The following is a 72,089-nucleotide window of genomic DNA, read 5'->3' as shown; positions in this document are numbered from 1 at the left end:
AACCGGATTAGCTTGCGTAATTTGTACTTGCAGTCTCGGGCACGCGTTCCGGAAATGACTGGGGTCACCGCAGTTATAGCACAACCTGGGTCGTGGATTATGGTATGTTGATTGTGGGTTTTGCGGGTAGGTTGGTGGTGTTTGCGCGATTGGGTTGGCGGGAAGGACTCTACAGTACTCAGTAGTGTGACCAATACGGCCACATCGGTTGCATTGTCGACACGGGGCTTGAGTTGGGTGATGAAGTTTACAGGTTGGGCAAAAGGGTTGGTTTCCTGTGTAAGGTTTCTTAGTTGACGGGGCAGGGAGCGCGGAATTGGTTAAGGCATAGTTATGGACTACAGGGGGTGTTGGGTAGGTTGACAGTGGGTTAGGAGCGTATACTGGAGGTTGGTAGGCGGGTTGCTGGACAATGAGCGGGTTGGTAAGCGCGTAGGCTTGATGATTGGGTTTGTGCCTGCGTTTGAGGTTGTTACGGTTTGAGGGTTCTGGCTTGGTTTCTGTTGGTTCTGGGACAGTCTTGGTGAGTTTGGTCTTCTCGGCTCCCCGCAGGAACAGGGTTCCTGCCCTGACATGGTTGTCGCTGAGCACAGCGGCCAACTCGATGGCGTCAGAGAGGGTTACTGGGTTCCTGGCCCATACAGAATCTTGAATTTCCATGGGGAGACCCCCAAGAAACTTTTCGATGGCGCGGCGGGAAGGGGTAACTAGGTGCGGGACAAGCAAATTTAGTTCGTGAAAGCGCGTAGCGTACTCGCGCGCTCCGCCACTGTACTGTTTCAAGTTCCAAAATTCCTCCTGAAGGCCCTTTACTTCGCTGGGAGGGCAGAATTCTCGAGTCAAAAGATCCTTGAATTCCTCCCAGAGCATGCTAGAAGCAGCCTCTGCGCCACGCGCGTGAGCTACTCCATTCCACCATGTAAGCGCCCTTGATTCCAGGACACTTGAGGCGTATAAGGTTCGTCGGTCTGGAGGGCAATGGGTATGGAGGAAGGTGTTCTCAATTTTCTCGAGCCATTGGAGCATTACGGTGGCTCCTTCGAGCCCTGTGAATTTCGGAGGGTTACCCGCATTAAAGGACTTAATATTGTATCCGGAGGGGTTGGTATTATTTTGATTTAAGGCTTGGGCTATTGCGGCGGACATTTCCTGGGAACGACGCTGCATACGTCTGCGCGAGGCTTCTCTCCTCTGATGACGGCGAGCTGATAGCGGAGGCATTCTATAAAAGTTTTAGTTTTTGTTAATATTTTGGTATGGGAAATCGTTTTAGCGCAAAGTATATCATTGTAAAGCTTGTTTCGCGGAGTTAAATGCTATCAAATTTTGAAGTAAAATATGAATTTAAATGCAAACTTAATACAGGTAATGAATTCGAATTGAAAATCGACAATTCATGTATCACCATGACTTTTCAAATCTTCAATTTAAAATATACGAGTAAATGAGTATTGGAGGTTGACAATTCATGTATCACCATGACTTTTCAAATCTTCAATTTTAGAACATAAAGTTAATGGGGATTGAAAATCAACTATTCATGTATCACCATGACTTTTCGGATTTTCAATGTTAAGTCCCAACAACAAACGAATATGTAAGTAAAAAACGAATTGAAATTTAACAATAAAAATCGAAAGATCGCGGATAAAACATGAAATCATGTGCTGCGTATGCGCAAGCATATTTTATAAATATCGAGTAATTAACAATTAGCGCGCAATCATGAGATTTTTCTCATGCGCGAGAAGGGACTCTTAGGTATTCTAGGTCGTTACGTCTAACCACCTAATCCTAAAGTCACGGAGCTCTGATACCAATCTGTAACACCCCGACCGATGGCGGATTATACATCGGGGCGCTACGAATTGTTTCATTACTCGTGACACTATTTGGGTGTCAATATTTAATAAATACATTTCATTGCGCATGCGCATAACACACCATAAAGTAACAAATCACATATCATAACTTATAATATTCAAATACATAAATTTGTCTTGTTATATTTTAAACTAGGTCCAAAGTAAAAGAAAACATCCTACGTGTCCTCGAGTTTCCAAAAGCAGCTACAGCAAACCTGAACATGTGTTAAAATAAAACGTCAACACTTGCGTGTCGGTGAGAAATCAAGTTTAATAGATATAAATAGATAATAACAAAGCACTGCGCGCAACATGTGTATAACTGGTGTTCAACATAGTGTGTAAACAGATTGTGATCAAGCCTAAATAGATCATAGCTCATAGTTCATAGCGTGCTCCAAATCGAGCAAAAACAAATAATCATTCGTGTATGTGCAAACAAATCAAGAAAATCGTAACAATAGGTCTCCCGTGTTTATCTAATGGATCCATGAAAACTTCGGAATAGGCCGATCAAAGCGGCTAATGATCAACACATACAAATATACAACACTAGTAAACGTCCATAACACATGGGTTTTGCGCACATAATTTCATAAACAAGTTTAAGACTCAAGTTGTACGAACACATGAACATCCCAAAACGTTAAAAATAAAAGGGGATTAGGTACGAGATTACTCACTTGTAAAAGGTGCGTTGAAAGATAATGCAAGAACCAACTTTTAAACAAGCGAAAGTTAACCTATAAATAAGAGGTTATTGGTTTAACGATTGGTTTTTATGTCTTGAATATATGCAAGTCACTTAAACAAATAAAAAAAAATTATATATTATATATTTACCGAGATTTCTGGGCAGAAAAGAAGAGAAGACGGATTGCAAAGAGTGGAGGCGTCGCTGAGGATCTTCGGCTGAGAGTAAGGGAGAAAGATTTTGGGGAGTGTTTAAGTGTTTAATTATCCAAGAAATTAGTTTTATTTATAGGAAAACCCTAGGGAACACATCCCTAGAATTGGGGAAAAAGATCTTATCAAATCAAAGCAAAAGATATCAAAAGCAAGAGATATGGTGGCAGCTGCAGGGGATGGGGAAGGCTGACAGGTTACTGTTCATAGCATGGGAGGGGTCAGTCAAAGTACTGATCAAGACATGGAAAGGAAGATTTTAAAAGATTATGCCAGTTACTTTTTCTAACAACCAAGAGGGTTGGTAAGCAAGCTGCGCCGAAAGTGACTTTTCGGACAGATGTCAGATCTGGCCTACTGTGCCCATACCTTGGCAGGTATAGCACAGAAGATAAGATATTTCAGAAGCATACAGGCTGGCTTAAACTGGAGAAAAGACTTAAGTGTCTAGCGCGAGAAGGCTTGAGTGCGCGAGGGCGAAGGCAGACAGAACAATCCTTAGCGCGCCGCGGGAAGAACTACAATCCTTAGCGCGCCGCGGGAAGAACTACAATCCTTAGCGCGCCGCGGGAAGAACTACAATCCTTTGCGCGCCGCGGGAACAGTTCGCCTCGCGTATCGCAGGAACAGCTGGTCTTCACGCAGGCTTCCTTGTAAGGAGTCTGGCGCGTGGAGCTGCGCAGACATCCTTAGGCGGGAAGAACCAAAGGACAAGCAAAGAGTTAAGAGAAAAAGGGGCGGGACGGCGGAAGGGAATTATTATTATTATCATTATTATTATTAGTAATATATATATATATATATAAATATAATAAATTTATAAAGATTATAATCAAATTTTAAATCTTAAAATCGGATCCGAAAACGGGTACCTGGGTCGGGTCGGATTTGAGCAGTTGTCACAATTGTAAGGTCCCATTACCGGTACCTCACATTTAGACGTTGGATTTACTCATTAACAAATCATCAGAGTTAATAACATCCGCGAAATATAAAAACTTTCATAAAACATTTCCTAACAATCCCAAACTTGTCTTAAACAAACATCTTGTCTTTTGAAAACTAGGTAATTAAACATAAAACGTCTGGAGTCTTCCGATGCCAGTCTCTTATTCGTCCACCATGTGCCCGCTCAAGCCGGCTACCTCAATCAACTCACCTGCGTGCATACTAAAAGTCATTTACGCTGAGTGAGTTTTAGTTATTAATCAGGCAATATACAATACATACACATATCATACATACATACATACATATCCACAGATACATATCCATACTAAACCAGTTACCTTTCTATCATACATACATACATACATACTATCACTTACCTCAGTCCACTGAGAGTATGTTCATAGTCCGCCGTCTATACCTATACTCAAGGTCGTGAACACGTAAAAGGTCCGCAGTCCTTACCTATGTTCACATTTATGGTACGTGCAAGGTTCGCAGTCCTTCCCTATACCATCCTACATTAACAACACATACAAGGTCCACAGTCTTTCCCTATGTTGCATCCTATTTCATAGCACGTTCGAGGTCCACAGTCCTCCCATATGCTACCAAAATATAATTGCAGCACGTATAAGGTCCGCAGTCCCTTCCTATGCTGGCTCCTATCCGAAGTACGTATAAGGTCAACAGTCCTTAACTACGTTCTCATCTATCATCTATAACACGTATAAGGCCCACAGTCCTTAACTACGCCATTACATGCCAAGTCTATGTCCAACGGAAGTTAGAGGGATTTGCCATCCTAACTTACTATGTTAGACGTAGAACTCATTTACCATTACTGTACCTGCATACACTTACTTTGCATATACAATAATTGCATCGTAACATAGAACCACACTAGGCGTTCTTCACATAATTCATTTAACAATCATACTCCTTTTCGATACTTGCAATATCCGAAGATCGTTCACGCCCCGACAAGCATTCGTTCATAACGTTCACACATCATCCATACATTACATAAAACATTCATATCTTTATTTATAACCTGACAGTATGCGCAATATCCGAAGATCATTCACGTACCGACAAGCAATCATTCTTGCCTTTCACATATATCACATATGGCATATATACACTTATCACTTGGGATAAGTGTATTAACAATTCACATCGAGTATGCACACAACCCCAAAAACATAACAAGGAAGTGGGGCTAGAAACTCACATGGATCTTGTTTTCCTTCTCCGTTAATCGTTAATCCCTTCTTTAATTGATCCTTGTTAACTGTATGCAAGTTACACGTATCACAACTTGTCCTATTTGTAATTTAGCCAAGAATGGCTAAGTCCAGTCTATTCTAATGGTCTTGGTTTAGATTGCAATTTAGTTAGAATATTTTATTCTTAAACCCTAATGTACTAGGCATTTGATTATTTTAACATTCTTTTCTTTCATTTTATGTTTAACCTTGCCCTTGATTATTCTTTCTTCCTGCATAGGACTGCATATGTATACATGCACATATGGTACTATACCCGAGTGTACATATATGTTGTATATGTAATCATCAAGGTGCCTAGTTATTTTAGTATTCTTTTCTTTGTTGTATCTAAGTCTTTCATTGTATACTATCAATATACGAGTCACATAAATAGATATGTGTATTGCATACAATTGCTTGTAAGTATTCGAGTTCTTTGGTGTAACCGAAGGTATGTGTAAGCGAACTTAGCATGTAACCTCATGTCCTCAATGTACTCGAGGGTACACCATGTATACCATGACCACGCCGTGTAAGCGGAGGTACATGTATCCAAATCCTAGTGTACTCGAGTCTCTTGTAACCAACATGCATGTGTTCGAGTCCTTTAGATGTATTCAGGCTTCCCCTAATGTAATCGAGTATAGGGAGTAAACGAGTGACTCAATGTAAGCGAATAAGGGTTTGTAATCGAGTATATAGGTTGTATGAGATTAGAGGCATTGTAATCGAGTCTCCATTGTTAGCGAGTTCCCAATGTAATCGGATCACAAGAAATCGAGTCTTGCGTAATCGACTTAGTCATTGTAAACAAGTTTGCTAGGTGATTGATTATAAAGCAATGTAATCGAGTAGTATGTGATCGAGTCCTCATTGAAATCAAAACCCCATGAATGCGAATTAAAAGTAATCGAATTCCCAGGGTATCATTTGTAAGCGATCAAGGCATTTGTAACCGAGTCTCAATGTGATCGAGTGTCATTGTAAACGAATATGGGATTGTATGCGAGTTAACTTGTAAGCGAATTATAGGATTGTATGCGACTATAGATTGTAATCGGGTTTCAATGCAAATGATTTGGGAAATGTAAGCGATTATAGTGTGTTCGAGCTCAATGTATGCTAGTTTAGGTGTAAACGGACACATTGTAATTGATACAGGTCCAATGTATTCGACACCTTCATTGAAATCGGATTCCTATTGTATGCGAATCAATAATATGTAAGAGAATTCCCGATGTGATCGACCCATAGGTTGTAAGCAAACATCCCATTGTAACCGAATATAACCATATAATCGAGCTATACAAGCGTAATCGTTGAGCTACACGTTCTATGGGTGAACAGTGGCCACAGGATGATTACTAACTCCACTAGCATTTTATGTTTCAACTCTTAAGCCTTTACTATGATATTATCTTACCCCGAAACATTCCCATTGACCGTTTCCGGCTAAGGCTAGACCCATGCAACCTTAAAGTTCGGATCTTTAGGGCCAAAGATGTTCAAACTAGATCTAGGGTTTCTTTAAACGAGTCGTTCCTTACCGGAGGTTCGTTAGGTCCATTTTATCATCAAGTTCACTACTTTAAGGTTCTTTATAGCCGATATTCTAGATTCAAGTTTCAAGGCCAACCATTTATAAAAATGTAGACTTTAAGAACATACCTTTCCGGGTTCGTTTGGTCTCGATTAGCTTGGTTATGAACTCTAGATCTTGTGTATATCTTGTATATTAGAGATCTATCAATATCCAACCTTAAATCTCGCTCCTTCTTCTTTTTCTATTTCCCGGCCTATATTTAGCTAGTGTGTGTGTGTGTTTTGGAGTGTGTAGAGATTATGGAGAGATGGAAATGAGGATTTAGAGTTTTAGGATAGTTTAAGGGAGTATTTATACTCCTTAAAGCCCATGAACCTAAGTCCCATCCCACCATCTTAATCCATTTTAGTTACCCAAGTCCATCATTCTTTCTATATTTGATATTAATTAATTATTAACACTCGTTTCTAATTTCATGGACTTTCTTTTGTTTATTTCTAAAATTAGGATGTTATAGCTATACCCTAATTTAAATAACTAAAAAAATTAGTGAAAGATGCAACAAGTGATACTTGAACTTGACACCCTTTCTCAATATCTAGTTAAGAAATTTGAATACAACCACTTGACTATCACATTACATTTGCTATTCTTCCAAAACAATATACTAAAACATCTAACAAGTTTCTATAAAGTTTGTCGCACCAACCACTTGATTTTTATCTATATATATAATAACTTGCTGTATGGCTTGCGTCTATTTACACTAACAGCTTAAATTTAGTTACGTTTATTTACACACACACATTATAAATTTAAAATATTAAGTATAACTAAATCAAACGGTCCGGTTATATACAGTTGGTTTATGGTATAAACCGTAAACCAAACCTTTTGATACGGTTTGAAATATTTGAAACCGACCGAGCGAAAGTTAAGATAAAAAACCAATTATGAAACCAAACGATGACCTGTTTGGGTGGTTTCATGGTTTCGAACCGAACCGTAAATACCCCTAAAAGCCACTATACTAAAAAACATTGGTTAGTTAAAACCTCACCGTCTATATGACAGTAGCGTGATACTTTAACATACATCATGTATTAAAAACTACAATAGATATAACCATCTAAGATGTACGTTCTTGGCTGTTTATAGTTGCTTTGCTTGCAAGATTCCGTTCTTTTAATAATAATTTTACACCATCTTTAACAACAAAATTATGTTGATTCTTTCATATCTCTAAATACAAATTATGTTGATTCTTTTAGATCTCTAAATACATGTTATGCATAGTTATCTGTACATGCATGACAGATTGACAGGTATATACATATATATATATATATATATATATATATATATATATATATATATATATATATATATATATATATAGTTATGCATAGTTATCTGTACATGCATGACAGATTGACAGGTATATACATATATATATATATATATATATTGGGTAAGGATCCTAAGAGAACCCTTTGTAAATTGAGAACTTTGAGAACTATTTTGGACTACTAAAAACACCTTTTAAAAAATCATAAAACAAAAAATAATAAAAATTTTTAAAAAGTAAAAAAACCAAAATTCTTATATTTCATTCCGGTTTCATTAAAAAAATTAAAAAAATAGAAAAAAAATAAAAAAAACGTTGTATTATACACATATGTATAATTTTATTTAATCTTTAGTTACGTAATATACACATATGTACAACATCATTTATCTTAAATTATACACATGTGTACAAAAAAAACATGTAAATGTACATATATGTATATATTATACATATGTGTATATAATTTAGCTAAACCGAGTTTTGTTTATGAAACCGGGATGATAAAATAAGATTTTTTTTTTACTTTTTTTATTTTTGTGTTTTATTTTATTTATTGATTGTTTTTATTTTTGGGTTTTTTGTGGTTTAAAATGGTTCTCATAGTTCTTAATTTAAAAAAGGTTATCTCATGATCCTGATCTTATATATATATATATATATATATATATATATATATATTTAAACAAAATGTCCTAGTTTTAGAAAGAAATTCTAAATATATTCTTCCAAAATTCAAATTCTCCTTTTGTCCCTTTACTAACTTGTCTTCTTGTTTACGTAAGAAAATTGAGATGACATGTTTCTTAACTCGTCGTCTTCCCTCCATATTAGCTCATAATCCGTCGTCTCCCTGCCATGTTAGTTCAAAACTCATCGCCTTCCTTCCATTTAGCTCAAAACTCGTCGTCTCCCCGTTGTGTTAGCTAAAAAAAAATTCTACCTTATCTTTACTAAAAACATGGATCCAAAACTTAATTGAAAAATATTTTATTTGAATATTTTAATTTTTTTTCTTTTTAAGTTCTTATATATTGGATGATAATATGACTTAGAAAACTTATGCATACCACCAAATCTTTATGTGCACCTTGTTTAGATATAATTTTTTAAATAACAAGATTTATTAGATTTAGTTTTTTACCTAACACAGCAGGGAGGCGACGAATTTTGAGCTAACATGGAGGGGAGACTGTAGGGCTATATTCTATATTAGTATTAGGATTGTGTATGTATTTATATTTGATTTTAGTCAGTGAATTACGTACCTCCATACGTTTATTTTGTAAGAACGAAATGTAAAAGTTGGAGAAAGGGACCATATATAAAGGGTCACTTAACCCATTTCTCCACAACCAACCAACTTCACAACAATTATCAATTCCAAGGAAATAAATAGAATTTTCTCCCTACCAAACACCAAACACTATCTTTCTTTCTTTTGTTTCTTACAAACTAAGATCCGAGATTCGAGTGTTTTTAGTGATTTCCGCTAGCTAACAACACAGATTGATTCGAGTAAAGTTGTTAGATCCACCTCAAAGAGGACCTACAGAGGCGATGGATTTCGAGCTAACATGGCCGGGAGGCGACGGGTTATGAGCTAATATGGAGGAAGACGGCGAGTTAAGAAGCATGTCGTCTCGATTTTGTAACGTAGAGACGAAGACAAGTTAGTAAAAGGACAATTGGTGAATTTTGAATTTTTGAGGACATATTTGGAATTTCTCACTAAAAATGAATATTTCGGAAAATTTTCCAATTAAACATGAAAGAAAAAACCGGAAAGATTATATGATTGCATCAACTCATCATCTAAACGAATGAAGTCCAACGGATTTACATCAGTATTGAAAGCTTTTCAGTAAGATTTCTACATTTGCATAAACGTTTAACCCCATGCAGATGTGCTTATTATTGTGTAAAACATGAAACACAATTAATGCTTATCATCATCATGTGTGCTACTTGTTTCCGTGTTTTGTTGATCACCATGCCATGTCCAAACTATGTCTTTTAAAGAAGGTTTTAATTCTTGATCACAGAAATTTTCATATTCTATGGTGTCTCCAGCTAACTTCTTCATCTCAACCATGTGAAAAGATGGAGTTACCTCAAATATCTCAGCATTTATGGCTAACTGCCCCTTTCTCCCTTCCTTGTGCCCTTTCATCCTTACGGTCCCATCCGGAGTTTGCATTATCTGGAATTGCTCCGTTGAAGCCACTTCTTCCAGTTTCGAAACGATTGCTGATGCTGTTTCTTTTGTCGTGAAACGGGCCTCAGGTTTCTTACTTTGACCATCGTCTTCGAATAAACCAGAAAGATTAAACCCTTGAGATAGCGATATGATATCGAATGCGTTCATGCTAGTAGTAGTAGGCTTCAAAGTACTCATAGAGGAACTTTTTCTAATTGCTCTATCTTCTAGTGCTTTGAGATCACTACAGCTAGAATTTGGACTTTCCGTAAACTTGAACCAATCTTCGTCATCACGAACATTTCGCGGGGGTCTCAATCTTCTTGAATCCCTTTTGAAACCAAGGATTTTGCATGATTTTAGCTACTGTAATCCTTGTGGTTGGATTGGGATCTAGAATTCTTGAAAGGAGTTTCTTGACCTCAGGATGGAACCAATGTGGGCATTTGAATTCTCCTTTACTAATTTTCTTGTACATTCCCATTAAATTGGCATCACTAAATGGAAGATAACCTGCAAGCAAAACAAACAAGATGACCCCACATGACCATATATCCGCCTTTTCGCCATCATAACCTTTTTTGTGAATAACCTCGGGTGAAACATAAGCCGGTGTTCCACACGTCGTGTGCAAAAGACCATCAAGCCTTTTAGAATCAACCAAAGCACTTAATCCAAAATCTGAAATTTTAAGGTTTCCAAATTCGTCAAGGAGGAGGTTTTCTGGCTTGAGATCGCGATGGTAGACACCCCGACTATGACAGAAATCGACTGCCGCAACCAATTGTTGGAAATATTTTCTAGCCGCTTCCTCTTTCAATCTCCCTTTTGCAATCTTACTAAAAAGCTCGCCGCCCTTAACATATTCAATTGCAAAATAAATCTTAGTCTTGCTAGCCATAACCTCATAAAGCTGAACAACATTCGGATGCCTAACGAGCTTCATCACGGAGATTTCTCTTTTGATTTGATCAATCAAACCATTCTGCATCACCTTCTCTTTGTCAATCACCTTCACCGCAACACTTTTACCGGTCTTTATGTTTCGGGCATGGTAGACCTTTGCAAATGTGCCCTGACCAAGCAATTTTCCTAGCTCGTAGCGCTGCATCAATATTTTCCCCTTCTTGCTTACTTCCATATCCACAACTTTATCTTTCTCCTTTCAGATTTATGAGAATCCAAAAGATTAAAAGCAACGTCGATATATCAAGACTCACAAGAAATTCAAGGTTAGATAACCATGAAATGAATGTGATCAAGGGGCTACAAGAAATTAGGACCTTGCCTCCATTTGAAGAGGTGCTAAATATAATGTTTCCCCTTGAGATCTAGAAGCACTAGGAAAGAAGAAGAATTAATGAATTACAAGAAAAAATAGAACACAAAGCATCATATCATCAATCAAAATGAATTCTGAGGCAAAAATAGAATGATTGGTTGAGATTGTGGCCAATAAAAGTGATTATGGAATTAGGGTCCTATTTATAGTAAGTTCCACCTCGTTGTGAAACAAACAAAAGAATTCTCACCTAAGAGTGAGTTGAAATGAGGATAATATGTGGTTGTGAAAGCAAGGGCCCCTTTACAACTACCAATGGTGTCTATAGTTTGTAAGAACCATGAATTATAAACACAGTAAACTGAATCAAAAGGTAGTATTTTTGGTATGTAAACATCATTTTTAAATATATCTTTACTTCTATTTTGTTGTATAGCGGTGGAACCTGATGTCCTTCACTGACTGCTTTTTAAATAGTGACACTATGTGTCAATAAGCATTTTCACATAAATTATGCTGATTATCAATACACTAGTCTTACTTTCAGTGGATTTGATGAAAGATTGGACAATCTAAATACCTTCAATGATGCAGGGAATAATCTTTAAAACACCATATATTAAAGAGTGATTTTACAAAACATGACCATTTCATATTATTTTAACAACATAGTACATTGTTCAATGAAATCTTCTTTGTGAAATCTTTATATTTTGGTGGAATCCTTAGTTACTTTTATAAGTTACATGGCACGGACCAAAGAGATCTAGATCACATAACGTTACTCCTCACAAATTTACACACATTCTTAGTTGTTAGGTTAGTATTTCAACTCATATATAACTCCGCAGAAAAAAAAAACAAGGGTTCTAAATTTTGTTACTAGATTTACAATACTTAAGTAGATACCTCAAAGCCAATGAGTTTTAGCTCAACTAGCATTGGAGATGAAGTGAAGGTTTGGGCTGGAGATTGTAAGGTCTCAAGTTTGAATTCGATCACAACCGAATTTTACAGTAGTGAAAGTTTTCCCCGAATAGGAGATGGTGAGCTTGGGTTACCTAGCTATGTCTGTGATCATGGGCGTATGAGTTCACCTTTTACCGTCTTGTTACCCCCAAATAGTTAGACTTTATTTGTTGTTCGTTAAATAAAAGGTTGATCCCCCAAAAGTATAACAAATCCGGAAAAACAGGATATGAAGAAACACAGATCCACTCCCCGGGTATGGGTTCTGGATCTAATGAGTCTACAAGGTAGGATATGATAATTACGACTAAGATATGAATATAACTTTCCAAAGTCCAGTGACCGGAACCTGCAAAACAGACACCGTGAGTCTCGTTACATGAAGGACAAGAGGGGGGGTCTTCCTGTAACCACCCTCCGGCGTGAGAATCAGTAACGTTCGTAATGGAGAAAGTACTGAAGTATAAAGACTAAGTGTAGTCGGAATATTGGTGAGTGAATGAATACCTCATACCGTTTGACAAGGTATTTATAGCCGAAGGATGATGAAAGATGATTGGGGCAGCTGTCCTCTTCTAGAAGACCTTTGATAACCACCTAGACACGTGTCCTCTTGTGATAGGTTGAGCTACACGTCTCATCTGCATAGGCGTAACAACCTTGACGCTTGTCGCTAAATGATAGGACGAATCGCACCCTGACCATGTGCACGGTTATAACAACCTGGCCAGGTGTCCTTTGTTCATTGGCTAATATGTCACGTATTTCCAAGTAAGAATCATGAGCCTTCTTCTAGAGAGTACTTGAGTGGTGACAACTGTCCCGCTGGCATTATCTTCCAGTTGTTTTATGCGGACAGATGTCTTGTCCTGCGAATGACTTTTGAGGATGCCCGGATGCTTCCGCGCGTGTTATGAGGACGTTCCTCCTCTATCGTGATATGCGGGTGATTCGTATGTCCCGCGGGTGGCTTATAAGAACATTCTCTGTGACCCGCGGGTGGTACTTAAGGGTATTTGGTTCTTTTTGATACCCTACCTCTACAGGATACATACACAAATATTCGGGATTCCCAAAAACATTTGGAGAATCTATATATTTTGTTTGTTGTTTGTTTGTTTTTTTTTAAATTGGGACATGTTGGGAATATATGAGTTGGCGAAATTCCACAATTATTAATTTTTTGGTTAAGAACGTTTTATTTGCTTAAATTGTGTAAACATTGAACATTGTTGACTAAGAAATCTGATAATTTGATATTTTAAGTAAGTATATACCAATCATATTTTCAAAATTTGTGGCAAAAAATACTACCCATGTGGTCTGCTTGCTCACCACTTATTTGAGAACTAGTTGAGACTACATTATATATGGTGACACATCAATTCTGGTGTGACGGTGTCTGGACCATGATGAATAGTGTGGCTGTAATAGTTTCATATGTTAGTGTAATGATGACCCATGCATCAATGGTATGGATCATATGATCCATAAATCGATTTATGATTTCAACACAAAGTGATAGGTTCGATTGGCTTGGGAGGGGTGGTGGTGGAAGTGGAGGTGTTTCTTGTCTGTTTGTCTTTTAATGTGAACCTATAATTAAAAAAAAAAATACATAATGTGTTACAAGTTAATTACAACATGAGATAATGTTTGGAAATTATACTCAACATTATTTGGTCGTTTATTTGTGTGCACATGTAGCTACTTCTGGCAATCCAATCCCCATCACATTTTGCTGCCTGTTCTTATGGAGTAAATGAACTCTACATGAATAATGGTTGAGGGTTGAATTTTTAGAGGTTTAACGAAAAAGAAATTTTGTTGCACTATTACATGTCATTAACCTATAAACTTAAGCGCATTAGAATTTATACTTTTGTCCGAAGTTGGACCTTAAGCTCGTTGATGGTACTTTAAATAAGCCTAGAGACAATAAACCAAATACGTACCCGGTAATATCATTGTTCCAAACTCCATGTTAAAAGTGTCAAGAAAATTCTCTTAGAAATCCCCTATAAAGGTTATTTTAGTTCAACCGATTTAGTCCTCTAAATTCTTGGTTTTGAATTCGTTGCGATGATTATAATTCGTTGCAGTGGTTACCTTTGCAGTGATTATACTTATGAACACTGAAGTAATTGATTGTTATCCGGCATCCTCCTACATGGCCACGGGGAAATTTTAAAAAATTATAGATGCATGTTGATTTGGTCTTGGAATTCAACATGGAAGAAGAAAAACAAGTTAAATCTTCAATATGGTTCAAATGCCAAAGAGGAGATCGGCGTTAATCATAAATAGTTAAGCTTGAACGTAGTGAGGCGCCATGGGCCTCAAAAGCACCCCGTAGCGTCGGGAACACCGCCCTGGGGCGCTATGGGCGCTTTGGAAAGGGGGAGGGGGGGCGCTGCGAGCCATCCTTGATTTCCCCACTTTGGTCAAATATATCCGTTGAACAGTGGCTAATTTTATAAAAAAATGATTATTTTCAAATGTATATACATATAACCAAACATCGATCTAAACTTTCTAAAACAAACTCTACAAATTCCTCACATTCTTAAACTCTCTTTACAAACTTTCTATTCAAAACACCAACAAAATGGATTCTCCCTCCTCGTCCACATCATCCATCGATATTTGCAAAATATCGAGCACACGGCCGAAGATGACACTACTAGAAAACTAAGCAATTGCAACAGTTTTTCCGGTCGCAAAACTTGCGACCGTTTAGCCACCGAAAGTGCGTTTGGAAAAACACAGGTCGCTATTACTCTGTTGCGACCACTTTGCAACTGTTGTTACATTTTGCGACCACTACTGTATCCGTCGCAAAACTCGCAACCACCATGCGGTGGAAAATCTTGCAACCACGGCAAATCTGATTTGATTTTGCAACCCTTGAGGTGGCAAATCTTGCTACCAATTTTGCTACCTGGCCATTTTTGACCATTTTTGGTTTCTGACCAATTTTTGATACTTTTGTTTCTCCAGCAATTTTGTCAAAAAATAAAAAACATCCAAAAAATAACACTATTACTTTTTTGAATTCCCATGTCAAAATATAAAAAAACAACCAAAATATAACCCATAATAAAGTGTCTAATATCCAAATATAGTTGCACATGCTTAAAATATTCAAAATAAACTGCTTTTAAATTACTAAAATTGCTTATCGAACCATAGATTTTAACACAGCTTCAATGTTATTCATCCTATTAGAAATTGCGTCTTTCTCCGCCTTGTCTTTTTCCTTTTCAGCCATCAACTGTGCAATTATACTATTTAATCTTTCTTTATCTTCTTCTTTTTTCCTTCACGAGCTACTTGATAACCAAATGCAACTTTTCAATCTACAAAACAATTAACAATGGCCACAAATAAATAGCTTAAATGTGTTGTAAACCGGTGATGGATTTTTGACTTATAACCAAACTACAAACGGGCTGTAATAAACAGGATATAAATGAGTTGTTAACGAGCCGATGGCTTATAATTAAACTATAAATGTGTTGTAATAAAAAGGTATATAATCACACTATTACCGATTTAACGGGTTGTAACAAACATGTTGATGGATCTTTAACTTATAACCAAACTACAAACTGGCTGTAATAAACAGGATATAAACGAGTTGTAAACGAGCCGATGACTTATAATTAAACTATAAATGGGTTGTAACAAAAAAAGGTATATAATCATACTATTAACGATTTAACGGGCTGTAACAAACATGTTGATGGATCTTTGACTTATAACCAAACTACAAACTGGTTGTAATAAACAGGATATAAACGAGTTGTAAACGAGCCGATGGCTTATAATCAAACTATAAACGGGTTGTAAGAAAAAGGTTATATGTGAGTTGTAAACGGGCAGATGGTATAGAATCATACTGTTAACGATTTAACGAGTTGTAACAAACATGTTTAACGAGTTATAAAGGGCTGTAACAAACATGCTTAACGAGTTATAAACGGGCTGTAACAAGCTGCTTAATTAAATCAGCTTATTTCACTCTATAATAGTGGATTAACATAAACATTTTTCTTCATTTAAACTCGCAAATGTGTTTAATTTCTTTAAATAACTCAATAAGCATATATATTGTTTAAGTAAGCATTTATTCGGTAATTTGAACGCTACAGTAAAGTCATTAATTGTTATATATGTACCTAATACTCATTAATCTTTAAATTTGCTACCTGCAAATTGTGCCATTTTGTTGACTTGTAATGTATGGCGTATAATCAGTTTCTAGAACACTAAGTTAGATTTAATATCTTATTTTTACCATATTATCCTATAACACATGCAATTTTGAATTTTTCATTAAAAAATAAACCTTCAAGCATGCTTGATTTTATGTAGCATTTACATATTTTACTAAATATCTCTGTATTATCATGAACCATCAAACAGTATAATTATAATTTGACCAGTATGCTTGATCTAACGCTAAAAAATAATTCTATTAACATACCTCGGGGTCTTGTCTGCTATGTACACGCGGGCCACTAACAATGCCTAACCCATACACCTTTCCATTCTTCATACCCCAGCAGCTTGTGACCACCAGTCTTCAACAAATTTGGGATGTTCGCTATGGTTATCCCCATACTTCTCAACAATATAACCATTGTATGTAACCTATTATAAAGCCCACGTAATTACATTATTCAAATCTAACTATTTTTTTATTTTGAAATATGTTGTTATTTACTAATTCGTCAACTTACCCAAGTCTCCTCTGCCCTTTCGTCAACCCAAGTCAGATTTTCTCCTTGAACACTTCCTTCCGAATCATCATCCAAAACTAACAAACTGCTTGGATCTTTATCCAAAGGCCTGCTTCCTTTCCTGCGATGTGATTGCTTCCACATCTCATGAGTCGTCAATTCACGCCCGAGTTTCTTTTCCTACAAAGATGGAATTATCAAACTGTTTAAATATTGTTCTAATAGTCAGACTTTGCAATAATATTTCAGATTTTGGTTCATTTATCTACAAAATGTTACGATCAAGTTATGATCTTTATTGACCTTCTTTGACTGATATCATTCAAGTGAAAGCATGTGACTTTTTGAAAACGTGCCTATTATTAAATAATGTCATTTCATTCAATTGTGAAAAAATAGAAAATAAGCAAATAAAAAGCTAGGCTTCAAATACAAATTTACAAAAAAAAAAAGAACATGCAGGTTGCCAATATATGATGATGAAATAAGCAAGCCCTAAATTTAGCTATTTTTTCAACTAAAAATCAGTTCTATATAAATTATGACCCAAATTAACACAAAATTGGTAGATACATGCGATCTACTTGCTTTACAACGGTAAAAGGTTGTGTTATATGATATATAACGCTTGTTTTTTATGCACTATATATGTGTAGCCACTATCTTCGAACATATAAAAAAATGACATCGTAAAAAAAGTGGACCGCCGCCATGTATGTTATGAGATTTATACATTTAACGAATATAGATAAAATAAAATTTTGCTAATGAAACTTGAACTTGGAAGACTAAACAGAAGACTTTCGTCGGATAGGCAGGCTAAGCCATCTAATAAGAAATCATCAAATAAACAGTAAGTGTATTATATAAATTATAAACGGAATAATGTTATTAAGTAAACATACGATCATATTATTTAGTGAATGAAAGACTTTGGTGACGCATAATGGCATAACTATAGCTAGTTGTTAAGTTATGAATTCAGTTTATAGTGCATTATGTAAAATAAGAAAAGTTTGCTAAAAGAATTTGCACATAACCCGACATACAATTAAGATAAGGTTTCATTTACGGAGCATCTAGCATGTCTCATGTAAGTATTAATAAGTGCAAAACATATCTTGATTTTGGTTAGTTTATCTATAAACTTCTAATTTAATAAAAAAATGCAAAAAAAAAAAAAAAAACTGTAAGCAGAAAATCATAATAAAATTAAACTGTATTTTACCGCTTTTCTTTTCGCAGACATATAGGTTTGAGCTCCAAGCGTATGTTTGCCCCCGATTGAATTACTTTGATAGGAATCATGCTATAGTTAGTCTCTAAGTATCATTTGTCTATTCTGAAAGGGTATTAAATGTAATTTCATTTTCTATAAATACGTTAATAACTCATTAGGGAGGGTAGGAATGATTATTAGTAAGTTGTTAGGCTCTTTGCTTGTCATTGAGAGAGGGCACAGTCCCGGGAACACTTCGGTGTTGGTCTATCGAGGTTTTAAGATCCGACAGGATCATCTTCTTCAAATCAATTCAAGTTTCGGTTTATGTTACTTAATTCATTTTCAATTTCCATCGCCATTAATCTGAATCGGATATTTATCATTGGTCCGACCTGCCTTGACCTGCCCACACCATGGTGAATCAACAAGCTCGTCTGGATATTCATGAACATCAGATTCAGCAACTTCAATCAGATATCACTGAGATTAAGGCTTCTCTCTCCACGTTAATAGCAGATCGGGAGGAGTCACAGGAATTTCGTAGGGTAATTATGGCTTGGATGAAGTCCCAAGAGAAGAGAATCGATGATGGTTCGTCAGGATTTGGGTTCACCAGTCACGTTTTCTCAGATTCGGGTTCCAAATCTGACTTAGCCTCGACATTAACTTCCAGGTCTCCATCACTTCACCAGATCCATCTTCAGATCCGACAATTGACCTAGCTGTGGATCATTCCTCTGGCTCTATTCCTAATTCTTCATCTCTACTTGCTCAATTGGAGGCAATAATCACCCATTTTAAAGCCAATTCGTTTGGCGTGGGTAATACTCTACCCAGATCTGACAAGCAATCAACCGACCATTCCAAATTGGGGCTGGTAGGTGATAATTGGGTCGTATGTGATAATTGGGTCGTATGTCAGTGGGCTTTGGACCCCAGTGAGGAGCAGGAAATTATTGTGGGCCAGGACTCTCCAGATTTAGGCCCGTTAGCCAGATTGGGCTTCAATAAGGCTTGGAAAATCACTACCGGATGGGAAGACTGGATCTAGGGATGCCGCTCAGATTCCACTTACTTCAATTGTGTTTCCTTCTATTGATTCGGGGTTGCAGTTGAATTCAATTTCACATGAGGGCGTGACCATCCAATCTGCTAGTCGACTCGGTGGTTCCAATGATTTCTTAATCCCTGTACTTCTATTTCAGAAACCTCCACCGCTGGAAACACAGCTTTCGATGGTCACGGTGGTGTCTACGTTCAAAATTGGCGATGTACTCCTTGGTTGGAAAGGAGGTACAACACCTTTGCCCATTTGTTTAAATGTCACTCTTCACAATCCATATATGTTGGCTTATTTCCTTCGCTTCAACAAGGAGATTTCAATAAGTATTTTGTCGGCCTATTCATCAAGGAAAATTCTCAGCTTTGGGCCACTCATGTTGAACAGGTTCTGTCTTTTGGCATGTTTTCTTATGTTGGAACGTTCTTTCCTACAAAACAACAAGATTTTCGTTGGTGGTACAAGACTGAAAGTCATGTTATTGAGTTACTTGTTGGATCATATCATTTGTGTGGTGCATGAGCAGGGACGACCACCTGAAAAGCTCTCGAGGAAGCCTCCACTTGGGTGTCGAGTCAGTTCGTTCTCAGGCTTGAGGGGAAGACTGTTTTGAAGGGGGGAGTAATGATAGGAATCATGCTATAGTTAGTCTCTAAGTATCATTTGTCTATTCTGAAAGGGTATTAAGTGTAATTTCCTTTTCTATAAATAGGTTAATAACTCATTAGGGAGGGCAGGAATGATATTAGTAAGTTGTTAGGCTCTTTGCTTGGCATTGAGAGAGGGCACAGTCCCGGGAACACTTCGGTGTTAGTCTATCGAGTCTGTAAGATCCGACAGGATCATCTTCATATCAATTCAAGTTTCGGTTTATGTTACTTAATTCATTTTCAATTTCTATCGCCATTAATCTGAATCGGATATCTATCATACTTCTAATAGCGCTATTTCTTTTAGACTTTGCCTTCCATCCAGGCATGTTTCAAATTGCAATCATTTTTATCTATGTCTCAGATCTTATCCAAGAGGGTTTAAAGTCTTCAAGAACGCTAAAGTCATCTCCAACTTGAAAACCTTGTATTCTCGCCGCTTCTTTGGTATCCATTCGTACCCTATTCAACAAATCGGGAAATTTACCCGCAATGCACTTCTCCCAATACCTTAAAATATCGGTATTCCATTTCTCCTCCCACTGAAAATAACACTAAAAAAAACTTTTAATAAATATACAAAATGGTCCAATAAGTTTAATGGTAAATTAAAAGCAGTAAATGTGAAATCAAGATATGTTTTGCACTATTATAAAATTGATTATGTCTATTTATTCACACCTTAAAGCGCTCAAACAAAGTCAACCTATGCTCATAAGAAACATCTTTCCAACTATCCCATGCATCCAACCACATATGCTTTAAGTTCAATCCGATAATCCGGGCAGACGTCTTTTGATTGTTAAATCTACAAATTAGAAGCAGTAACTTGGTAACATTTTTATGAATATAAAGAAACAATATTAATACATAAAAAAGTTGTGAAACAACAGTAATATTAAAATATATGTACTTACTGGCCGTCTTCGATCCAAATCCACTCATGGTTCATCGGTTCAGGTACTTGAACTTGGGAAGCGGGTCCTCGCCTGGCAACATGAACATTAGACTCATCATCACCATCACGACCATCAATGGAAGAAGGCATCAAGGAATCGTGATTTGCATCCGATTGTGGTCCAGTTTTATCACAGCTACCTATACCACTACCTTGCCCAATACCTCCATCACAGCATGACTATCACCTCGATCACCACGTTTCCCAACACCTCGATCACCAACATTACCACCACCTCGAATACTACGTAGACCACTACGTTGACTACTACCTTGACCACTAAACCGCCCAACACCTCGTCGGAGCAGTTAGATTAGTTCATTAGAGAACATGATAATAAACTTATAGTTAATAATAATAATAATAATATACTCCTATACTTTTTAATAGTATAATAAATATTAATAATAATATACACATATTAAAATTAAAAGTTTACTTCAATTTCAATGCCATCCTTTGCTGTGGCGTGTTGGTTCCCATGCTCGAGTCCCATTTATAGCATCACATTTTCTTCTGATATTTTTTAGCCTTACAAAAATGTCCAACTTAATTATATCTCTTTTCTTATCGGCAAATTACTTATATGCTGTTGTCGGGCACTAAAGATAGGCTTGTTTAACTTTCACAAAGACTGGCTCATATGACATGATTTATTTAGCTTAATTGAAACTTTTGCGTTGAGCTTAGTTTGAAACATGATTCGTTTAGGCATGGCAACTTTGGTAACAAATGTGAATAAAAATCTAGAATTGACAATAACTGACTCTATTTTGTCATGTTGTGGCCTCATGTATTTCTAACCTGTTTAATTGTTTATATGTAAAGGCAAGTTAACATATGAGATAAGTAGATAACATTAATACATTTTATTTTTTAGAGAATACATATTTTTCATATAAATTTTTTTTCTTTGAATTTTGCGTTAGGCTATGTGTAGTGACTACACTTCATGAAACGCCAAACTCATGTCACATCATTATTTAAACGAGCTCGAGCTTCACTTATCGAGTTCGAGCCGGCTCGCGAGCTTAAACGAGCCTGCCATTTATATAATATTTATATTTAATAATTATTAATATATATATATATATATACTATTATAACAAATAAAAATGTTAATTGAACCGCAAACCCCTTAGTTGTCTTAATAGTTTGCCAAGTGGCACTCTCATGTATTAACCTATAATTTCTAGTTAAAAATTTAAAACTAAAATTTAATTAAGATTTAAAACATTCCTTATCTAGCCTTATCATTATCCCATCCGCTCCCTATCTAGCCTTATTGTAAATTACAAATAGGAGAGTTTAATTCATATTATAAAGTTATGTTTATTGCACCACCCCTTTTATTGATTATGATTGCCAAAATGACTTATCTACTCTTCTCACAAACCTGAAGTATATTGACTATTGGTTTATATTTTGTTCCAAGTTGTGTGCAATAGATCCCCTTTGTCAATGACAAATTTGGATGTTACCATGATAAATACATGATCAGAAACATTAGCGAGTTGGGTAGAAATCAGCTTATCAGATTATTCTAGGTTATTTTGACCAAAAAAAACCTTATTTACAAGATCAAAAACATAAGCGGGTTGGGTAGAATGTCAAAGTGACTAATTTCGTATGGACCGGTTGGAAACGGAACACTCATTTTCCAGTATTTTGATTAGCAATATGGGTGTCACATATGAATACAAAATCCTTATTATTTACGAGATTAAAAGAATTTAGCCAATCTTTCTTTCCTTTTTTTTCTCCCTCTTTCGATCTATTGGACTAATTATGAATGTAAAAATCGAACTGAATGAATGATACAAGTGTTGTATTAAATCATGGTTAGTTTGGTTTTTTTTTGTTGTGAATTGCAGGTAATAGTGAAAGCAATAATTAGACATCAGATGGCTTCATCAATGGTTAGGGAAACTAGTAATTAGTTTAAATAAAAAAATTGTATATTTTGCATATGCTTTGTTGCTATATAATATATGGTTTGTTAATGTTTCGGTAAAACTGTAGCAATTTATTTGTATATATAAAACTTGCAACTTATTTGTAATTTAGAGATTTATGAACATTTCATTTTTCAATATTATATGTAATACGTAATTTTAATCATATAACATATTTAAAAATCTATCAATTATACCGTTTTAAATGTCCAACCTGTGTAATACACGGGTGCTTAACTTAGTATATATACATAGTGTTATAAAAATTAAATAAAAATAACTAAAATTATAATAGAAATAATATATAAAATAACTTATAAATGGTAAACGAGCCGAGCTCGAGCTTGAAAATCTACTTACAAGCCGAGCTCGAGCTTTGGAAATAGAGCTCGAAACAAGCCGAGCTCGAGCTCTATGTAAGTTAAACGAGCCGAGCTCATGCCTGGTCGAGCTCAGACTCGGCTCGTTTGCACCCTAGTTTTATTCTATATAATAACCCCTCACATTTCAATCACCTGCAATTGCAATGAAGATGACACAACTTTTTACCTCATAATATTATTCTGCATCCTCACAGCTTTTTGCTATTTTAATATATATATATATATATATATATATATATATATAAACAAGTAATTTCGTTTTACTCTTGGATAATCAATTATATAAACATTATAATGCACAACAACAATTTGTAGCCATTGCAACTGCACAAAACCTACAAATATGTTATGCGCAAATCTTTGCGGGGTTAAATCTGTGTAGAAGAATTTTTAAAAAAGTCACGTGCTCCTTATTGAATAATAACATATTGCTACTGTTAAGAGGTCGCAAATCAATTTTTTAAAATAAAAGGTCAATAAACTCCCACCGCTTAGCGGTTGCAAAAACTCCGACCTCTACCGATTGCAATAAAAACTCCGACCGTCTAGCGGTTGCAAAAACACTCCGACCGCCTAATGGTTGCAAAAACTCCGACCGTTTAGCATGGTTGCAAAAAAAATTCCGGTTGCAAAATCTCTGACCGCTTAGCCACCGAAAATTATCGGTTGCAAGAACTCTGACCGCTTAGCCACCGTGTCAAGTGATTCGCATTTTCGGTAGCAAATTTGCTAGATTGGTCGCTAAATTTGCTACCGTTTTTTGTAACATCCCGAAATTTCCAAAATGATATTAATTATATTACTTAATAATAGAGAGAAAGTTGACTCGGGTTCGGGAAATAAATAATAGAGTAGGAGTTGGTATGAGTCGGGCTAGTGTTGGATTAATGGAGACGGGTTAAATGTGAATGGGCCTTAGGTCCATGGGATTTCAGGGATATAAATATCCCCTAAACCCAAAAATATCTTCATTTCCTTACTTTCTACACACACACTCCAAAAACACACACACCATCTACACCGCCGCCGGGCCGAGGAGAGGAACGGGCAGATCCGAGAGAGAGAGAGAGCGATTGGTTGTGATAACAAGTTAAACGAGATCCAAACAAGCTCAAAAAGGTATGATTCTTGATCTTTGAAGTTTAAAGATCCAAGCTTTTTAGTGTATATGTCACACCCTCAAAATCCACTAACGGAGTTTTACCGTCAGAGGGTGTGAACTGGCAGGATCGGAATCATTAGTTATAACCAAACCAAAGAAAAACGTTTAAATGAAAGTAAATGCGGAAGCGTAAAACCTTAATTCAAAAGTTGCGTCACGCAGGACGACTTAAAAACCAAAAGTAACTGTTTAAGTTTAAATTTGCAGAATAAAAGTGTTTTCAATAATGCATGCTCCTAAACCGCGCGCCCGCCTCGGCTACCTGAGAATAACATACTAAAAGTGTCAACACAAGGTTGGTGAGTTCACAAGTAAGATAAGATAAATTGTTTAGCGTTTTGCGTAACCTCGTTACGACGTTTAAATGTTGCGTAACCTCGTTACGGCGTTTGAGTGTGTAACCATGTTACAACGTTTAAGTATTGCGTAACCTCGTTACGACGTTTGAGCGTGTAACCATGTTACAACGTTTAAGTGTTGCATTACCAGATAGTGTTATGTTAAATTATATATCGATAGGTAGCTAATCTATACAACAAGTATTGCTAAGTGGTTCGCGACCGAAGCTGACTGTTTATCAAGTGCCCGTCACCAGGTCATCCAGACCATGGTATGTGTTAGCCCAAATTTACACCCACTCAACCTCCAGTTGAGCTATAACGTCGGGTGGGGTTTGTCAAACCCAGTAGTACTACCCAAAAGTGACTCGCTATTCCAAATATTAACCGGTCCGATGTGTGGGACTTCAAGTTGTTACAAATGCCGCTTAGCCTTTACAAGTGATATATAATTTATAACAAAATCTTTCATATGCGTTTATCTCAGAAAATATGTTTATCGGAGTATGTTATCTCCCCCAAGTGGAAAAACATTTGAAAGCAGTTTAAGAGTGGGGTAAGTGAACTCACTGTTTGCGAAGAATATCCGATCTAGATCACCGAGTGATGCGCGTCGTAGAAAACTCTCTAGCGTTCTAAAACAACAAGGAGATTTTCTAAGTATCGGAACGTTTAACGAGTCTCTAGACTCGGCACATAATACCTATGCACGTAACATGTTTCGTGTTTCGTTTGTGTATTGTGTATGACTCTACAAGTACAATCGTGATACGACATATGAGTGAGCAATTACTTCCGTGTCATGTGTTAATAACCTACTTACTAGCAATAATTCCCGTAAGGGCAATTTGGTCAACAAACAAAGACTAACTAACCAATATTTCCCGCAAGGGTAATTTGGTCAATTCATGGCAATCAACTAGCAACTATTTCCCCGCAAGGGTATTTTGGTCAAAATTACAACAATTATATAGAAACTATCATATTTCATGCATTCCTATACAACTCAGCAGCTAGTTTCGTTATGACAGAATTTCTACTCGAAAGATTGTACTAGTTCACCGATTATAACGTCCCAATTAATTCACCAAAAATTACCACAGAAACATACATGTCTTAGGTTTCCAGAACATATTTTATCTTATTTTTATTCCATATAGATTGTTCACAATGATCAAAACATTACAGCTAACTTTTATCAGCCAGATTCATGCACATCAGAATGTTATTTGCAATTCCCGTTAAACGAAAAATCCAATAAATGCAAGACCACTTGGGTTTGGTTCCTAACTCAGTGAGTCAACTTCCAGAAGTGGAACCAACCCAATTGGTCTCGTGGTTCATGAGATATAACATTTACAACATAACCTAACAGCAGGTCTAACAGCTCAGCTTTGCATCACGTTTTTGTAAAATCATAAAAGTATACTTCCACTTATCCAAAAATTACGAATTTATACTTCATAGAAACTAGACTCAACCTAGTTTACTGCAGTACCCACAATCTCAATCAATTTCCACGTTTACACTTCGTTACAGTCAGTTAAACATCGTATATACATTCTGTCCAGAATCTGTTCACATCAAAACTCAACATAATCACAACCTATGAACTATCATGCATCCATATAACCCCCTAGACCCTATAACTACTATCCATGCATATCAATCCCACATACATGCAAGCTTAGGGTTTTATTTACACTCTCAATCAAGGACACAACAATTAACATGCAATACTATCAAACTAGTTATCAATCTATCATCCAATTAACAAGAATCATCACAATCATATACATGCAAGAATCGGCTGACTTAGGGTTTTCACATAACCCATTAAACATAAAAATTACACAACAAGGAGGTAAGAGGTGATCAAGTATACCTTCCTAGCACCTAGTTCTTGGATCAAGGACTTGAATTGATGTGTGTGTGTGTGATCTATGTGGACGGCAGCCGTGGATAGGGGAGCAAGGGGAGAGCCGATCGTAGGGTTAATAATAATAATAATAGTTAGGGTTTAGAGTTTAAGTTATATTTATAAGCAAACAAGTTACATTCTAGTCCCTAAACTTCCAATTGTTGTTTTTCTCTAGAATATTCCATCATACTTGAACAATAAGATAACATGACCATACCATTATCACATAGCACATAATCCTAACACATATTAATCATATAATTAGTGTCTTGACGTTTGTCGTTTATTTGTCAATCGTTTGCGTTAACTCGTTTGCGTTTCGGTGCAAATCCCGAAAGACTACACATGTAGTAAGTGTTAAGCGTCATTTAAACCCTAGTTTAAATGTAATGAAGTGTGCGTTAAAGATTCAACGATCTTAAAGTTTGAATTGACGGAGTTGAGTTAACGAGGTTAACCTGAAATTGACGATTGTCACATCATTCCCATGTTAAAGAATTTTCGTCCCGAAAATTGAGTCAAGTCGTGATGAGAGCCTGAAAAAGTAAGAAAAATTTTCAGTTTGTCATATCATCCCCTAGTAGAAAGAAATTTCGTCCCGAAATTTAGTTCATACCTCCGGTGATGTTTGACGGTTTGCCGGGTTTCGCGGTTTCCGGTGTTTGGTTAGCCCTTCAAAAAGGTGAGGATACTTTTTCATCATTTGATCCTCGCGTTCCCACGTGAACTCCGGTCCACGTCTCGAGTTCCAACGAACCTTAACGATTGGAATTTTGCCGTGTTTGAGCGTTTTGGTTTCCCAATCCAAAACCTCGACTGGTTCCTCAATGAACCGTAACTGTTCATCAACTTGTAGTTCCTCCAAAGGGACTACTTGGGTTTCATCAGATAGGCATTTCTTCAAATTTGATACGTGGAATACATCGTGTACGCCACCGAGTTCTGTTGGTAGATCCAGTCGGTACGCCACCGGACCAATGCGCTCAGTTATCCGGTACGGACCAACATATCGCGGGTTAAGTTTGTTTCGCTTACCAAAGCGAACCACACCTTTCCAAGGTGAGACTTTGAGTAACACTCGATCGTTTACTTGAAATTCGAGAGGTTTTCGGCGCTTGTCGGCGTAACTCTTTTGTCGATCTCGTGCTGCTGCCATGCGATTTCGGATTTGAACAATCTTTTCCGAAGTTTCGAGTACCAGTTCCGGACCAGTGATTTGGCTATCACCCACCTCTGCCCAGCAGAGTGGTGATCGACACTTCCGTCCGTACAGCGCTTCAAACGGCGCTGCCTTAATGCTTGCGTGGTAGCTGTTATTATACGAAAACTCTACCAAGGGTAAATGGGGTTCCCAACTTTTTCCGAAATCTAAGACGCATGCACGCAACATATCCTCCAGGGTCTGGATAGTCCGTTCACTCTGCCCATCTGTCTGAGGATGGTATGCGGTACTCATATCGAGACGTGTGCCCAGTGCGCTTTGCAGCGACTTCCAAAAGTGTGAGGTAAAACGAGAATCTCGGTCGGAAATGATGGAGACAGGCACTCCGTGTCTTGACACTACTTCCTTCATGTAGACACGAGTCAGTCTTTCCATTTTGTCTGTTTCCTTAATCGCTAGAAAATGTGCCGATTTAGTCAACCGGTCAACGATCACCCAGATGGTATCGCATCCCGTCGGTCTCTTAGGCAAACCCGTAATAAAGTCCATTGAGATTTGTTCCCATTTCCACATTGGGAGTTCCGGCTGTTGCAGTAGACCAGATGGTTTCTGGTATTCTATCTTGACTCTGGCACAAGTCAAACATTTGCTCACGTAGGTTGCAATGTCGGCTTTCATGTTCGGCCACCAGTAAAGTTCCTTTAAATCATGATACATTTTATCTGAGCCGGGGTGGATAGAATATCGGGACTTGTGAGCTTCGTCCATCACTAGAGTTCTCAACTCTCCGTATCGTGGAACCCAAATCCGGTTCTCAAAATATCGGACCCCGTCCGACCTGGTTTCAAGTTGCTTGCTCATGCCCCGCATGAGTTCCGATGGGAGATTATCATCTTTCAAAGCTTCCAGTTGCGCATCGCGAATCTGATCGGGTAAGCTGGCATGAATCGTGAGTTGCAATGCTCTCACCCGTCTGGGTTTATCTGTTTCTTTTCTGCTAAGGGCGTCGGCCACCACATTGGCATTGCCAGGGTGGTACTTGATGGCACAATCATAGTCTTTAAGCAGCTCGACCCAACGACGCTGTCGCATGTTCAGCTCTTTCTGATCGTAGATATGTTGGAGACTCTTGTGGTCGGTGTAAATGGTAAACTTGGTACCGTACAAGTAATGCCTCCATATCTTAAGAGCAAACACTACAGCTCCGAGTTCCAAATCATGGGTCGTGTAGTTCTTCTCGTGAACCCGTAGTTGTCTAGAGGCGTAGGCTATAACTTTCTCAAGTTGCATCAGCACACAACCGAGACCTTGTATAGATGCGTCACAGTGTACCTCAAAATTTTCCGTTCCCTCGGGGAGGGCTAAAATAGGGGCGCTACAAAGCTTGGTTTTCAACAGTTGAAAAGCGGATTCTTGCGCGTCACCCCAGTTGTACTTAGTGCCCTTGTGAGTCAAAGCGGTTAGGGGTTGAGCAATCTTTGAAAATCCCTCGATGAAACGCCGGTAGTAGCCGGCCAGTCCTAGGAATTGTCGCACCTCAGTCGGAGTCTTAGGTGCTTCCCAGTTTTTGATGGCCTCTACCTTACCGGGATCGACATGGATACCATTCTCGTTTATCACATGTCCTAAAAAGTGAACCTCTCGAAGCCAAAATTCACATTTCGAGAGTTTAGCATACAGTTGTTCCTTCTTCAGCAGTTCCAGAATTATCCTTAAGTGTTCGTCGTGGTCAGTCTCGTTCTTGGAGTAGACGAGAATATCATCGATGAAAACAATCACGAACTTGTCGAGGTACGCCTTGCATACTCGATTCATGAGATCCATAAATACGGCTGGTGCGTTGGTTAGGCCAAAAGGCATAACCGAAAACTCGTAGTGACCATACCGTGTTCTGAAAGCCGTCTTTGAAATATCTTCTTCGCGCACTCTCAGCTGGTGATAACCGGATCGTAAATCGATCTTCGAGTAGTAACTCGATCCCTGAAGCTGGTCGAACAAATCATCAATTCGGGGTAAAGGATAACGGTTCTTGACCGTCACCTTGTTCAATTCCCGGTAGTCGATGCACATCCGGAAAGTCCCGTCTTTCTTTCGGACAAACAAGACAGGGGCTCCCCATGGCGATGAGCTAGGTCGGATAAAACCCTTGTCCAACAAATCTTGCAACTGAGTGGACAACTCCTGAAGTTCCGCCGGTGCGAGCCGATACGGGGCTCGTGCTATGGGTGCTGCACCGGGTGTCAACTCGATTTGAAATTCGACTTGACGAATAGGAGGGAGTCCGGGCAAATCCTCCGGGAAGACTTCTGGAAAATCTCGCACAACCGGAATGTCTTCAATTCGTTTCTCCTCCACAGGTTTCTCAACAATCTGCGCCAGAATTGCCGGATGACCCTTTCTTAAATACTTCTGTGCCTTCATAATGGTAATGATGCTGGTGGTCATGCCGCTTCTCTCGCCTCGGACCGAAATGATCTCGCCTGAAGGGGTGGTAATATGGACGATCTTATCATGACATATAATCTCCGCTCGGTTCTCAGATAACCAGTCCATGCCGACAACGACATCGAAACTACTAAGCGTAAAAGGAATAAGGTCGATGTCAAAGACATGACCTGACAATTTCAACTTACATCCCGCAAGTATATGAGTTGTTATTACAGTTTTACCGTTAGCTAATTCAACAGGAAACTTAGCGTCTAACGGGGTTGGAGTAAGGTTTAAAAGTTGGCTAAAGGCCTTTGACACAAAACTCCTATCAGCTCCAGTGTCAAACAAAACAGAAGCAAAACAATCGTTTACAGGGAACTTACCAGACACCACATGCGGATCTCTGCGGGCTTGACCTGATCCAATCACAAACGCTCTTCCTTTGCCATTTCCTCCACCGTTACTGCCACTCCCATTACCCCCGTTATTGTCGTTCTGTTTCAGCTTGGGGCAGTCCTTCCGGAAATGACCTTCCTGTCCACATTCATAACATCCCTTAGTCATCATCGGTGGCTTAGGAGCACCCTTCGCCACAAGGTCAACTCTACAATCCTTCGCTTGGTGACCTATCTTTCCGCATCTTTGACACTTGACACGGTCACACTGCCCAACATGGTGAAAGTTGCACCTATTGCACTTTGGATGTTTCCCAGCATACCCGCTCGAAACCTGCCCGTTACCGTTGTTGTTGTTGTTGTTGTTGTTGTTGTGATTCTGAGTGTTGAAACTCCGAGTAAATTCGGGCTTCCGGTAGTGTTGCGGTGGGAGGTTTGAGGATGAAGATCTGGTGTTGTCAAACTTTCTTTTCCCGCTGTTCGGGTTGCTGTTGTTGCTGTTGCTGGCATGGTCATTATTCGGGTTGTCACGGGCTTTTACAGTCGAACCCCTTGGTGGTAACGCACCCTGGGTCACAGCCTGATCCGTTAGTTTGTGAGCCAAACGGATCGCTTGTTGGATCGTGGCTGGTCTGGAAGACGTCACCATACCCTGAATCTGTGGTGCCAACCCATCAATGTACATCTCTATTCTTTTGCTCGGCGGATCCACCATCCGCGGACACATCACTGCCAACTCGTGCGAACGAGTGGTGTAGGCTTCAATCTCTGAACCCACCATTTTCAATGACCAAAACTCCGACTCTAACTTCGAAATTTCTTCCCTCGGACAGTATTCCTCTCGCATCATGTTTTTGAACTCCTCCCAGTTCATCGCGTTTGCCAGTTCCAAGCCAAGGATCTGGACGTTCGAATTCCACCAAGTGAGGGCGGAATCCTCGAGTGTCCCAGCAGCAAACTTGACCCTATTGGCATGGGGACAGTTACACATCTCAAAGGCCGACTCGGCCTTCTCAGCCCAACGCAGGAAGCCTATAGCTCCCTCAGTGCCCTTAAACGTACTGGGCTTGCAGTCTAAGTAGTTCTTGAAGGTACACGTTCCATTTGGACCTCCTGTTTGATTCTGATTGTGTGCAGCTAAAGCGGCAGCAACATGGTCATTCAGCAAGGTTTGGAGTTCAGCTGCAGTCATGCTGATGTTACCTCGTCCTCGTCCAGCGTTTCTTCCGGCCATTTCCTAGAATCACAGTATAAAATGTTAAACATGAATTTTTCTTTCATATACAACACACCATACATGTAATAAAAGGTAGGTAAGAAAAAAAATCACATCACAACCACATATTAGTCTAAATAAAAATTTTTGATTAAAACCATTGTATTCGCTACAAAGTATTTCCAATCAATCCTTAAAATCGTAGAAAAATAATAGTTTGGATGGAGACAACCCCTCCATCTAAGTGTCATCATCACTAGATGTCGTCATCTGAGGACACCTCTGAATGTGCCTCCTCCTCAGCCGGTTCCTCCTCCGGTTCTTCTTCGGGTTCCTCCTCGGGATCTTCCTCGGGATCTTCCTCAGGCTCCTCTTCGGGATCTTCTTCAGGTTCTACTTCGGGTTCTACTTCAGGTTCTACTTCAGGCTCTGCCTCGGGCTCGGCCTCAGGTTCTGCTGCGTTCTGATCGAGTTGCGTTTGTAGGATATCGCAACGTTCTAACGTTATTTCCGTTCGGGTCCTTGCTTCTTGGAGTTGTTCTTGCAAGTCTATCATCTCGGCTTGCATCTTCATCATAACCTTGGTTCGTTGTTCACTAGTCTCTTGCATTTCTTTCATTGCCGTTGTCATGCGGGCAATCTCCTCTTGAGTCTCGGTTCCATCTTTAAACAGTCTAGCAACATTTTCTCTAGTGTAGCGCATGTAACCCACATCACGCTCCAAACAAGAAACGACAGCTGCGAGGACTCGTTCCACAGGTTCGGTTATGGGTGGTAAAGTGTTAGGGTAACCAGGGTGGTTCGGGTGAGGCAATGGGGGAACTTGTTCACGGTAGACCATACGTCTGATCATGTTGGGATACCATTCCCAGCTAACGTCGTTATCATACAGGCCTCCGGATGGGCGGTACCTCTTTGGTGCGGGAGCTTCGAGTTCCGGGACTACACGGGGTGGCGAGGCAGTAGGTAACTGCGGTTCCTTCCCGTGAGCATGCGTCATCGAATCGGATGATGATGAGGGTGGCGTCGACATTCCTACAGGTAAGCCGTGTATGCGCGCGCGTATGAGCGAAAGAGGTAAAGAGATAAGATTTCAAGACTACACAAACCTATGCAGTGCGTATTATTATAACTAATGGGTCGTCGCGGTTATAGTCTAGTATGCATGCGGCTTCTAGTTCGCTATAACCAATGGCTCTGATACCAATCTGTCACACCCTCAAAATCCACTAACGGAGTTTTACCGTCAGAGGGTGTGAACTGGCAGGATCGGAATCATTAGTTATAACCAAACCAAAGAAAAACGTTTAAATGAAAGTAAATGCGGAAGCGTAAAACCTTAATTCAAAAGTTGCGTCACGCAGGACGACTTAAAAACCAAAAGTAACTGTTTAAGTTTAAATTTGCAGAATAAAAGTGTTTTCAATAATGCATGCTCCTAAACCGCGCGCCCGCCTCGGCTACCTGAGAATAACATACTAAAAGTGTCAACACAAGGTTGGTGAGTTCACAAGTAAGATAAGATAAATTGTTTAGCGTTTTGCGTAACCTCGTTACGACGTTTAAATGTTGCGTAACCTCGTTACGGCGTTTGAGTGTGTAACCATGTTACAACGTTTAAGTATTGCGTAACCTCGTTACGACGTTTGAGCGTGTAACCATGTTACAACGTTTAAGTGTTGCATTACCAGATAGTGTTATGTTAAATTATATATCGATAGGTAGCTAATCTATACAACAAGTATTGCTAAGTGGTTCGCGACCGAAGCTGACTGTTTATCAAGTGCCCGTCACCAGGTCATCCAGACCATGGTATGTGTTAGCCCAAATTTACACCCACTCAACCTCCAGTTGAGCTATAACGTCGGGTGGGGTTTGTCAAACCCAGTAGTACTACCCAAAAGTGACTCGCTATTCCAAATATTAACCGGTCCGATGTGTGGGACTTCAAGTTGTTACAAATGCCGCTTAGCCTTTACAAGTGATATATAATTTATAACAAAATCTTTCATATGCGTTTATCTCAGAAAATATGTTTATCGGAGTATGTTATCTCCCCCAAGTGGAAAAACATTTGAAAGCAGTTTAAGAGTGGGGTAAGTGAACTCACTGTTTGCGAAGAATATCCGATCTAGATCACCGAGTGATGCGCGTCGTAGAAAACTCTCTAGCGTTCTAAAACAACAAGGAGATTTTCTAAGTATCGGAACGTTTAACGAGTCTCTAGACTCGGCACATAATACCTATGCACGTAACATGTTTCGTGTTTCGTTTGTGTATTGTGTATGACTCTACAAGTACAATCGTGATACGACATATGAGTGAGCAATTACTTCCGTGTCATGTGTTAATAACCTACTTACTAGCAATAATTCCCGTAAGGGCAATTTGGTCAACAAACAAAGACTAACTAACCAATATTTCCCGCAAGGGTAATTTGGTCAATTCATGGCAATCAACTAGCAACTATTTCCCCGCAAGGGTATTTTGGTCAAAATTACAACAATTATATAGAAACTATCATATTTCATGCATTCCTATACAACTCAGCAGCTAGTTTCGTTATGACAGAATTTCTACTCGAAAGATTGTACTAGTTCACCGATTATAACGTCCCAATTAATTCACCAAAAATTACCACAGAAACATACATGTCTTAGGTTTCCAGAACATATTTTATCTTATTTTTATTCCATATAGATTGTTCACAATGATCAAAACATTACAGCTAACTTTTATCAGCCAGATTCATGCACATCAGAATGTTATTTGCAATTCCCGTTAAACGAAAAATCCAATAAATGCAAGACCACTTGGGTTTGGTTCCTAACTCAGTGAGTCAACTTCCAGAAGTGGAACCAACCCAATTGGTCTCGTGGTTCATGAGATATAACATTTACAACATAACCTAACAGCAGGTCTAACAGCTCAGCTTTGCATCACGTTTTTGTAAAATCATAAAAGTATACTTCCACTTATCCAAAAATTACGAATTTATACTTCATAGAAACTAGACTCAACCTAGTTTACTGCAGTACCCACAATCTCAATCAATTTCCACGTTTACACTTCGTTACAGTCAGTTAAACATCGTATATACATTCTGTCCAGAATCTGTTCACATCAAAACTCAACATAATCACAACCTATGAACTATCATGCATCCATATAACCCCCTAGACCCTATAACTACTATCCATGCATATCAATCCCACATACATGCAAGCTTAGGGTTTTATTTACACTCTCAATCAAGGACACAACAATTAACATGCAATACTATCAAACTAGTTATCAATCTATCATCCAATTAACAAGAATCATCACAATCATATACATGCAAGAATCGGCTGACTTAGGGTTTTCACATAACCCATTAAACATAAAAATTACACAACAAGGAGGTAAGAGGTGATCAAGTATACCTTCCTAGCACCTAGTTCTTGGATCAAGGACTTGAATTGATGTGTGTGTGTGTGATCTATGTGGACGGCAGCCGTGGATAGGGGAGCAAGAGGAGAGCCGATCGTAGGGTTAATAATAATAATAATAGTTAGGGTTTAGAGTTTAAGTTATATTTATAAGCAAACAAGTTACATTCTAGTCCCTAAACTTCCAATTGTTGTTTTTCTCTAGAATATTCCATCATACTTGAACAATAAGATAACATGACCATACCATTATCACATAGCACATAATCCTAACACATATTAATCATATAATTAGTGTCTTGACGTTTGTCGTTTATTTGTCAATCGTTTGCGTTAACTCGTTTGCGTTTCGGTGCAAATCCCGAAAGACTACACATGTAGTAAGTGTTAAGCGTCATTTAAACCCTAGTTTAAATGTAATGAAGTGTGCGTTAAAGATTCAACGATCTTAAAGTTTGAATTGACGGAGTTGAGTTAACGAGGTTAACCTGAAATTGACGATTGTCACAGTATAAATGACCGAAAATGGTCGGGAAGCGTAGTGGGTGATATTGAACCATAGCAAGGGTGTTAAAATCGCTCAAAATGCTGGACAGAAATCGAACAGCGGCTGATCTGGGCAACTTCGCCTGCAACTGGGCAACTTCGCCTTCAAAGTGATGAACTTCGCATGCAAGCTAAGTTCGCCTGATGAACTTAGCCTGCAAGCTAAGTTCGCCTGATGGCAACTTCGCTGTAAAGTTAAGTTCGCCTAACTGGTAACTTCGCCTGAGGCCAAGTTCGCCTGATGGCAACTTCGCTGTAAAGTTAAGTTCGCCTAACTGGTAACTTCGCCTGAGGCCAAGTTCGCCTGATGACAACTTCGCCTGAAGCCAAGTTCGCCTGATGGCAACTTCGCTGTAAAGCTAAGTTCGCCTAGCTGGTAACTTCGCCTAAAGCTAAGTTCGCCTAAGGTTAACTTCGCCTAGAGCTAAGTTCGCCTAAGGTTTAACTTCGCCTAAAGTCAAGTTCGATTAGAAAATAAATTAAAAATAAGTTAACTTCGCCTAAGGTTAACTTCGCCTAGATGACTTCGCCTAAAGTCAGCTCGACCCCAGCCAGGGGCTCTGCCCCTTGGACCCTGCTAGGGGCTGCCGCCCCTAGACCCCGCTGCCAGGGGCGCTGCCCCCGGACCCCGTTCGTTGTGGGTAGTAGTTAAGACTGGAAAGAAGATATGAGTAGTGATAGTTGTTTGATACGTGTACTTGTTATACAGTCAGCCGTGCACAACTGAAGAAAGGGATTACGATCAACGGTGAACATAACCGTGTTCAGGTGAGTTTCTAGCCCCATTCCTTGTTATGTTTTCGGGGCTGTGTGCATACTCGATGTGTTGTTAATACATTTATCCTAAGTGATAAGTGTATGTCATATGTGATATGTGTGATAGATATGAATGATTGTTTGTCGGTACGCGAACGATCTTCGGATATTGCGCGTACTGTCAGGTTAAAAATAAAGGTACGAATATTATATATCGAAGATGTATGAATATTTCAAATGAATACTTGTCGGGGCGTGAACGATCTTCAGATATTACACGTAACGACAAGGGGTATGGTTGTTAAATGAATGAGGTAAAGAATGCCTAGAGTGTTCTTATGTTATAATGTAAGTATGTGTATATAGGTACACGAATGGCATGTGAGTTCTACGTTCGACATAGTAAGTTAGGATGGCAAATCCCTTTAGCTTCTGTCGGACATAGACTCGGCTGGTGATGGCGTAGTTAAGGACTGCGAGCCTTATACGTGAAGTAGATGATATATGTAAACGTAGATAAGGACTGCGAACCTTATACGTAATGTAGATAGGCGTCAGCATAGGAAAGGATTGTGAACCTTATACGTGCTGATTTTGTAGCATAGGGGAGGACTGCGAACCTCGTACGTGCTATGAATTAGGTTGCAACATAGGGAAGGACTGCGAACCTTGTACGTGTTGTGGATGTATTACAGCATAGGAAAGGACTGTGAACCTTATACGTGCTGTATTTGTAGCATAGGGGAGGACTGCGAACCTCGTACGTGCTATGAATTAGGTTGCAACATAGGGAAGGACTGCGAACCTTGTACGTGTTGTGGATGTACTATGGTATAGGGAAGGACCGCGATCCTTGTACGTACCATAAATGGTGAACATAGGTAAGGACTGCGAACCTTGTACGTGTTCACGACCTTGAGTACAGGTATAGACGGTGAACTATGAATGTACTCTCGGTAGGCTGAGGTTAGTGATTGTAGATATGTATGTATGTATGGTAGCAAGTATGTATGTAGAACAGAAGGGTAACTAGTGAAGTATGGATATGTATCTACGGATATGTATGTATGTGTATGTATTGTATGGCGTTCGATTAACTAGAACTCACTCAGCGTAGCTGACTTTTAGTATGCACGCAGGTGAGCTGATTATAGAGTTAGCATGAGGATGACACACGGCATGGATTGAACGGCTGGCATCTGAAGAAAGAAGTAAAGATGTTTTAAATATAAAGTTTTGTGTTATGGTATCAAAGAAAAGATTTAATGTTTTGTAACAAATGATTGATGTTTTATATTCCGCGAAAAGTTTTAATAAACTCTGATTTGAAGAACTGTGTTTATGAGTAAATCCGACGCTAAAGTAGGGTCACCGGGTTCGGGGCCTTACATTTTTTGGTAGCAAATTTTGGTCGCAATTGCTCAATTTTCTAGTAGTGCGAGACAGAGGAAGAGGCGGCTACAAGTGCAGTTACGCTTGCGGCAAAGTATATTCAATCTATTTATTCTCCTCCTCAACCGGTTTTGAGAAGAGAATATGTTGAACTAGACCGTGAGGGCGCCAACAAGTGTTTGATGGACGACTATTTTGTTGACTCGCCGACATACAAGAACCCAAAGATTTTAGGCGTGTCTTTCGGATGTTTAAACGTTTATTTTTGCGCATTAACAATGATTGTGAGCGCGATTATGATTACTTTAAACAAAAACGGGACACACGAGGGCTGTTAGGATTCACCAATATCCAGAAGTGTATGTCATCGTTACGTGTGCTCTTGTACAAAACCACGACCGGCATCAATGACGAGTACTTAAAAATGACGGGAAAAAACGACACGAGACACCTTGGAGTATTATTGACAAGGTATTTATTAAACTTTATATTGCGTTTATTAAACTTTTTAAAAACATCATATTGCTTTTATTTTAAAAATTATTATTATATAATTTTAATATAGACATAATACAACTATACGGTGAACATTATCTTAGAAGACCCACTTGGCGTGACCTACAACGGATTTACTCGATGACAATTTAGGTTTTAGTTTAATTTTGGTTAGTCCCTTTGATTTAGTTTAGTTCATGTTACATAAATCTGTAATGGTGATCCGTGATTGTTGTATTTTTTTTTCTTTTTGTCATTTAAGGTGTTTTTTGATCATTATGCTTTCTTTGCATTTGTTAGATGAAATTAAGGTTTTGTTAAAAGAACTCAATACTTCTGCTAATATATCACCAGCCCATGCTGGGTATATATACATGAGAGTTTCAAAATATTAACATTAAAGTTTTTAAAAGAGCCCCAAATTTTTTACTTTGCTTATGGCTCTCAAAATAATTAAGCCGCTCCTCGTAATTATAAACCAATAGTCTCAAATCAGCAGAAGTTATAACCACCCGAGTTTGTTTAGACTTAAGCTCGGCTGGTTTTGTATTGAGAGGGTTCGAGCTCGGCTCGTTTAGAGATGTATTTTAAAGTTCGAGCTCGGCTCGTGAGTAGTTTGTCAAGTGCCCGGGCTCTGCTCATTTATTTATTAATTATTTAATAATTTATTTCTATGTTTTCATAGTTGTTTACATGTATATATAATTTTTTAATTAATATAATACATTATTTAAATATTTCATCATAGTATAATAATAGTTAGTATTAAAATTAATTAAAAAAACTTATATAGATAAAAAACTCGTTTTGGCTCGCGAACTGGCTCGAGCTTGTTTAAGGGTGGCTCAATTTGAGTTTTTAGTGAGTCACTCTCAAGTAACTTACGAGCAGCTGAACTCGTTTACGCCCTTATGGACCACTATTGTTTAAACCTGTCTGTTGGTTGTTGATAACAACTTCATTACTATGGCTACAACCTAGATAACCAAAGTTTTCATTTGTTGACCAATGTTGAATGTTGACTTGAATTCGTGCAATATCTGCATCTAGATAACCAAAATCTTCATTACAAATAAATTATGTTACTTTGACCACTATACGACTAATCTTACCTCAAAGGTTATAAGTGCTTTAAAATACATACACAAGCAGTTTGAGGTTATGAACATTCGTTTTTAATAACAATTAACAACTATTTTTTGCAGTAACATCCTAATGAATAATAATATTGCTTGCCCACATCTTGACCCTTTGTACCTGCTTAAACAGTTGATGTTTATTTTTGTCACATTTACACAGGAATTTATATCAACATATAAAAATGCTAACTATGACTTTCAGATATTGCACACACCCTTTTTCAATTTCCTACATATAGTTTTGTGATACTGCATAAACGGTATACAAAACAGTTTCATATTTTGTTTTCAAATAATTATAGGTTGGCTATGTCATTCTTGGCTATGGGCGTGTTCTTTTTTTGTTCTTGGTCTTCTTTTCTTATCTTTACGTTGTCTATGCTTTGCCTTGTGTTATTGCCTTCTTGGTTTACATCAGTAGCCAGGTGAAAGATCACTTTTACTTATGTTTAATGTTTTCTTCGCTGATTCTTACTCCCCTGTAATTACATACGGGCAAGCATTATAGGACAACATCAAAGTCCTACATTAATATAGATTCAAAGTGTTCATTGCTGAATGCTGATGTTAGAGCCGGCAGAATGATCCAGATGGGAACTAATGGCCCATATTTGTCTGCAGTAGTGTTTTTTAAACTAAGGATGCGGTAAGTTTATTATCCCACTGATAAAATGATTGCTTACTATTTGTCAAGTTGCTAATTCCTTAAAATTTAGCTATTTACTTATCACATTATGAGAGCTAAAGTTTAATAGGTTGTAAAATATAGGTGGCGATTTCAAGTTTTAACCCGGTTACTTATGATGAGTAATGTTAATTTCAAACGGGTCAAATGGAAATGGCTATAAAGAGAACGGTTCATATGGGTTAAACTGGCAGATTGGCTAACAAAATCTTATATGTTGTAATAAAAGTATTGTTTTTCAAAGCATAAATTATGTATTATCTTGTTTTACAAACGAGAAAAATGTTTAAAGGTGTCTAATTATTTTAAAACTGAAGGAATGTAGAACATGTATTGATATGTGGTCGATTTTATTTCAAACTTTCAGTCGGTCGGTTTCAAAATATTTAAACCATAATGAACTATTTGGTTTGCATTTATAAAAAGTTCAAACCGTATAAAACTTGACCGGAACGTAAGATTTGATGATACGTTAATTTTTAAAAACATATCATTCATTATATATTTGATTAATAATATTTTGACTTAGGTTTATATTGGATTCTTTTGACCTAATTTGTTTTGACATGACCGAATTTTGTAAAGTTATATATTTAAACTTGGATTTCTTCTTAGGTTTGGGGAGGTGGATTCTAATGCAGTTTGAGAAGAATGGTCGAGTTATGCAACATAGTTTACTTTTCGGTAGTGATATGTATGGTATTGACTATTAAACAATATTTTTGTTAGCTTATGAATATTTGTAATATCTTGACATACAATGTCTAATTAAGAAATGAAATTGATAGTTTTGCTGCTATATTTGTGTCATTAATTTAGAAATTAGTAATTATTCAAAAGAAAAATAAAAATATTTTTTTTAAAACATACAGTGACACACATAAATGTTTGTCGTATATTGGTGTCATAAAAGCGTGTCACAAATGTTTGTCATTAATGCGTGTAATTAAACATGACACGCGGATGCATGCCCCGAATTGATTATCTTCATGCATAAGGATACTAGATTACCTGGTAGAAAAGATTTCAAAATAATCACAAACCTCCCTTTTTCTTTTGTATTGCAATTTCTGGATTATTATATAATGATTTTGAAACTTTCCATATATAGAAAAGAAATAGAAAGAGATAGACTGGAAATGACATCTGTTATGTGAATGACACCAAAAGTATATTAAATGACCAAAAGTATATTAAATGAATGAAATTGGGATATAGAGGGAATATAATGAAATAGAGCCACTTTTAGGTTCCCTATGAAATGAGGCATGGGGGAGCCACTACAAAGAAGTTCCAGGAGTTACGAAGGAAGTTTCGAGCTCATATTGGTCATGGGTTGAGAACGAGAATGGAACTCTATGAGATCGAATCTCCCGTTGTTCCTTAGTAGCTCAGTGGTATAACTTCCCCACCAGGACCTACCCCAAACCTAGAGTAGCTAGGTGGGGAAGTAAAATTAATCCTTGTTCATACATAGGCTTTTCTGGTATGAGCCAGATATAATTTGATCATTATGAACAAATCCAAAATCCTTGTAGACAAAGCCAATCATCAATTCCCAACCATGGGGTGAATGAAATCCAATACATAAATCAGTTAATAAAAGAAGAGAAAAAGCTTTTATTGTGTCACTTAAGTTATATAGGAATTCCTGAGCCCAAGAGTTAAGAATAACTAGTTCTTTATTACCCAAAATAAAATAACCACTTAGAATAATGAAACATATTATATTTGTCGAGAAGTGCAAAATCGTATGAATACGACCCTCGTTGTGTATCTTGATTAATTGGATTGTTTCTTTGTGAATTCCTATACGAAGGTTTTGTAGATGTGTGTCCGAGTATCTTCACTTTATGATACTTTATGATAGGGGCTTCAATGACACACATTTGCGTGTCATTTGTACCCTTGAATGACACGCAATGCTTGTGTTAAAGGCATTTTTTCTAGTAGTGTCAGGAATTTCAGGAGTGGCGGGGTTTCCTTCTGATGTAGAACTTGAGGGACCCATTGAGTCATCAACGAAGGCCATCTTTTCCATGGTCAGAGGGTTTGCCAGCTCGGTTTGCCAGCTTTGTGAATTGTTCATCTTCCCATCCTTATTGAGTAGACCCTTCAGTTTGGGTGACGAGAGCTCTAGAACTTGAACTTGAATTACTCTGACCACCTCGAGAACCACTTTGACCCGTGGCCCTCTTGTCATTTTTCCTTCCACCCTCATTCTTAGTAACATCGGTGACCTTGATGTCGTTGCCAGGCTTAGGTGCATTCTTTGGCGAAGTGTCCCACTTCATTGCAATTGTAGCAATGAAGCTTATCTTTATCGAACCGATACTATGCACATTTAAATCCTTGAAGCTGTCACGACCGCATATCTTCATGAAGTTCGTTGCTCTGTGAACAGTCATGGCCATGTGATACCTTATGTCCATCTTATCAAGGTCCTTCTCGTTAATCTCCGGAATGTCTTTATGCTGGAATGAAGGTGTAGTAGGTTTCCTTGCATCAACTGTTCGTGACTGGCCATAAAGTCATGGTAAAGAGTAACATGAGGGTCATCAATGTCAATGGTTTGGCCGGGAAGAGAATGAGATGGTTGACTTGCTGGAGAGCTTAAACCATGAGCCTTGAGGGCCTGTTCAACGGCTTTGTCAACTGCAGTTTGGAGTGGGATAGAGCTTGCAGAGGAGGTGATGGCTTACTTGCAGATGTCTTTAGAGCCAACTTTCTTGAAGTTGGAGTGCAGTATAGTTTGACGCCGTTGACTGGATGAAAAATTGAATGGGATTGGCTGAGAAAAGCTGAACCGACGCTTGAGCATGCTGTAATTCCAGCTTGATTCAGAGAGGTCATATGATTGTTCATTCCGAGTCTATCATCATCTCAAAGGACATGATAGTAGATACCAAGTCTTGAAGGGAAAGATTTTGCAAGTGATCGAACTGGTGTTCCAGGTATATGGCAAAGAGTTCAACTTGTGATTGAATTCAGAGGGCTCATCGTTAATTCGAACACTTCTCATTTTCCTGACCAATTTCTCAAACCTACTAATGAGTGTTGCTACAGTTTCACTTTGAATATGATTGAACACGTTGAACTCTCCTTTCAACATTTCCTTTCAGCTATTTCTCATCTCAAGGTTTCCTTTAAACTTCTCAACCAGAGCATCCCAAATTCCTTTGGCGGAGGTTTCTTCTCTCAAAGTTTAAGCAATTTCAGCTAACAGACTAACACTTAGAATTCCATAAGCCTTTTCATCTTCTTGAATAAGTTTCTTGTCTTCTTCCGGAAAGATATTCTAGTAAATAGAAAACTCGCCATTCATTCATGAACTGTCTTGCCCGTGGGCTAAGCACAGTTCTTTCAATCAAACGTTGAATGAAATAGATTCTTTTTTCGACATCTATATCTAGTTTGAAACCAGATATCCTTCTTTTTTCTATTCGGGAAGTTAGCCGACAAAGGTCGAACTTTCTTACTTCTTATCTCTATAACCTTCAACGAGAGTGTCAACTAGTCCATCAGGGTTTGAGTAACTGGTTTGTGAGGTCCAATAAGAATTGGTTTGAGGAGAGCAGTATAGTCATCCTTATGTAGTTTTTATACCTCTACTTGAAATCATCAAAGTTACTCTCAAAAGTTATCAATTTTAGAGGCTTTTTAGTAGTACCAACCTCATTCTCTAATATCATGCCGTTCTTCAATGCTTCTTGATCAGTAGCCATTTTCAAAATCTTGATTAATGCACACACAAGCCCTTAACAGCTTCTGGATTGTGCAACAAGTACAAACTAATCGTTTTACAAGGAATCGAATATGAGTGAAAAAGGATTGAATCTTAAAATAATATAATCAAAGCTAAAAACGAATCGAAATGACTTAAGGGAATCGAATCGAATGGTATTCGATTCGATTAGTTTGTTGAATCGATTTGATTCCTTTATGAGACTCGATTCAATTGCATTGCGAGATTCTATTCAATTACTTGGTGGGATTCGGTTCGATTACAATGTAACACTCGATTCGATTACTTTCTTTTTGGGAAAGTACAGATTGTACTTTAATCACAACTTTTCATACACATACAATTTTTGCCATTTTAGGAAAGTCGATTAATCTATACAACTCAAAGAACACCTTAATATCCTTTTAAGAACGCAACTTTATCCCATACAATCTTCACCAAACACAACTTCAAACACGTAAACATACACCACAACACTTGAACCTTTAATTCTCAAACTCGTAAACCCTCAATTACACTTGTATACGTTATTTTCAAACCCATGAACATACACAAACACCAAATGAAAACCTTTCAACCCACTTTAACACTTGAACACTTGTCTTCAACACACAAACAAGACAAAAATTCAAGGTTGTGACCCAAGAACCAAAACTAGTAGAACCAAAAGCTCTTATACCAATTGTAGGTCCTTATTCTCAGATCAAACAGCAATAACTAATGTTCTTGGATCAATCTAGACCACCTAGCTAGCGGAAATCGCTAGTGGTTAACCGAGATCTCAGATCTTATTGTGGTTATGATGTGGCTGTGAGTAGGAAGGAGAGAGAGTTAGAAAGTTAGATGAATTAGTTTATATATAGTGAGGACATGTCATACTATCTTTCCATTAAAATGGTCCAATGGGCTCAATACATATGACCTCGTGCCCAAACATACAAACAAGTAAATTATTACACACACGACAGGTATCAGGAATTATACATAAGACTTTATATACAAAATGGGCTCTACAAGCTAAAATGTCACAGACATGGCGAGTAAGCAGAATGGTGTTGAGGGGTGTATACCCCTTAGACTAAGAGGCTACCGAATAGCCTCTCGTGCTATTAATTAGTCATTTTACTGCTTTTTAAAACATTTTACCTCTATAAACTAATTAAAGCGTAAAATGACGCTAAAAAGCATAACTTAGTGCTACTTTTTATAAAAACGACAATTTATTTTCACGTAAAATTCATCAAATCTTGCATTTTCAAGGATTTGAACCCACTACCATACCAACGAAAGAGCAATTTAATGCTAATTTTATAAACAAGCTCGAGGCCTAGATTTATGTTCCCTGCAAGTTTCCTAATTGTGTGTTACTTCTATATCCAATTATAGATCAGAGAAAAATCAACCAAAAACTGAATCAAAAAGTATATCAAGTTACATTAGTTTTAAGTTGTTCCTTCTTTTATAGATAAAAGCTCTAGTTCAGCCCACCATAGAGGAGACAGTCTAGGGATTGCTTGCTCAGGTGAAACCCTAAGCACTTCCCTAAGTTTTGGAATTATTTCATTTAAACTTGGTCTTTGGCTACCATCCCTTTTTATACATTCTTGGATCACTTCACACACGATTTCTAGTTCATCCTGCTTGAAAGACTTTAAAGTTGGATCAATAATATGACTGATGTTTTCTTTCTTCTTCAAAAATTGTTCTGCCTGTGGGAAAAGAAAATTTGAAACCACCGTTAATTAATACTCAGCAACATGAGAAACTATAAAATTTGATTAGAAAGATGGCTTTATCGACTTACCCAAGTTACAAGAGGTTCTAATTTGTCCGGATTTTGGTGCTTCCCAGTTATTATTTCAAGCAATAAAACACCAAAATGGTATATATTTGTCTCCTTATCATCGTGTGGTGAATGTAAAGACTCATTTGACTTTGATTTCTTTGCTTTTGGATAAAACTCTTTCCAGAAGTTCAAATCTGCAATCTAATAAGGTGGAAGTTTTTCAATTCCAGTTTTTAAATGAATAAAAACGATAATTAGAAACTGATTATTTAGTAGCTACTTTGGCGGCATAATCATCGGTTAGATAGATCATGTTTGGATCCAGATGCTTGTGCACCACCGGAGGATCCAAGTCATGCATGCACTGGAGACAATATGCAACTCCCATAATAATTCTTATCCTTGATCTCCAGTCAAGATGCTCGAGTTCATGAACTGTCAATAAATAAAAAAACAAGTTTTATGTGCAACTCCCATAATAATTCTTATCTTTTATCTGCAGTAATGATAATATGATTTCAATAAAGGATCTGCTTTATATATTGCAGATTACAATCATAATTGATAAACATACTAACGACTTAATTAATAAGATAACTAGATAACTTAAATAATAAAGACTTTCTCGACACTTTAAATTATCACTTCAATGGTAATGAATTCTCCACTTGTTTATACTACATGCAATATCAAGATTACCATGAAGATGCTCTGAGAGTGTGCCAGCCGGGGCGTACTCAAACACCATCATTCTAACAAAGGGTTGCTGCTCCGCACAATAACCAATTAGATTAACAAAGTTCTTGTGGTTCACGCGTGATAACGTTTCAATCTACAAGAATATAAAAAAGTTAGCGTAAATGATCTTTTTTACAGTATGAATAAGTTTTAAGGGAAAAAACAAAAAACCTTTTTGTGGAACGCGACATCTGCAAGTTTTGACCAGTCTTTGAGTGTAGTAATTGTGGTCGAAGCAACGCATATTTCAACTCCATTTGGTAATATGCCTTTATATAACACACAACCATCAACTGTATCTATAATATTGCTGAAATCCTCACATGCTGTTTCTAGCTCTCCCAAATCTAATTTTTGAACACCTGTGACGATGTTTTCACTCGGGGTGTTTAGATGTTGTTTTGGAAGCGATTAGGTGACAACAGATAATCAGAATCTATAACCAGGTACATTTATACAGGCTAAATGAGCTAATGTTTGGATGTGTTTTTGTTGTCTCTAGTTATGATAATAATTAAGAAATATGTCAGTATAACTACTCACTGATCATAAGACTTTGCATATCTTGTAGTAATGAAAATTACCAGTAACAAATGCTTTCTGCAATTGTCCACTAAGCGCAGACTTCCACGGAGCCATAGTCTTTACAACAGGATTTCTAATCGTGAACCATAGAGCTATAGCACTAAATAGAAAAAAAACTCCACAAGACACTCCAACCATAATCAACCATGTGTTTGTATTAACATGGACCACATCACCAGAATCTGAGTCAGTATCATCAGATGATGGAGCATCAGCATCTTCGAGTTTATTGATTTCAATTCTGATGGAAGGAAAAGATCTAGACAACATATTTTCAGGCTGTTCGACTAATTTACGGTTTATAAAGCTTCTATCTATGTGTAGATTTTGGACTATTTCTTCATTAACATAAGAATTGTGTGATATGCCCTTGCTAAACCTGAAATGTGGTGGAAACAGAAAAAACTGTTAAAAAAACTTATAACAGTTGAGGTATAAAATTCGGTTCTTTCGCTTACAGTTGAAATGGTTTGTGATAACTAATAGTAGTTTCTTTAAATGGGTTTAGAATGGAATCTTCATTCCTAATATAATTAAAATTGCCTTGCCAGATGCTGCAATAAGTAAAACACTCATCAATCAATATTTATAAGTTGCACATTTGGCCTACAATTTAAATAAAAAAAATCCTCTAACCTACGCCCAAGCTTCTTGTTTAGAAATCCAATAACAACTTTAACACTGAATGAAAAGTTTGGCACAAAAAGAAACTTGTACAGGAAATTGAAGTTCTCGACTTTTACGGGAAGATTTCCTTCAAAGTCATTGTCATAAAGCAGCCTGGAATTGGCAGAAATAACTGAAGTCAAATGAACACGTTTCTCAGTTTCAAGTTTATCAGGAACTCTATATTTTCCAGAATAACTGATAACAATATTGGAAAATTTTACAAGTGCAGATAAAAAAAATCTTGTTGATAATTTTCTATAAAATCCATATTAATTTGGAGTCTTGAGAGTAATAGAATTGACCTCAAAAGTCAAAAATCCCTCACTTAATAGAAGGCAAGTGAAATTTGCATTCTTGTACGGTCTAACAAAACCCATAATCCATTTTTTATACATGTGAATACTCCATAAACCATTCAAAGATCACTCAAGTAATAAACATGACCACAAATTAAATTATATCTGAAAGAAATGCGATGAAAATCAGGTATGTCATAAACAAAAAATAGTAAAAGCTATCTTCAAATACAACAATTGTGATCTTCTGACTTCTAATCACAAATATGTCATTACAAAAATTTGTGATCATTGTATGATTTTGCTAAAACATTTTGAACAACAATTCTTCTTTAGTTTGGGTCTCTTTTTAACAATTATATAAACCAACATTTTTTAAATTTAAAGCGTTTGATTTACACTTGAGTCAATTATAACAAATAAAAGCACTTGGCGCGCCTACAACATTATACTCAACCTCTTGTGGAAACTCTGTGCGTCACCTCATCTGATGTGTTTTATTCCGCCCCAGTCGCCTTGCCGCACATAAGGCATGTTTTTAAAATCAATTGAACAACATCAACTAAAACTAAACCACTTACAAAAAGTTTAGTGACTGCAATTTTCTTATCTCTGGTGGAATATTTCCAATCAAATGATTATCCCTTAAATCCAGTATCTCCAACATCTTGAGTTCACCAAGCTCTTTGGGAATAACTCCAGAGAAATGGTTGTGAGAGAGAACACTGAAAATCAATGTAAAACAACATAGGAAATTTGATAAATTCCTCAAATGAACTCTTACTTTTTAAATTTCAAAATTCAATATTAATATAATCGTTTCATTGTTACACTCACAGTCGTCTCAAGTGAATGAGATTGCCTAACTCAGGTGCAAGTACTCCTTCCAAAGATAGTCCTTTTAGATCACTTGAAGAAAAATATACAAGTACATCAAAACATGTTTAATTTAATACATAATCCTTATAAAAATATAAAACACTTAAGGAATATCGCATATAATCAAAGAAGATATTTGAAGGAATTACAGAGCATGAACACGACCGAAAACACAGTTAACATGAGACCACGAACACGGATCAGGGTCATCTATATTCCAGCTTTTAAATGCCCCACTTGGATCATGAGAAACTCTTGCTTGAAAATCTAATAATGCCAATCCTACAATTTTAGTTCATCATAGCAGTTAAAACAAACATTATTCAATTGCCAAAAACAATAGAAATTCATTTCCGAAAACAAAGATAAATCTACCTTCAAGATTAAGCGAAGAACACCCATGAACTATAACAAGAATCAAAATCAAGAATAGAGAATATTGAATTTTATTTGTCTTCCATCTACCCCCCATCGCACTTATAATTAAATCGTGTGACGCTGGATGCAGCAGTTTTCTCTGCCAACACCCCGCCCTTGTACCGCAGGCTATCCGGATGAGCCAGCTTTCTTTTGTGACAAACTTTCTTTCGAGTAATCAATTATTCAAAAAAATCTAGGAAAGATTTGGTCTTAAAAGATTAAGCATGGGATTAAAAAGTGGATGAATCAAATATAACCAAGTACCAATAAACTTACCAAAAATTAGGGCCGAAGAAACAATCAATTGTATGTCTTTTTATTGGTTTGCTATCTTTTGGGGCTAAAATGATTTATAAAACAATCTTTTCAGGAAGAAATGTTTGTGCAAATAAAGTACACCATAGAAAGTATAAAACAAGAAGAAGAAGATGATGATTGTTCATATCATTGAAATAGGAAAATGGTAATAGAAATGTAATGATTTCTTGAGAAAGAATCAAGAAATATGAATTATTATTTTGCCGCCCTTTTCAAGATGATCTCAGAGGAAGAACCTCTTTTCGACCATCTGAAAAAAGGGGGGAAAGAATCTTCTTCTTCTTCTTTGTTGTTTGTTTGGATATTTCTCTGATTATTCTGCCCCCAAAACTGTAACATCAAACAAACATGGCTGACATTTTTTCCTGTCCTTTTGTTTAGTTTCTATGATCTTTTGGTGCGTCTATTTTTTTTTCCCATTTGTTTTAAAATAATTGTTATTGTTTTAATGTTAGCAAAGACCTGTTTGTATTTTCTTTTTATCTGAAAGGTAATCTTAATTTCTCTTTCTTGTTTCAAGTACATAAAATAATCTATCTTATTATTTTATATCATTATATACTAAATCAGACATTAGTATAAAATCAAATTTTTTAGTTTTTATTAAAAGGGTATGATGTATATCCCTTCAACCTCTTTTCTTTTTAAGAAAGTTCAGTTTACATATTTCACTAAATGATTTCTAGGTGATATTGCATGTGTTTATATGTTTGGGTGTTGCTAAGCATACATTCCTACAACTTTTACTATATGTAATCACTCAACCCCACCTCATCAAAAAAATGAACTTAGAAGTCAACTACCATATTCCATTAACATTTTTTATATAACATATTAGTTCTATTTGTTAGGATCTTGATTCTCACACATACAAAAACTGCAATAGGAGAACACAATGAGTTAAGTGGATCAATTGTGGTGAGTGATTTACCTCACATGCTGTGTTGTGTCTCACTCTCATGAGAAATTACAAGTATATGTAGATATAGATTAGGGTTTCAAATTTTTGGGGAAAAAAACTAAACAATAATCAGTTGAAAAAAGGGAAAATACCATAAAAAACCAACATATTTTCTACTTTTGCTCGTTAAAGTCCCTCAACAATTTTTTGTACATTAAAGTCCCTCAACATGTTAAATTTGAACAAAAATGTGACATGACTCATAAAAACAATATGAAACTTATTTTTTTTGCTTATTTGTTATTTTTTCTTATGTAATATATATGGGAAAGTGTATATGTGGCTTTTAAACATCTAACTCATATGCGGAACCCATCAAAGCCACGTTGTTTTGATTAAATATGACTAAAAAAGTTAAAATTATCAAATTCTTTTAGGGTTCCATTTAATACAATGTGAAAACCGGAATTGACAAGAACTCTGAACAGTGCATCGAGCATAGCAATTGAGTTCAACATCCCACACAAACTTCATAGCCCATATCCAAACCAATCCATCCCTAATTAATCAAAAAAATATTATACTGTTAACTCCATTATGTTTTCTTTCTATTTTTTATTTTACTTTTTTTACGAAACTTGAATTAAGATGATTGGTAAATCATTCTAAATTCCTAATACTATAACCAATACTTTAACATGTTCTAGCTTGTAGCAACGCACCGTAAATAATTCAGATTCATAGTGCTCCATTTTGATACAATGATACTTGTGATGTAATTGTAATAATATATGTGATCCACCATCAAACGAAAAAACTCACACCATGTGATATTGAGTAAACAATTCCATTGCAAAATTAAGGATTCGTAATAGGTTCTTGAGATGTGTCAGAATTATCAACCAGGAAAAAGAATATTATTTATATACTCAAATGTTTTTATAAGTTATGTCACATTTTTGTTCAAATTTAACATGTTGAGGGGCTTTAACATGCAAAAAATTGTTAAGGGACTTTAGCAAACAAAAACAGAAAGTATGTTGGTTTTTTATGGTATTTTCCTTTGAAAAAAAACTAAACAGGCCAAAATAAGAATAAGGATTGGCCCACAAAGCCCCATTGTCTTTGAACTCCATTAAGACAATAACAGGTTGATATAATGATAAATATATATATTTCTCTTGTATATTTATTGAATTATATTATTAGTTTTTTCGTTTTTAGTTAAGATTTGTATAATGTTAACATATTTTTGTTTTGTAGCTTCCAGAAGTTGAATGTGGTTGAAAATGACGAAAAACGAGTTAAAATGAGCTAAAACGAGTAACCGGGTCGAATCAGGATTGAACAGCCGGTCGGACCGGCTAATGGGCAGCCTTGAGCAAGCCACGCTGCGTGGCCGGAAACCTAATACTTGGCCGCATAGCGCCTCGAGGCAAAAATGCCAGAAAGTTCCCGTTTAGTTAGGTTTAAGGCCCGGTTGCACTATATAAACACGCTTAACCTTAACCTGAAAAATATAACCTACGAACCAGAGCCGAATTTGGAGTTTCTTGGAGCTTAGGATTGCATTATTTGGCGGTTTTGAAGACAAGCAATCATCCAGTGAAGTGTTACTTGATCGAGATCGAAGACAACGGGTTTTATCGCCTTTAATCTTTCGTTTATATTATTTTTCACCATGTTTTCCTTTATTATTTGGTTTTATTTTCAGATGCTAGGCTAAACGTTATAGACTGCCTAGGCTATCGATGAACCTTTGTTAATGTTTGATTTTATTTGAATTATGCTTTTCGTTATGGTTTTATGAATCAGTAAACGGTTTGATTTTATTTAATTAATGCATATGTGTGTTTGGTTTTGTTTGATGAATTTTATTGTTCCACAGTTTCCTTGGTGATTTTTTTCATATAATAGGATTTTGTTAGGTCATCTACTGCGTGTTTTGACTAGTTTGTGATTGATTTGCAATAATATCATAGGAATAATATTATTAGTCAATCGAATAAAAGTGTGTTGCTAACCTAAAGAGTTGTAAGGTGATAGGTTATTTGTTAGATTTTTGTTTATTAGGATTTCTAGATTTAGTTATTCTTAAGGAGTCTGTCTAGGTTTGATTGGTTAACATTGTTTATCGAGTCAATTGAGTTTATTAAACTACCTTCGATTTTCACGCGGTAAGGTAGGATTTCATTATAAAGGTACTCGTTCATAACTATTTAAATAAACATAAGGGAGTTTAATATATAAAACTAGTGTGTCATAAAATTTATTAGAAACCAATATGTGTCTTTTTAAGAAGCGTCAGGGTCCTGTTCGGGTTTTCTTTTAAATGTCTATTTTATGATCCAGTTCCATAACAAGTATTTTCCAATTAATTGATAACTGCAAATTAGGGGATTCCAGCCTATATCACCGTCTGAATCAGTTAAATTAAATTGTCTCGTGTTTGTTACTTGTCTTTTCTAAATTAGTTATTTTATTAGTTTAATATTTAGTAATTTTAAACCCCCTTCTAATAATTTTAAAATAAATAGTCTTGTCAGTTTGTCGAGTCTAAGTAGTTAATTTACATAATTTAAAGAGTCTCGTGGATTCGATATCAGGACTTACTTAGCTTATTAGAGTCGATCCGTTCACTTGCCGGTTAGTGGTTTAGTCAAGTTTTAAAGAGTCTAAAGTATTATTACTTGGTGTTTAGTTTAGCACAATTTAGTTAATAATTTCATTAGACCAAGGCCAAAACCGGAGAATGAGCCTCCACAACCCCAATAATCTCTCCCCCTTATTAGGATCTAGTATGTTCTAGCACTTCACCGTATGAGCTATTGATATAAGAATGACTAATTTTGTATTATTGTTCCTATTATACATTAAAATGAGGATAGAGATAAAGTTTGTCAACATCCCACATTACTCAAAACTTACTAGTAGCTTAGCTATGGGTAGAATATATTGGTATGATTAAACCATGTATTTGTATTAATTATATGCATCATGAACTAGGGTTGGGTTAGTTTATTCATATCTCATATTTTTGTTCCTGGATTTTCTCCAAGTGGATCGTGTAGAGCTCATTTAATATGTTTGAGTCTTTTGTATTTGTTAACTTAATTAACGTATGTGATATTTATGTTTCCGTTTAGTTTATATCATTTGGCCCAAGGACATTTTGTAAACATGCCCATTGAGCCTCTTATGAATAGAATAGTGGTGTACCAACTCTTCTGTTCTCTCTCTACCTTATCTTCCTTACTTACCATAAATAGCAAATAAACAAACACTAACAAGATCCGAGATTCATAGTGTTGTTAGTGAATTCCGCTAGCTAACAACACGGATCCAAAAATATATGTGAGATCCGGTGTTTAAGGACCAACAGATCTCAAACAACTAGAAAATCACATTTAAGTCTTCGGCCTTTTATAAAATGTCAAGATACAATATTTGAATAAATACGATAGCAACGGGTTAAAGATTGAACCGAGTATTCATAACATTCTTCTCATTTTCATATTTGTTTGCTCGGAATTGTTGAAAGGTTTCTTACTTCCATGATTGCCTTCTGTAAACACTCCATGTTTAAAAAACAACCCTTTCTCGCGACTAGGATTTTGATTTACTTAATTGTGTTTCAACGTTGATTGAATAATTGTATTCGATACTTGGACGTGCATTGAGTTGTGATATATGGAATCATATTTATACTTGTGTTTCTAAGTTAAGCCTATGCAATAAATTAATTTTGTTCGTTATTTTCATGTTAACTAGTGGTAACTCAACTTTATGAAATGTGTGCAAATTCGAGATTAGTGAATTTGCATGACATTTAAGTGTTTTTTGGAAGAAAAGTGGGCCAAAAGATCAAGACGGTACAAAGAATGAAAAAAAAGAAGAAGCAAATATTCAGAAAAATCCAAATAATAAGTGTCGTGTGGACTACACTTGTTGATCACGTATGTTAGTGTAATCTTGTATAAGTGTGAGGACCTGATTGTCATACTTACAAACCTAGGGTTTTTGAGTTAATTTATCTTCTATAATTGTCTAGCAAGTAATTGTATTGTTATAAGTATGGTTATTTGTAATCAAGTAAACACAACAATAACAATCAATACAATCAAGATTCAGATTTGAAATCTTATTGTCTTCGATTGGCATCAGAGCCTAAATAGCGATCAACAAATTCCAGCAGCACAAGGCATCTATGATTGAAGGCGAGTCCAACAAAGAAGGTCGTCTTCCTAGATCGCAAGCCTTTGAGATGGGTTCTGAACAAAGATCGATCGAAAATCAGGACCAACAACCGGAAAGCAAGAATATGCTATTAGTCTGTCTGGTGTTCACTCATCTGTTTTCTGGCAAGGTTCATATTGGTCTCCAGCGAACAAACAAAGAACACAAGTGCGACGGTAGATAACAAGAATTAGAACAAGGTTCAATCGATTGATTTATAGGAAGCCTTGAATCGGTCAAGAACATATTCTTGTAAGAGTTCATTGTTTATTAATTCCATATTAGCATGAACAGTGACGGATTCAGAAATTTTAGCCAGTGGGTGTCAAAAATGGTCAACTTAGAACGGGTCAAGTCAAGCTAAAACGGGTCAAACCAAAATGGGTCGGTCAAAATTATTACATTAAATAAACCATGTATAGACAAGCAAGATAAATTTCATCAAAACACAATAAACAAAATACATATTATGTACATAGTTGTCATAGCTCAAAGCTCTTGTGTACATATTACAATTGACAATTTTTTTTCATAGTTGTCATAACTTAAAGCTTTTATGTACAAATTAAAAAAAAACAATACAAAGTTAAACAGTGTAGAACTATAAAAAAGAAATGATACTCTGAATACTATCATATATGACAAATATTAGACAATCAATACAATCAAGAATCTTACAATATTATTAAAGCAATACAATGTTTCACATGGCATTCAACTAGAGTGTCCACATCAATGCCACATCATTGACAAGTTACCTATTTCCTTTCTTATTATTGTCAAATCATCTCAAAACCTTTTTTTATTAAATCAAAAATACTTGACGAATACGGAATTCGAACCCGGGTGTGAAACCAAGATAAATGTTTTAAGAAAATCCCCTCTAGCCATTCCACCAGGCTCTAATGATGTCTTTATGTAGAAAAATAAACATATATATTTAGAGATACGGTTTGGTGTACATGTGCTATTAATGGAAAACTGAAAATTAATCCTAGAAAGGAAATGAATCATATATATTCAATGCTTCAAATCAATAAAATAAATACAAAATCTTGAGAAAATAAGAAACAAATGGATATTAACCCAAAAATGAAAAAACTCATATTATATATAAAAATTTGTTATTGTAACATCCTGATTTTGATAAGACTAATGAAATAAATTTTGTTTATTTAATAAAGTGTCGTGTGTCGGTTTAGATAAATAAACTATAAGATGATGGGCTTGGACTTTAAAAGATGGAATAAGAGATGGAATGAGCCTTAGGTCCATGGGCTTAGGGGAGTATAAATACCCCTTAAACCCTAAACATTTCCATTTTTATCTATCTCTACACCATAGCCTACACCTTGGAAAACACACACAAACACTATCTTATAACCCGAACCAAAATCCGAAGGCGAAAACCCTAGTTAGTTGGTGCTGGAACGTCGTGACGGACCAAAACAAAATCAAGGCTTAACCGTGTTCGTAGTTCGGCTCGTTTAAAGTACGTTTATAATTAGAAATTGTTCATTAGGGTTCGGATTTGTTTGGGGGATCTTAGATTTGTTTGAGAATGATAAAAACGAACCCAGCAAAGCAAACCTCACTGAAATCCATTACAGTTTGATAGGTTAATTGTTGAATGAATGTACGGGTTAGGAAATGGTCAAATTGCACCCCTTAAAACCCGATGTTTGAATGTTTGGATGGCTGGGTTTTGTAGGCGATGTGATTACGAGTTCATGGATACCAAAATCATGTTGTTTCATTAAGATTTGAGGTTTAATTGCAAAAATCCGTTTCTGTTGACTATTAGTTTTCTTGGCAATTTTGTCTTTGACCTTGAGTCAAAGTCTGGATAAGATTGATGCAATTCGTTATGATTAGATAACGAATTAGTTCGCCATTCGTTAAGTTCAGATAACGAATCAAGTGATTCATCATTCACCCCTTTCGCTAAGTTCAAATAACAAACTAGGTTATGCTAAGATAACGAATCAAGTGATTCGTTACCCTCCAGTTCGCTATGGAAAGATAAGAAATCAAGTGATTCGTTATTTACCCAATTCGTTATGATAAGGTAACGAATCAGAGGACGAATTAGATGATGAAAAGATAACGAATTAGGCTTAATTCGTTATGGCAAATGAGTTAGAGAATTAAATAATAAATTAAAATCCTAATGGAAAATGTGTTACGACAGTTAATGGAAATAAAATTTTTCCAAACTGACCCCAGCCAGGGGCTCTGCCCCTTGAACCCTGCTAGGGGCGCTACCACCGGACCCCGTTCGTTGAGGGTTATAAATAAACTAGAGACACGTATGGGTAGCGATAGATAATTGATACGTGTAATTGTTAAGCAGTTAGTCGTGCATAGCTAAGGAAAGGAATAACAATTAACGGTGAACGTAACCGCATTCAGGTAAGTTTCTAGCCCCATTACCTTGTTATGTTTTCGGGGCTGTGTGCATACTCGATGTGATAGTTAATAAACTTACCTTAAATGGTAAGTGTATGCCAAATATGATTTATATGTTAATTATGTACGTCTTGAATGTGAGCGAAAGCTTGTCGGTACGTGAACGATCTTCGGATATTGCGCATATTGACAAGGGAGGTATGTATATGAATTATGAATGTGTATGAAAGGTATATGTATGACATGTGAGTATGCATGAATGAGTAAAGAATGTATATGTATGTTACGGGCATGTAAAGACAGAATGTATGAAGATGAAGAAGTAAGGGATCAGACCATAATAATATCTGAGATAGAGAAGAAAGGGATCAAACCCTAATAATATCTGAGATAGAGAAGTAAAGAGGGATCAGACCCTACAAATACCTGAGATAGACAAGAAAGGGATCAGACCCTAATAATATATGAGATAGAAAAGGAAGTGATCAGACCCTAATATTATCTGAGATTTAAAGGACAGTAATTATATAGTATGAAAGCAATAAAGTATGAATGTATGTAATAAACGTAAATGAGTAAAGTATTTATTATGTATCTTCGGATGCATAATTGGATTTAAGTGTACGTATTGTATGATGTATGATTAACTAGAACTCACTCAGCGTAGCTGACTTTTAGTATGCACGCAGGTGAATAGATAGAAACAGCTGGCTTAAGCAGGGACACATGGCAGAATAATAAGAGTTTGGCATCTGAAGACTCAAGATGTTTTATATTTAACGTTTTAATTTTGAAAGACATGAATGTTTTAAGACAAGTTTTGAATTATTATGTAATGTTTGTGAAAGTTTTTATTCCGCGCAAAGTTTTTGTTAACTCTGATATTTAGAACTGTGTTTATGAGTAAATCCAACACCAAATGTAGGGCACCGGTAACGGGGCCTTACAGTTATATATATATATATATATATATATACACACACACTATTATTTATTACGGCATCCCGGTCAATGTCCGGTCTGTCCTCCCAGGTCGGTCCGACCTGTGACCCGGTAAGGAGTCCGGATCCTGTGCGGGTCTAAAAACATTGCATAAACCATATTTAAAACTTAAGATTTTCCAACTCTAATCATTTTAATCGCTCTCTCTCTCTCTCTTTCGGCTTATTACCTCCACCATATCCTATATTCCAGTAATGTATATGAGGATTTATCATTTTTCGGTAAGGTTATATTTTATACTCTAATGGCCAACAATGTTACATGACTTTCCGGTAAGGTAATATCTTTTTCCGGTAAGGTTTTATATTTATTTTAATTGTTATATGATTTTGTTATAATCTCTTTAGTCTTTAGGTTGGTTATCAAAATCCAAGATTGAATTGAGATTTTGAAGTTATTACGGTTTTCTGTTAAGGTTCATTTGCTACTCTAATGTCCGATTATCTTATTATTACTTATTTCATTTACAATTGTTTTAGTTTTTCATTTTGTGTGTATTTATATTATTATTATATGATTGTCTTATAATCTCTTTAGGTTCTCTATCAAAATCGAAGATACAATAGAGATTTTCCATATTTCGTTTTTCCGGTAACGCGATTCAAATATTCCGGTTATCAATTTTACATTTGTTTACATAATTCAAATCTTCCATAATTGGTAATTTATTTATTATGTGATATTAATATTAATATTTAATTTTCTCATTTCAGGTTATGTCCCCAACTTGATATAGCTAATTTCATGGATTGAGTATTTGTTGATAAGATTTCTTATTTTTTATTTAATAATGATGTATATTTTTTATTATTCATGTATTTATGTATTTTTTATAGTTCATGTAGTTTATTTGATTTTTATATAACTAACCATATATTGTTGTTGGTTAAAGCTCATTTAATATATTTTAATCATTTTGATTCATTTGAAATTTAATATCATAGCCAACTAATTTACCAATGTCAACGCAATTTAATGCATTATTATAATTTCCAGTATTATCGTACTTTACATATTAAAATAATACACATTTAATATGACATTTTAGAAACCGATTTTCACCATTCAAATTCAGATTCTCACTATTTATATGAAGTTTACAAAAATATGTTATATAGTTTGACTTTCACCAGTTATTCAAAAACCAAATTTTAATGACCATTTCATAATTTTTCAATATTCATGCCTTTAATAAAAAAATAATTTTAATAACCATTTATAAATATTTAAAGTTATTATAATTGTTAGGGCGCATAAATTTGACACTGTGGATACGTTATCCTGACATATGTCCTTGGATCAGTTATCCTTAGACAGATCCTGTTAGGATCAGTGGTCCTCAGTACTTGGTATTATTAACAATTGTTTATTATGTGTAGGTTGTTATTTAATAAGTATAACGGCTCCAAGACTTATTCCACCGGATATCTCGCTATTGGACTTGTCAAACACGTGGTCAAAGTCGTGGATGAAGATAGTGGGAAGGTGGCGGATTTATAGGACTTCTTGTTGTATCACAAATAACTGAGTAATGAGGATATGTTATTCTTGAATACGTGTCTGGATCAATTATCCTTCTGAAGAGTTCCAGAGCTATGTCAGGATCATGGATCCTCGGTATTTGGTGCTGTTAACGGTTGTTTCTCATATGAATGTTGATATTTATCAACATTAACGGCTCCTAGACTTATTCTTCCACTTATTTCGCTACTGGACTTCTATGGCACGTGGTCAAAGTGATGGGAGTGGCTAGTGGAGGACTTGCGGATTTTTAGGAGTTATTGTTAGTTAGTTATTTTATTTTTCCTTTATAAATATTTGAGTTGTGATCAACCCTAGGACACACACGGTTCACTAGCTTTACTACTGCAGATTTTAGCTCACAAATTCTCTGTAATCTCACACACACTAAGCTCGTTTGTAATCGTTGATCAACAACTCCACAACACTTGTAACCACCCTTATTACCATTAATAAAGTTGACGGTGATAGTTTTCACCGTCCGGGGGTTTTTTGTGCCGGGGATTACTATAATCATGTACTATCCGACCAAAGGTTACCTCGTTAATCCTTGACCGAAGTGATTCGACCAAAGATTACCATATTAAGTTTTGACCGAAGGAAGATTATCGTAATCAAGGGTTTTTTCCCTCATGATCAAATCATTGTGTTCACTAAGATTTCGATTATATATTCACTACTATCGTGTTAGCACTATACCTCACTTTTACGAATTTGAATACTTGATCCTTAGCAGATTTTTGTCCAAAACAATTTGGCGCCCACCATGGGGTGATTGGTGCTATAATCCATATTACTCCTATCATTCTCATTTTTTCATACCCATATCATTTTCAATGGCTTCTCAATCAACCTCTGCTTCATCAACCATGTCGTCATCGATTTCTCTCCCATCAAGGACCTTGCCACCAATGCCTCCGCCAATCATGGGAGCACAACGAACTGCTGCTGCTGGAAACAAGACGCAACTACCAGTCTTCCAGAGCTTGAAAACCGCTGTTGTTGCCCGGGTGGATAATACTAACAGTGATGTTTCATCTATGTTTTCGCAGGTTAAAGCATACATGGAGCAGCAGAACAAGACTAACTAGAGGATCCTTCGTGAGATAGAAGATCTCAAGAAGACAAAGAGGACAGCAGAGGATCTCACTCCCCTGATGCCTAGTATACTGGATTTCACCTCTCCAGGATCCATGGCTCAGCTCTCGCAAGGATCATCAATCCTTCAACAGGGGTCCATGGGTCAGCAGGCTCAAGGATCCTCGCTTTTTCAACCAGGATCATCCATCCTTCAACAGGGGTTCATGGGTCAACAGGCTCAAGGATCCTCACTATTTCAACCAGGATCATCCATCCTTCAACAGGGTCCATGGGTCAACAGGCTCAAGGATCCTCACTATTTCAATCAGGATCACCTATCCTTCAACAGGGTCCATGGGTCATCAGGCTCAAGGATTCTCATTATTCCAGCAGGGACCGTCTATCATTCCACCAGGATCCTCTGGGTTATATATTCAAGGGTCCTATAATTCCCAACCTCAAGGATCCTTCTCTCAGAATCAAGGATCCTCAGGAATCCAACATCAATGATCCTCCGAAGTCCATGAAGGAGATTTCATTCCCATGCAGACTATCGCGTCGGGTGGTCCCACTCCCGTCGCTGACTCTTCTTATCCCAGATATTCATCCGAGATGCCAACCTTCACCCAGCAAAGAGGTAACTTGTACGATCCTTTATCCTTAGATTCTAACCATGGTTCCATGCAGGATGCAGGTATCAACCAAGCTATGGCCAAGTAGCTACAGAAGCTCAAGGATATGATATCTAGTGTTCCCGGGGTTATAAGACCAATCCACGAGATACCTGAGGGGAGCCACAAGCTATCCAGATTTGCTCCACCTATCTGTGATGCTGAAATCCCGAAGCGGTTCCAGACTCCGAATATGAAGACCTATGACAGGACCACTGATCCTAAAGAACATGTGGCACAATATAGAGAAAGGATGGAGATCAATCCTATTCCGGAGAGACTCAAAGAAGCTTGCCTATGCAAAGGCTTTGGATCCACACTGACAGGATCAGCATTAAAATGGCTGCTAAGTCTTCCTCCCTTTTCAATTACTTCTTTTTCTCATTTGGTTAACTTGTTCAACAGCCAATTTTCCTGTAGCAGAAAATTTGTGAAGTTAACTAGTGACTTATATAGAGTTGTCCAACCCAATGATGAATCCCTTAGGGATTTTATCACAATTTTTTGCAGGAGGCCCTAGAAATCCCTAATATTGACATGGCCATGGTTGTAGAAGCCTTCAAAATGGGACTAAATAGGGGCTCCTTCTTTTATGATGATCTTGTGATGACTCCTTGCAGGTCTCTAGATGAAGTCAGAAACAAGGCACTCAGATTCATACGGTTGGAAGATGACAAGAGGATCCAGGATCGTTTGGGGGACTCAAATGAAGCAAGAATCCCCTGACAAAAATAAAGGATCCTCGTTCAGAATCAACAACTCAAAGCCTTGAACAATTACTTATCCTCAGCTCCAGCTATGATGAAGCTTGTGGATGGAGAATCCTTAAACATGTACCTAGCTGTCTCAGAGAATGCTGTAAGTGCTGTCCTTGTGAAGGATCATGAAAGTGAACAACATCCCACTTATTATGTAAGTAAAAGTCTTCTAGATGCAGAAGCCAGGTATTCTCATTTAGAAAAGTTAATTCTTTCACTTATTATGGCTTCTACTAAATTGAGACATTACTTTGAAACTCATACTATTATTTTGAGAACTAACTATCCTGTTAAGATTGTTCTTATAAAGCCAGAATTATCAGGTAGAATGCCCAAGTGGGCTGTGAAACTGAGTGCGTATGATATTTAGTATGAGCCCAGAGCAGCCATCAAGTCACAAGCACTCACAGACTTTGTGGCTGATTTCAGTAGTGACATGCAGAAAGAAGCTGACTTGGAGGTTCAACAACTAGAAGAGAGCAAGGATCCTTGGATACTCTTCACTAATGGAGCTTCCAAAATAAGAGGAACAGGATTAGGTATCCTACTGAAATCGCCACAGGGGGACATATTACCCCAGTCTATAGCCTGTGAATTTCAAGCAACGAACAATGAGGCTGAGTATGAAGCTCTGATCGCAGGTTTGCAATTAGCTAAGTACATGAGAATCAGGTATCTTCAAGTATATATAGATTCTTTGTTGATTGCTAACCACTTTAATGGCTCATATGCTGTTAAAGGAGAAAAACTAATCAAATATCTAGATGTTGTGAAGGAATTAGCATAATCCTTCGAATTGTTTAGCATTGTACACGTACCAAGGGAAGAGAATGCTGGGGCAGATGCCTTGGAAAATTTAGCCTCATCTTTGAAGATTCCAGAATTCACGAAGATCCCAATCATTCATATACTCTCGCCAGCAATAGGAGAACAAGAAGTTGGGGAGATAACAACTGACAAAAAAATCGTACTTTGGGATCCATCATCCTCAAACAACCAAGGATCCTGGATCCTCCCAATAAAAAAAATACATTCAAACTGGAGAAGTTCCAGCCACAGAGAATCCCAAATCTTTCAAACTCAAGGTATCACAATATATTTTATTAGATGATATGCTATACAGGAAATCTCTTGCAGGTCCATATTTGACGTGCATCGAGGATCCTGAAATCCAAGAGGTGCTCAAAGACTTTCATGAAGGTGATTGTGGTAATCACACCAGAGGTAGAGCTCTGTTCTCCAGAATTCTAACAACAGGGTACTTCTAGCCAACAATGAAGAGAGATGCCATGGAATACTCGAAGAAATGTGATGCTTGTCAAAGGCATGAAAATGTCATACATCAACCAACAGAACCTATGTATCCTATATCCTCATCATGGCCTTTCATAAAGTGGGGTATGGATATTGTGGGTAAACTACCTAAGGCACGAGGAGGAAAAGTATTCATGCTTGCAATGACGGATTACTTTTCAAAATGGATAGAAGCAGAAGCTTTTGTTCAAGTGCGCGAAAAAGAGGTGATATCTTTCTTTAAAAGAAATATTATTTCTAGATTTGGTATCCCCTTGGAAATTATTTGTGACAATGGTTCCAGTTTATCGGGAAAAGAACCACTAACTTTTGTGACAGCTGGGGCATTAAGATGATAACTTCTACTCCAGTGCATCCTCAAGCTAATGGTCAAACGAAGTCTAGCAACAAAATCATCATCAACAACCTAAAGAAGAAGCTAGGATCCAAGAAGGGAAAGTGGGCTGAGGAACTACCATATGTTCTTTGGGCCGACAGGACAACACCCAAGAATGCAACAGGCCAAACACCCTTTTCGTTGGTATTTGGATCAGAAGCAGTAATCCCAACAGAGATAGTGGTTCCTACGGCAAGAATGTGCATCCGTGATCCTGAAGCCAACGAAGAAATCCTTCTAGAAGACTTGGATACTGTAGAAGAACTCAGAGACCTAGCCAAGATCAGAATGGCAGCTTATCAATAAAGGGTAGCTGGGGCATACAACAAGAATATAAGGATCAGAAGATTTCAGGAAGGAGATCTAGTCTTGAGGAAAGCCTTCCAAAACACAACTAATCTAGCAGATGGAAAGTTAGCACCCAAATGGGAAGGTCCCTACTTGATCGAGTCAGAAGCTTGAAAGAGGGCATATCACTTGCTAACTATGGAAGGCAATAGGTTACCTAGAGCGTGGAATGCTATCCATCTCAAAAAGTATTTTTTCTAGTCAGGATCTAGTATCCTTCGAAAATCAAGCATCCATCTAGGATCAAGGATCCTAAAATTGGTAATATCTATCTGAACACTTATTCATTTCATATTCTTGTTATTTTAAGGATAATGTATTCTTAACATTTATCTTTTCCAAGTTTTTAAGTAACAATGCAGATTTCAATAAGAGGTTCAGTGTCTAAGAGGTTGGCCACCTCTCATTTACATTCGAGGTACTATCCTATTTCTCTTGGCCTAGCCCACGTTTGGACATGACCCCTGATGGTCATGTCCTCTAAGGTTTAAAGGTTTTCACCTTTCTTATAAACTAGAGTTTCTACACTCTCGCCTGGAGCGCACGCTATCCAACGTATAGTCCGGGGCAGCGGGACCAGTACACGCTTAGTGGCTGACAATTATGTTGTCTTAGGCTATATGGAGGATCCTACGATTATGGTAGACGTACCAAACCACCGGTTTATAACGTTTTCACGTTATCTCAAGACAAAGGTTTCTAACATTTTCATGTTAGCTAAGGTTTATAACGTTTTCACGTTATCTCACGTTTGGGCTAAATCCCGGTTTGGGCGAGTCCCCAGTTAAGATCCGTATCCTTGGGCCAGTCCCCAGTTTGGGCTTGTCCTCAGTTTTTAGGCTTGTCCCCAGTTTAACACCAGTTTTTGGGCTTGTCCCCAGTTTAATACCAGTTTGGGCTTGTCCCCAGTTCATGGGTTTGTCCCCAGATTACAAGGGCTTGTCCCTAGTTTATTTTATGGGCTTGTCCCCGGTTTATTGGGTTTAATCCCAGATAATATCATAAGTTATTTGCATCAGGTATCATATATTAGATTCTGAGGATCACCGAAGGATCAATACTTATGGATTCAAAATCCTTTAATTCAATTTTATAAGGATTGCAAAAGGATCAACACTTATGGTAAATTAGGTCTAACCAGACCTTACAGTATGATTTCAGTTTATATCTTCATAGATATAACGATTCATTATTCTCAATCTATTTTTATAAGGATTTAAGATCCTGGTTTATTTTTGCAAGGATATTTTATCCTAAAAACTTTTTACTAATGAATATTATTTCTTAAAACTTTCAATGAGACTTAAGCTATATCAAACAAACTTTCAAAATAACAAGTAACAAGCGAATAGTCAAAAGTTTTCAATTATTATTAAACATAAGTCACCTGGACTTAACCAAAAGTTTTAACCCGGACTTCACCGTTCAAAATATAGACCATCTATCCTGGTTAAACATGTGTTACTAGCTGTTCATGATTTGCAGGAAGAATAAGAGGTTTCGGATATATAGCTTGAAGGGAAGTTCTCAAGGAAACTCTATAAAATATATGATAATTATATCTAGCTTGTCAAATCTCATCTATATTTGCAGGAAGTCTGAATTCAAAGGCAAAATGACAGCTGTGATCTTATCACAACCGCCATTTTGGGGGCAATTGTTAGGGTGCAGAAATTTGACACTGTGGATACGTTATCCTGACATATGTCCTTTAATTGAATAGGGGTTATTATCGGCCAATACCATTTAATAGGGATTATTAAAATCCAAATTCCCTTAAAATCACATGGATGGGGCACTTGGGGTCTTTTAACCTAATATATTAGAAGTTTATAAAACAAAATACGAATTTAAGAAGATGCATGTGCTACCCATGGCTCAACAATGAATCCGCCTCTAAGCAAAAAGCCTCTGAAAAAAAAACATGAATAATCCGGGGGTTAGTCGGTTATGACGAAAGTGTTTTCATACTCAACAAAAGAAAAAGAAAAAGAGCAAAGAAGTAAAAAAAGAAGTTGCAGATAAAAACACACAACACGACACGGTAATATATAAATATTTATTGGACTGTGGGCTTTTTAATTAATCTGAGCAAGGCCTAACTATGCAATTAATAACCTAAATATTTATTGATTGTATTTTACATTTCTAAAAAAAAGTGGGGTATTTCTCTACCAATGCCCTCTCTCTTTAGACCATGTGTAGTTATAAAGCACCAACCTCAGACGTTATGCACCACGTGTCGCCCAGTCAGAGTTATGGTTTTTTACAAAAACAGGGTGTAGTCATAAACCCTCAAAACGTCTAAAAAAATGTTTTAATTTAAATTTTCGTCCGCATGTTCCGTGTTGTATACAAGACGCTTAAAAATATATCCCAAAACACTACGGGAGGGGGGGGGGGGCCTCGGCGTTATAGGGCAAAACGCCTCCCATAAAGCTTGAATACGGATGATCTTATTAAGCTCTGGAAAAATATGTGAGCGTATATCCATCATTTTCATCCATTTTGAGGTAAGTTGATTATTTTACTTTTGTCATATTTAGGCTTTAGTGTAAGAATAATATATAATAGTATATATTTATATATGGCCATTATAATCATTTAGATTATAATAGATCAAAATATTAATTATACCTTATTATATATTAGTTTGGTAATTGTTGATGAGCCATATTACCTATAATTAACTAATAAAGGGTTTCCCATTCGATGTATATATATAGAGAGAATAATAACATCATAACCTAATCTCACACATACAATTTTGTGTGCCACCTCTCTCCTAAACTGGGTTCCAATCAAGAACCCTAAAACTGTCCTTAACTATTATACATCCTAAAGGGGAACTCGGTCAACCTGAAAATTATGTCGTCTACATCCTTCTCCGATGCGGTTAGTACTCTCCATGCTATAACAGGTACACATATAATTATAGGTTTATCATATTATTCATGTTTTCCATTATCACCATGAGGAATTGATCAACATGTGGTATCAAGAGCGATGTTGTTTAATCGGTTCTTCATGGTTTTCCATTAAATTTGAATTTAAACCGGAAGACTTGAATCTAAAGTCTTGTTAAAACCTAATTTTGATTTTTTTATGCTTGTATTTGTCACACCCTCAAAATCCACTAACGGAGTTTTACCGTCAGAGGGTGTGAACTGGCAGGATCGGAATCATTAGTTATAACCAAACCAAAGAAAAACGTTTAAATGAAAGTAAATGCGGAAGCGTAAAACCTTAATTCAAAAGTTGCGTCACGCAGGACGACTTAAAAACCAAAAGTAACTGTTTAAGTTTAAATTTGCAGAATAAAAGTGTTTTCAATAATGCATGCTCCTAAACCGCGCGCCCGCCTCGGCTACCTGAGAATAACATACTAAAAGTGTCAACACAAGGTTGGTGAGTTCACAAGTAAGATAAGATAAATTGTTTAGCGTTTTGCGTAACCTCGTTACGACGTTTAAATGTTGCGTAACCTCGTTACGGCGTTTGAGTGTGTAACCATGTTACAACGTTTAAGTATTGCGTAACCTCGTTACGACGTTTGAGCGTGTAACCATGTTACAACGTTTAAGTGTTGCATTACCAGATAGTGTTATGTTAAATTATATATCGATAGGTAGCTAATCTATACAACAAGTATTGCTAAGTGGTTCGCGACCGAAGCTGACTGTTTATCAAGTGCCCGTCACCAGGTCATCCAGACCATGGTATGTGTTAGCCCAAATTTACACCCACTCAACCTCCAGTTGAGCTATAACGTCGGGTGGGGTTTGTCAAACCCAGTAGTACTACCCAAAAGTGACTCGCTATTCCAAATATTAACCGGTCCGATGTGTGGGACTTCAAGTTGTTACAAATGCCGCTTAGCCTTTACAAGTGATATATAATTTATAACAAAATCTTTCATATGCGTTTATCTCAGAAAATATGTTTATCGGAGTATGTTATCTCCCCCAAGTGGAAAAACATTTGAAAGCAGTTTAAGAGTGGGGTAAGTGAACTCACTGTTTGCGAAGAATATCCGATCTAGATCACCGAGTGATGCGCGTCGTAGAAAACTCTCTAGCGTTCTAAAACAACAAGGAGATTTTCTAAGTATCGGAACGTTTAACGAGTCTCTAGACTCGGCACATAATACCTATGCACGTAACATGTTTCGTGTTTCGTTTGTGTATTGTGTATGACTCTACAAGTACAATCGTGATACGACATATGAGTGAGCAATTACTTCCGTGTCATGTGTTAATAACCTACTTACTAGCAATAATTCCCGTAAGGGCAATTTGGTCAACAAACAAAGACTAACTAACCAATATTTCCCGCAAGGGTAATTTGGTCAATTCATGGCAATCAACTAGCAACTATTTCCCCGCAAGGGTATTTTGGTCAAAATTACAACAATTATATAGAAACTATCATATTTCATGCATTCCTATACAACTCAGCAGCTAGTTTCGTTATGACAGAATTTCTACTCGAAAGATTGTACTAGTTCACCGATTATAACGTCCCAATTAATTCACCAAAAATTACCACAGAAACATACATGTCTTAGGTTTCCAGAACATATTTTATCTTATTTTTATTCCATATAGATTGTTCACAATGATCAAAACATTACAGCTAACTTTTATCAGCCAGATTCATGCACATCAGAATGTTATTTGCAATTCCCGTTAAACGAAAAATCCAATAAATGCAAGACCACTTGGGTTTGGTTCCTAACTCAGTGAGTCAACTTCCAGAAGTGGAACCAACCCAATTGGTCTCGTGGTTCATGAGATATAACATTTACAACATAACCTAACAGCAGGTCTAACAGCTCAGCTTTGCATCACGTTTTTGTAAAATCATAAAAGTATACTTCCACTTATCCAAAAATTACGAATTTATACTTCATAGAAACTAGACTCAACCTAGTTTACTGCAGTACCCACAATCTCAATCAATTTCCACGTTTACACTTCGTTACAGTCAGTTAAACATCGTATATACATTCTGTCCAGAATCTGTTCACATCAAAACTCAACATAATCACAACCTATGAACTATCATGCATCCATATAACCCCCTAGACCCTATAACTACTATCCATGCATATCAATCCCACATACATGCAAGCTTAGGGTTTTATTTACACTCTCAATCAAGGACACAACAATTAACATGCAATACTATCAAACTAGTTATCAATCTATCATCCAATTAACAAGAATCATCACAATCATATACATGCAAGAATCGGCTGACTTAGGGTTTTCACATAACCCATTAAACATAAAAATTACACAACAAGGAGGTAAGAGGTGATCAAGTATACCTTCCTAGCACCTAGTTCTTGGATCAAGGACTTGAATTGATGTGTGTGTGTGTGATCTATGTGGACGGCAGCCGTGGATAGGGGAGCAAGGGGAGAGCCGATCGTAGGGTTAATAATAATAATAATAGTTAGGGTTTAGAGTTTAAGTTATATTTATAAGCAAACAAGTTACATTCTAGTCCCTAAACTTCCAATTGTTGTTTTTCTCTAGAATATTCCATCATACTTGAACAATAAGATAACATGACCATACCATTATCACATAGCACATAATCCTAACACATATTAATCATATAATTAGTGTCTTGACGTTTGTCGTTTATTTGTCAATCGTTTGCGTTAACTCGTTTGCGTTTCGGTGCAAATCCCGAAAGACTACACATGTAGTAAGTGTTAAGCGTCATTTAAACCCTAGTTTAAATGTAATGAAGTGTGCGTTAAAGATTCAACGATCTTAAAGTTTGAATTGACGGAGTTGAGTTAACGAGGTTAACCTGAAATTGACGATTGTCACATCATTCCCATGTTAAAGAATTTTCGTCCCGAAAATTGAGTCAAGTCGTGATGAGAGCCTGAAAAAGTAAGAAAAATTTTCAGTTTGTCATATCATCCCCTAGTAGAAAGAAATTTCGTCCCGAAATTTAGTTCATACCTCCGGTGATGTTTGACGGTTTGCCGGGTTTCGCGGTTTCCGGTGTTTGGTTAGCCCTTCAAAAAGGTGAGGATACTTTTTCATCATTTGATCCTCGCGTTCCCACGTGAACTCCGGTCCACGTCTCGAGTTCCAACGAACCTTAACGATTGGAATTTTGCCGTGTTTGAGCGTTTTGGTTTCCCAATCCAAAACCTCGACTGGTTCCTCAATGAACCGTAACTGTTCATCAACTTGTAGTTCCTCCAAAGGGACTACTTGGGTTTCATCAGATAGGCATTTCTTCAAATTTGATACGTGGAATACATCGTGTACGCCACCGAGTTCTGTTGGTAGATCCAGTCGGTACGCCACCGGACCAATGCGCTCAGTTATCCGGTACGGACCAACATATCGCGGGTTAAGTTTGTTTCGCTTACCAAAGCGAACCACACCTTTCCAAGGTGAGACTTTGAGTAACACTCGATCGTTTACTTGAAATTCGAGAGGTTTTCGGCGCTTGTCGGCGTAACTCTTTTGTCGATCTCGTGCTGCTGCCATGCGATTTCGGATTTGAACAATCTTTTCCGAAGTTTCGAGTACCAGTTCCGGACCAGTGATTTGGCTATCACCCACCTCTGCCCAGCAGAGTGGTGATCGACACTTCCGTCCGTACAGCGCTTCAAACGGCGCTGCCTTAATGCTTGCGTGGTAGCTGTTATTATACGAAAACTCTACCAAGGGTAAATGGGGTTCCCAACTTTTTCCGAAATCTAAGACGCATGCACGCAACATATCCTCCAGGGTCTGGATAGTCCGTTCACTCTGCCCATCTGTCTGAGGATGGTATGCGGTACTCATATCGAGACGTGTGCCCAGTGCGCTTTGCAGCGACTTCCAAAAGTGTGAGGTAAAACGAGAATCTCGGTCGGAAATGATGGAGACAGGCACTCCGTGTCTTGACACTACTTCCTTCATGTAGACACGAGTCAGTCTTTCCATTTTGTCTGTTTCCTTAATCGCTAGAAAATGTGCCGATTTAGTCAACCGGTCAACGATCACCCAGATGGTATCGCATCCCGTCGGTGTCTTAGGCAAACCCGTAATAAAGTCCATTGAGATTTGTTCCCATTTCCACATTGGGAGTTCCGGCTGTTGCAGTAGACCAGATGGTTTCTGGTATTCTATCTTGACTCTGGCACAAGTCAAACATTTGCTCACGTAGGTTGCAATGTCGGCTTTCATGTTCGGCCACCAGTAAAGTTCCTTTAAATCATGATACATTTTATCTGAGCCGGGGTGGATAGAATATCGGGACTTGTGAGCTTCGTCCATCACTAGAGTTCTCAACTCTCCGTATCGTGGAACCCAAATCCGGTTCTCAAAATATCGGACCCCGTCCGACCTGGTTTCAAGTTGCTTGCTCATGCCCCGCATGAGTTCCGATGGGAGATTATCATCTTTCAAAGCTTCCAGTTGCGCATCGCGAATCTGATCGGGTAAGCTGGCATGAATCGTGAGTTGCAATGCTCTCACCCGTCTGGGTTTATCTGTTTCTTTTCTGCTAAGGGCGTCGGCCACCACATTGGCCTTGCCAGGGTGGTACTTGATGGCACAATCATAGTCTTTAAGCAGCTCGACCCAACGACGCTGTCGCATGTTCAGCTCTTTCTGATCGTAGATATGTTGGAGACTCTTGTG

The 72,089-nt window shown here is 37.1% G+C and overlaps 2 protein-coding genes, 1 long non-coding RNA gene and 1 pseudogene across 3 annotated transcripts; all 4 read right to left on the bottom strand.

The window, feature by feature from the left end:
- Window positions 1–9,820: 9,820 nt before the first annotated feature.
- On the bottom strand, window positions 9,821–11,722 carry LOC143620917 (CBL-interacting serine/threonine-protein kinase 20-like; annotated as a pseudogene).
- Window positions 11,723–15,320: 3,598 nt separating this feature from the next.
- On the bottom strand, window positions 15,321–17,278 carry LOC143620943 (uncharacterized). Its single transcript, XR_013151423.1, has 3 exons — window positions 17,078–17,278; window positions 16,822–16,988; window positions 15,321–15,691 (listed from the first exon to the last, which is right to left on the bottom strand). It is a non-coding gene; the product is annotated as an uncharacterized LOC143620943 (long non-coding RNA).
- A 3,084-nt stretch (window positions 17,279–20,362) lies between these two features.
- Window positions 20,363–21,121, bottom strand: LOC143620916 (uncharacterized). Its single transcript, XM_077092488.1, has 3 exons — window positions 20,927–21,121; window positions 20,691–20,817; window positions 20,363–20,563 (listed from the first exon to the last, which is right to left on the bottom strand). Exons 1-3 carry the CDS (start codon window positions 21,055–21,057, stop codon window positions 20,363–20,365), a joined length of 459 nt encoding a protein of 152 aa, XP_076948603.1. The 5' UTR covers window positions 21,058–21,121.
- Window positions 21,122–45,507: 24,386 nt separating this feature from the next.
- Window positions 45,508–50,044, bottom strand: LOC143620887 (protein MALE DISCOVERER 2-like). Its single transcript, XM_077092473.1, has 13 exons — window positions 49,768–50,044; window positions 49,447–49,684; window positions 49,221–49,353; window positions 49,030–49,101; window positions 48,774–48,917; window positions 47,864–48,007; window positions 47,686–47,781; window positions 47,227–47,606; window positions 46,814–47,004; window positions 46,604–46,736; window positions 46,185–46,339; window positions 45,923–46,105; window positions 45,508–45,827 (listed from the first exon to the last, which is right to left on the bottom strand). Exons 2-13 carry the CDS (start codon window positions 49,541–49,543, stop codon window positions 45,561–45,563), a joined length of 1,995 nt encoding a protein of 664 aa, XP_076948588.1. The 5' UTR covers window positions 49,544–49,684; window positions 49,768–50,044; the 3' UTR covers window positions 45,508–45,560.
- Window positions 50,045–72,089: the final 22,045 nt, after the last annotated feature.

This window comes from Bidens hawaiensis, unplaced genomic scaffold (assembly GCF_021521415.1).
Source record: "Bidens hawaiensis isolate Kalapana, Puna unplaced genomic scaffold, B.hawaiensis_p1.1 tig00002735_1, whole genome shotgun sequence".
Classification (NCBI taxonomy): Eukaryota; Viridiplantae; Streptophyta; class Magnoliopsida; order Asterales; family Asteraceae; genus Bidens; species Bidens hawaiensis.
The sequence above is the reverse complement of the archived record's forward strand: the minus strand, read 5'-3'. Positions and strand labels throughout refer to the sequence as shown.

What these genes read in the sequence shown, in the direction of transcription:
- LOC143620916 (XM_077092488.1), bottom strand. Translation starts at nt 21,057, where the DNA reads ATGCCTTCTTCCATTGATGGTCGTGATGGTGATGATGAGTCTAATGTT. An exon ending in ATTTGGATCGAAGACGGCCA is followed by an intron (nt 20,818 to 20,926) that starts GTAAGTACATAT and finishes TCTAATTTGTAG; the next exon opens with ATTTAACAATCAAAAGACGT. An exon ending in CTTTGTTTGAGCGCTTTAAG is followed by an intron (nt 20,564 to 20,690) that starts GTGTGAATAAAT and finishes AGTTTTTTTTAG; the next exon opens with TGTTATTTTCAGTGGGAGGA.
- LOC143620887 (XM_077092473.1), bottom strand. Translation starts at nt 49,543, where the DNA reads ATGGGGGGTAGATGGAAGACAAATAAAATTCAATATTCTCTATTCTTG. An exon ending in CTCATTCACTTGAGACGACT is followed by an intron (nt 48,918 to 49,029) that starts GTGAGTGTAACA and finishes ATTGATTTTCAG; the next exon opens with TGTTCTCTCTCACAACCATT. An exon ending in AACAAGAAGCTTGGGCGTAG is followed by an intron (nt 47,782 to 47,863) that starts GTTAGAGGATTT and finishes TACTTATTGCAG; the next exon opens with CATCTGGCAAGGCAATTTTA.